Below are 62,347 nucleotides of genomic sequence, written 5' to 3'. Positions count from 1 at the left end.
TCTAACGGGGCACGGGGCTAACTCAGGGGCTGCTGTATGATGCCATAGACATAGTCATAGTCACAATTTAGTGGCCTATTGGGGGCTGTTTGGGCCTCTATGTACTTGGCATGCCAGAGCCTATTTTGACTCCCTGTCCAGACCTGTTCTTACTGGAGGAGTGATTCACTAAACGTCAGGTCATTAGTTGGACTGGTGCAATATAAGCAGTTTGATTGGCTCAAGCACTCAGCATGGGGCCCACAAGCACCAAGGGATATCCACAGGCAGATTCTCAGTATTTTGTGTTGCACAATTTCTTTAAAGCACTAGTGCCCGGTATTTTAATATTTCAGTTATTACTTTTCAGTAATATTACATTTTATCCAAAAGAACATTATTTAAATTGAAATTCCTTATGTTTTCCATTCTCTGCGTGTGTAGGCAGCCATGAATACACTGTGACCTCTATTTGTTATTTAACTCTCACCACTTCAAAAGTAACACAATTGCACTCTAAATGACTTATCAGTTATTTGCTATGCAAAGTGTGCCCTAAATCCCTGCACAGAAACCTCCACTGCCATAAAGGAGCTAATTGATATAAAGCTGACCATATACACAGTCCTAGACCAACCAACGACCCTGCACAAGTGTTGAAATGGGTAATCACCCATTTTATATATATATAACTGCTATTAAAAGCAGTGTTTGCCTGTCTATTCCCAACCCTGATGGCTCTGGCATTTGAAACAATATAACACAAGGCAGCAGACTGACAGACCTGGTTCGCTGGAGGAGCCTAGCACTTGCAACATTGTAACAATCAGGGGTTAATCAAATCCTGCTTTCTATATCAATTACATTTATAAATAACTTTTAAAGCACTTGTAATTTTTAATAAATTGATATTGGAAAGTTGTTTAGAATTATGTTTTCTTTTATTAGGCAAAAATTATTTTTGGGGTTGACATGTCTTTTAATATAAAGGGTGAGGAAATAATTTGGACAACACTCCCTGCCTCCATGAGAGATATCCAAATTCTTCTAAATGAAGGGAGCCCTTTGCTAAGACTTCCAAATGAATCTGGTGGTTGGTGACCAATAAAGAACCTGCAACCAGTTCTTCAAACTGCCAGTGAGATGCAGACTTTCAGTTTTTATACACATAAAAGCTCACACACAGATGATTAAAGCACTAGGAAACAGAAATTTATAAGGGGTGTGAAAATAATACCTTACCTACTTTTCACACAACTTAGTCCACCATGTTTTCTATAACAAAGCACTGGCCCATGGTACTTGCCCTTTGTGCCAGCCATGGACTAATTCAAGAGATACATGGGAACACACTATAGTGCCCATATTTATGTGCAGTTGTGGCCAGAATCTTTCTTTAAATTTACTACTATTACGTTGACATCCAAACCACCTTCCATACCACCTTAGTATAGCTCAGCAGAGTTGTGCAACAACTGCCATCCTGACCCACATGACTTCCATTTGCTACCATTTAAGCAAAAATGCACAATGCCTTGTCCCTGATCAATGATTACATTGATCCATGCAGGGAATGTAAGTGACAGGGGCCAAGATGGCCCTACATTTTTTGGCTGCAATACAGGAGTATTTTGGGGACATGGAAGCCAGTGTAATAGTGGTAAAGAAGAAGAGCTGCTATTAAAGGCAAACTATACCCCCAGAATGGATACTTAACCAACAGATAGTTTATATTATATTAAGTGGGCTAATAAAAAATCTCGCCAAACTGGAATATATATATATGTATCAGTAAATATTGCCCTTTTACATATTTTCCTTTAAACCACCATTTTGGGGCTGTGTGCTCCCTCAGAGATCACCTGACAGGAAATAATGCAGCTCTAACTTTAACAGGAAGAAGTGTGGGAAAAAGACAGAATCATGTCCATTAATTGGCAATATACTATTTAGGATTACCCAGTACTGATAAAGTATATTTTCATTAAAATGGTTTATTTAGATGGAGCAGTATTGTACATATGAGCTGTTTTATGCAATATATTTTATATAGTGACCTAGATTGTACAGGGTTATAGTTTTCCTTTAAGAAAACATTCCATTATGAACTAAAAGGGAAAAAACATTTTTAGGTATTAAAACAAGAATAGTATAAAACAACATTATAGGAGTCATATACAAATAAAGTGTGCAAGGGCAAATCAAATCAGGCCATCATCTTTTACTAATAATGCAGCTTTCCCCCCACAATTCCAGCATAATTGTGTCCACTTTGTGCTGTGTCCAGAGTGCGAATTCAAAACACCTTTTGTATCCAATTTAAGGGCTGCAAGTCTGGTGTGCCCATTGACAGAACTCATTGTGGGAACCCTGAAGCTACTGCCAATTCCAGAGTGGTGGTAACTCCAGGGTTCCCCAGCGTCAGTAAGTGCAGTTGAAGACCATTTATTAGAAGAGGAGGATAGACACATTGGCAACCATGTCCAGTGCAGAATTGTGTATGGATGTACCTCAATGAATTGCATCAATGTGCACCCCCAATTGCATTTATTGTGGCGTTGGGGTTAAGATGGCCATACACATTAAGATTTTTTCTCTCCCTAAAGACCAATTTTTGTTTGATATGACAAATCCGTCCAATTATCATTAGGGGGCACAGAATGATCTTACATCTAGCGGTCTTTCATCTGACACAGCAGGTTTGAAATGTTTTGTTGTAAGCAGTAAAAAGTATGCATTGTCCAATTATTTGCAGGGCCAAGCAGGCAACTACCCACGGTTTTCCTAGCTTATCGCTTGAATTGGTTGTCTTTTCATTGATGGACAAATCATACTTTTAAACAATTGTTTGAGGATTAGCTTGGTCCTACAATTACGATCTATTAAAAATCTTAACGTTTATATCCAGCTTTAGTCCATCAATGACCTCTTTTGCCAATGGAAGTGTATGTGCTCTGTTAGAGTTTGTATTTAAGCATTGTTTTATAGCTGTAAATAATACAGTACCTACCAGTATTATTTGTTGCCAAAATATATATTTTGAATAGAAAATCAGTCATTTCCTGGGGGTAGCTATTTCAGAATAATTACATTGAAAGGCAATACCCTTGTTTTTAATAACCAACATACATTATAGAGGAAGTTACACCCAACACATAAACCCTTACAGACAAGATTGGAAAAGAGGGAAGAAAAATCACAGCATGGGCGATAAAACAACAACAAATAAGGATCCTTATAATTACCATAAACATTCCAGGGCAGGTTTTATTGACTCCTCTTAATAGTCTTCAGGTGGTCAGAGTCAATTGGCCCTGGAATTTAACAAGGTATTCCAAAATACAGCCCAATAAAGCATTTACTATCTTTTTCTCATTCCCCAAGTGAAGCCATTTCCTGTTGTAATGTTGTTAAATACATCAATATTATTACAGCTATAAAAATGTTTGATCTCTATTTAATGCATCCTAATACAGCCTTTAACTCTATCAAAAAGCCAAAACTTGTCTTTAAGTGAATAAAAGACACAAGACACTCAATAAGGTCAAACTATTTGTAGATGGTTTTTTTAAACTTAAACTGCAATGTACATTAAATGAGTAGTTTTAAAGTGAGAGTGTAATTCTTCTAAATATACTGTATACATTAAGCCATGCTTTTATAACACCGATGTAAAGTACATGTGTAATACATTTAGTACATGCTTAATATAATTTATTAAATTTTTTACCAAATTATCCTACTCCCTTTTCCTGCTCTGATGCATAGCCTGCTTGCCCCAGAAATCTAAGATCTGATACCTAGACATACCTTAGTTTTGTCCAACTATAAGGGGCTGATTTACTAACCCACGAATCCGACCCGAATTGGAAAAGTTCCGACTTGAAAACGAATATTTTGCGACTTTTTCGTATGTTTTGCGATTTTTTCGGATTCTGTACGAAATTTTCGGATCCAATACGATTTTTGCGTAAAAACGCGAGTTTTTCGTATCCATTACGAAAGTTGCGTAAAAAGTTGCGCATTTTGCGTAGCGTTAAAACTTACGCTAAAAGTTGCGCATTTTTCGCGTAAGTTTTAACGCTACGCAAAATGCGCAACTTTTTACGCAACTTTCGTAATGGATAGGAAAACTCGCGTTTTTACGCAAAAATCGTATTGGATCCGAAAAATTCGTAAAGAATCCGAAAAAATCGCAAAACATACGAAAAAATCGCAAAGTACCGATCATTACGAAAAAAACGCAAACGGACTCCATTCGACCCGTTCGTGGGTAAGTAAATCAGCCCCTAAGTCTCCCTTTGTTCTTACGTTTGCCAACTTAAATTTCCTTAGACTCAGGCTTAAAAAAAAAACAAAAAAAAAACGTTCATGCTTTCCATTGGGAATTATGGAGTGTGTCTTGGCCAGCCTGCAACTAGTGTAAACTCCACTGGAAAAAATATTTTTAATAAAATAAGTATTTTCAAATCTGTGTATATATTATGAATTTGAACTGTATCTTTAGTTGAGTTCAGGTTTTTTTTACAAATATTGGGGGTACAAATACTAGAGCACTATGGGGCACGCCCTGGGAAATGCTGATGCGAGAAGCAGAGTGCCGCATCAGTAGGGGAAGAGGAGCCATGTTCTGAGCATTGGTCATAGGGCAGGGAGTAAGTACAGGGCCCTGTTTTGGCGCCTCTTGATGCTTTATAACTTGCACATCTGAATAATGGGCAAGTTAGGCAGTGGCTGGAGGGTCTCCCCTCGCCCACCCTTCTTGGAAAGAACACAAGTGCTCTATTTAAGGGGGTAGCTGCAGGTCTTTCTGCTGTCTTTTATACATTTTGCACAGTAAATGAGCACTATTATCTGTTTTTACCTATTTTACACCATATTTAAATTCACACTGACAACTACAAATTAGATTGATAACAGTATTATGCAGGCAGAGAGCTTACCCAATTTATTATGAACAGCATTCAGGGGACAAAGGGAGGGTCACAACCCCACCCCTCCAAAACACTGGTGCACCAATGACAATAAGAAATGTAGTAAAACTCCACCTGCATAATATTGTGTGTGGCTCCTTCAAGCCTTTTGTGAATCCTTTTGTGAATAGAGTGTGCCTAACTTTTAGAGACTGTACATTACCATTGCAGAAGGTGTGACTGTGATTATTGATAACAGGCCCTTATATAGGCCCTTATATTATGCAGAATACCCAAATAACTGCATTAGTGATGTGTGGGTCAGGAAAAACTCAATCCGCACCCCACCCTAACCCACAAAATTTGCCATTGTGGGACTCGCACCCAACAGGTGCCCATGCCTTTTTGCTCTGTACACTAATTCTGTGCGTGCCTTAGGTCCCAAGACAGGGAAACTTTGGGAGCAGAAGAAGAGTCTACTTCCCCTGAGGTGACCCTCACCCAAAATGAACCCACAATAGTCGCCCAAATTTCAACCCTAACACTCTTGACCTAAGGGTAAACCCATGCATACCACGCGTTGGGTGTCAACCCACACATCACTAATTCCATTTAAGTTTTCAGTGCAACATTAAGGACACTAATAAGCCTACTGTTTGTCTGAGCAGCCTTTGTACACAGTTGCTGGTGCTCCTTTTGGTGGTCAACACCCCCCAAGGGACCCCTGCCACCCACCCAACCCCCTCCCTGCATACTTTATTCTTACCTTAGGCACATTGGGAGAGGGAGATCTGCGTGCCGAGGGAGCACTGGCGGGGATCAGGTCTGGTCAAACCCTGTTCTTTACATTTTTGTTTCATGTAAAGTACACATGAACAAGTGAACCTAGAAGATGACAGTCTTTATTCTCATTATACTAGCCATCATCAGCCAGACATTTGTTTATGTTATTGAATTGTGTCTTGACTACTGCTTCTTTGGCTTGCCCTGATAAAAGGCTTGCTCCTTACTTCAGTGTCTTCTGCTCCCACTGAGCTATTGTGTACCCCTGAATTCTGTATTTTCTGCTTTGTTATATGTGACAAATAACATACTTTTTTAAAACATATAATCCTATTCATTCTGAATCACTCTTATAACTAGTGATGAGTGAATCTGTCCCGTTTCGCCAGAAAATTTGCGAATCCAAACAGCGAAAATGACGTGCATCAAAAAAATGACTAGTGTGATATTTTTTTTTTGATGCATGTCATTTTTTTACACGGGCAACAATTTTTAGTCGCGAAAAAAGCAACAAATCCATGCCTGACGAATTATTTCACCCATCACTACTTATATCACAAGTTAAAGTGTTAAGCAAGATGCAGACACCCCAACATAAACTGGCCTGGATAGACCAGCATATAACATCCTCATTAAATCATTAAGCATGTATAAAAATTGATTTATAAGCAGATAGAGCCTGACTGGAACAGCCTACCTAGAACAGAGATGTTGCATTTGGCCTAGAGAAAAATAAGTTACCCAAGCAGATACATTAAACTAAATGTATAACCCTTATTGTTACAATCTTCCAAATGAGTAAATAAATAGTACAGCCTCCCAGCAGTCCTCATTAATGTAATTCCTCAGATCTCTCTCTTCGTGCACAAGTCCTCACACATGAAAATGGAGCATACTCCCAGTACCACCATATGTCGCCTGATATCCCCACCTACGGGTGGGCAATATCAGGCTAATTTGGTCGTTTGGCCATGGGGCCAACTTGCCTCATCGCCCTCCCTAGCAGTCTGGCACAGTCTGGCACAGAGATTCTATTCCACACACTAATTTCCTCAATGGAGCCAGGCCCTTACTTCCTATTGTGGCTGCTTCCCACCTCTAAAACAAGATATCAGCCCCTAGACAACATATCCAGCCTGTTTCACATGGACAGAGCTGTCAATCCCCCATATTTGTTCAGGAGTTACCAGATTTTGGTGGCTCTCCCCCAGTCTCTGTCCCCCAGCAGCATTCTCCCAATATTTCCAAACTCTCCCAGAGTCCTGCGGTGAATTCCAGGCGCGCATGCGCAGTAAGCATTCAGCAATGACATTTGAACAGTTTGTGTGGGTAGAATTTTCAGCTTCGGCAATGACGCCACTTCTGGGTATTGGGAAAAAAGTGTTATCGGAAAAATATTCTAGTTCTGTAAGTTCTGCCTGGGCCTGAGCTGAGGAGACACCTGCTATATAGGATCTGTATTGTCAACAGAGGCTCTTCATCCAGCCTAATCCCCTTGTACAGGTTCTTGGGACTGGATCCTCTCCCATTTAAAAATTTTCTAGGGTTACATGGCCAACCTTTGTTGTTGCTGTCATCTACTGACAGAACTGTAAATTACACTGAACTAGATACAAAATATATTTTACCTACCCACGCGTTTCATAAAATTTTTGCCAGTCTCAGACTTACTTTGTTATGCTTGCAGAACTACAGATATGTAGATGAAAAATAATACAGGTATGTAATCCAAAATTCTAGGAACCTGGGGTTTTCTGGATAAGGGCTCTTTTCCGTAATTTGGATCTCCATGCCTTACGTCTACTAAAATATCATTTAAACGTTAAACAGCCCAAATGTTCTGCTTCCAATAAAGATTCATTATATCTTAGTTAGGATTTTGGATCAAGGACATGGTTCTGTTTTCTGTTTTTTTTTATCGGGGAAAAAAGAAATTATTTTTATAAATTTGAATTATTTGATTATAATGGAGTGTATGGGAGATGCCCTTCCCGTAATTCAGAGCTTTCTGCATAACAGGTCTCCGGATAATGGGTCCTACTCCTGTACATAATATTTGCGAATGTCACAGAATGCATATCTAGAAAAGTAGCAATTGAAAGGGAAAGGTGATGTCTGGGCCAAAATTGTTGTCTGCTGAATAACGACAGGCAATGTATTACGCCTGGTGTGTGTATGAGACTTAATTACATAAGTGGCGCACTTTGCCCCCAGCAAGTGACTTTCTCATGGCGCTTGGACAGGGCAACCATCTCTAGTGCTGAAACTGAAAAGAGGAAACCAAAGCAAACCAGTGAAGTATTCACTCACAATACTGCAATCTTAGCCATTAGTATAGTGGAATGTGTATTTACTATGACGCTTTTTATATTCATTTTAATAAGCAGTATTACATTATTATACTGTATGTACTTTTTTTTAAATGCTTCATATCTTAAACATCTGTGAGTACCTAACCTGCATGTTGTATGGGGTGCACAAAATATAATTTTCTCTTTTTTTATTGCACTTATTTAACTTATATAGCGATTGATGATGATTTCTTGCATATTTTATATTATTTTATATTTTAGACTCTAGAAAGTACAATAGAAAGTACAGTTTCTTAGACTATAGAAAGAAGTACAATTGTACAAGTTGTTAAAAAAAGAAACACACAAAACACAATTCACTGTTTCACTGTAAAGCTTTTATTCTTGCAATGTCAAACCTAAAGCTGGGGCCAATTGTAATGTGAGCAATTCCCCATATTCTATTAAGAAGAGACTGTTATGTGGAAACTAGCGCTGCAAATGTTTTCCTATACCTTTGGATAGATTTTCTTGGTCAGCTGGGGGGTAACATTTTAGGTGTAATTCTTTCTTCCAGAGAATGGAGAGTATTATTATTATTATGTGCTGTGACAGCAGCCTATGCCAGTTGGAGAAAAGCAGCCAGTGGATTGCAAATTGGAGACACGCTGTTCTAACACAGCAGTGAGTTGGACGGCATTGATATAAGCTCATGTGTCCCCTATTATAGTTTATCCTCAATTATTGTATTTTTCCCATGGGCAAGCATTCAACACTCCAAAATATGTCAAGGCATTACAAAATAATAATACTAAAAAAGTAGATTAGGGGCATTGGCAGGAAATTTGTTTTAATTCAAGTGTGTAAAGTGAAGTGCAGATTGCAGAAATCACAGCATATTGTGCTTGGCAGCTAGGGACCCAGGGGTCAGAACCAAGACAAATTGAGGCATTCTCAGATCGCCCACTAGTGCCAGGGCTGGCAGAAAATAATCCCAAAAGCACATTTGTAATAACATTAATTAGGTGCACTGTAATGCGGAGAAAAGGGTTCTCTATCACAAAAAGAATAATCTGTTATGCTGATAAATTCACCTGCCATATCAGCAAATGCTAGGCTAAGAAGCCATTCAGAAATATCCATTAGTATGTACAGGTATTGGATCTGTTATCCAGAATGCTCAGGACCTGGGGTCTTCCGGATTAGGGATCTTTCCGTTCTTTGGATCTCCATGCTTTAAATTTACTAAAAAATCATTTAAACATTAAATAAACCCAACAGGATTGTTTTGCCACCAATAAGGATTAATTATATCTTAGTTGGGATCAAGTACAAGGTACTGTTTTAATATTACAGAGAAAAAGGAAATAATTTCTACAAATTAGAATAATTTGTTTAAAATGGAGTCTATGGTAGATGGCCTTTCCGTAATTCAGAACTTTCTTGATAACGAGTTTCTGGATAACGGATCCTATACCTGTACATAACATTACAATACAAACTTTAATAGATATTTGTATTTATCTAACAGTAAGTAAGTAACCATATAGTTTGTTTCACTAGCTTCAGTGACACTTAGGGGGGGCATTTACAAATGCTAGATTTTTTGGTTTGCTTTTTTTTTACACCAAAACCCAATTTTGTGTCGATTTATTGTGCAACAAAACTGCAGTAAATCTGATTAATGTAAAACCTGTCGAGATCATGCAGAAGTCAATGGCAGACATCCCTTTTACAACTGGAAGATCTTTCTTTGCGTTGTGGTTTTAGGGCCGTGACACACGGGGAGGTTAGTCGCACCATGACAAATTTCCATTGTCGCGGGTGACTAATCACCCTGCAATTGCCATCCCACCGGCTAGAATGTAAATCGCCGGTGGGATGGTGGGAAACTTCTGCGATTCTGCCATTTACATTCTAGCCGGTGGGATGGCATTGCGGGGTGATTAGTCGCCGTGACAACGTGTTGTGGCCCTTAGAGGTTTTCATGGTTTTTTGATACTGGCTTTTGTAAAAAGTATGAAAAAGTTATTTTTTTGTGTGACAAAACAAACTTTGAGCTTTTTCAATTAAGATCTTTTGATTAATGATTGACATTCGTGGAAATGAATTTCGTCATGGTTTTAAACAACTATATTTAAAAACTATAAACCACTTAAGTGCAAATATAAACTAAAAGGGTTGAGGAGACCGCCTCATACGTATGCAAATAAGTCATAACAGGATTCTGGGAAGAAATTCCTTAAGGCTCCTAGAAAAGTCCATTTACATGGGCTTTGTCCCATTTACATGGGTTTATCCTATAGGCTAAAGCTCACCCACTGGGTTTAAAGCAGAAGCCAGGATAATAGCTGATCAGATTCCCAACTACAGACCGGTTTCGCCCTTTTTGGGGCTCATCAGTGTAGCGCAGGGTTTTCTGATCAGCTTAGGTAGAGCCAGGAGTGGGGGATTCACGAACAAGCTAAAAGGGTTGAGGAGACCGCCTCATACATATGCAAATAAGTCATAACAGGATTCTGGGAAGAAATTCCTTAAGGCTCCTAGAAAAGTCCATTTGCAAATATAAATAAATATACAAGCAACAAATAAAAGGATACTTGAAGCCTACATTTTCTTACCATATATATAAGTTGGGCCCATCTCCCTCACCCAAATGGCATCCTCTGTACTGCATATATGCCCTGCATTTATCCCCTTCTCCAGTACCATTACATTCTCCTAAAACAAACTGCAGCGTTCACCTTTTGGCCATTATTCCTCTCACACATCATCAGTGACATTTATCTTTAATTGAGGCTTACACAGGCAGAACTTACTTTGATAAATGTTCTGCTTTGATTGAGCACTGTTTTGGTTAAGCTGAGCTCTGGAGAGGAGGTTAGGAGAAAAAAATAGTAGCAGACATATAGAGCAGGGTTTTCTTGGAAATCAGCCATGCTGCCTCATCTTTTTATTGGATGCTAGACTGGAGGGTGTGTTTAGTAATCTGAGCTGAGAAGAACAGAGCATGCTCAGTAGCCAAAAGCCAGAGTAAATTCCTGAGGGAGGGAGCCGAATGGGTTAGAGTAGGAGGAGGAAATGAAAATGATTAACGGGATGCTTTGAACCTGAGTGGCGAGTATTTAAAGATTTCAAAGAGGCTGTTCACTGATTTCATTTGTGTGAGGGGTTTACATTTCATTTAGGGAACTAAAAACTCATAGCCCATGCTCCATAATCAATTGTGCAGTGCAGACGGATAAAATACATACCCTGCAAAGCTGTGGTAAATAAACCAAATGCTGTTTGTACCAATCTCTACATCCCGATGTGATTATATATAAACAGGGAAACATATCCGTTTGTAAAGTCCCAGCAGGCTGAGCAAAAGATCTAAGGTGTGATCCTTCAGTGTTGCAGCTAGTAATCTGATGTGTTAATCAGCAGGAATTCTTTCAATGGCAAATCGCCAGGCTCCATAAGTAATTTACAAGTCAAACGTACTCATAAAATGTTAAAATGCTTTCACTGCAGTTTTCCAGGCATCTGAATATATAGAACCTTCCAGCAGCAAATAAGGCAGGGAAGCTAAAACAGATTAATTAACGGATGCAAAATGCTGTTACAAATTCAAAAAACAGGAAATTTTTAGTAAGAAAACAACTAGTAATTTGAGAAATATAACATTTCCTTAGCTGTAAATCTCTTGCTTAGCAACACAAACCCCTTGGGAAAATTCCCAATCACTCAGCCCAGAGAGACTGGGGATCTTCCCAAGGCTTTTTCTATGCCCTGCTAATCTACCAATGCACAATGGTCTCAGAGTGGTGCTAAGTTAGTTCTGACACAGAAAGGCATTTTTAGTGTATAATGCAGTATATTACTTCTTTAGGGAGTTTTCAAAAATAAAGTAAGTGCTACATTTTAAATCCAATGAGGTGCCAAAAGGTCTTCAGAACAGGGAGCTATTTTATCTCATGACAAAGAGAATAATTTACTGCCTATTTGATTGGTGGACAATATCATTTATACAAGGATTGGAATATAAATTTATAATTAACCTTCTAAAAATCCCATAGGAATGAATTGAAATTGTGTGAACTTTCCTGTGATGAGCTTTAAATCTGACCCTTTCATTCCAGGACCCATACTAATCCCTATTAAGCCAAACCCAAGTTGCCACATTAGTACTTGACTGATATAGTCCATGAACTAGCACTTAATCCGAATTAGGGATGGACAACTTTTTTCCCTGGTACGGTTATTTGTCAAAATTTGCATTTTTGAGAGTGGCAAAAATTTTTGCAAATCTGAAAAAACACCCATTGACTCCATTTGGCGTGGAAAAAAACACCTGTTGACTTCAATTTTATTTTAGTGTGAGGAAAAAAATGCCCATTTTCTTCAATGTGTTTGGTGCAAGAAAAAAATCTCATTGACTTCAATGCATTTGGTGTGAGAAAAAAAATTTGAGGAAAAAACACTGATTGATTTAAAAAAAAAAAAAAAGCCCATTGACTCCAATGTTTTTTGTGAAATTTCATTGCCATTTTGTACATTTTTTTTGGTGGTTTTTAGAATTCGAGAATATTTACAATATATAGTACAAAAGTTACAGTCTTACTTGAGAGACATGACCAACTTCTAAATCAATTATTGAATATAAAATGGGATAATGATTGTATTTGGATTACATGTGCTGTAACTTAAAGTCAATGGGTGTTTTTTGTTGTGGCAAATCTTTGTGGGAGTTTTGCAAAAAAAACACCAATTGCAAAATGTTGAATTTTGCAGTAAATCCATGTCTGGCGAAAAGATTTGCTCGTTACTATTATATACAAGAATCTAACTTGGATAAGGGTATAGAAGTATGGAAAGGGTTATTTCTGAACCTATACAGGAGTGTTTATGTAAACAGTAGAAATGAAATCTTAACACATAATTATTTGCAGTTTGATAATAGCTTTTATTTACAATTATGAGGCACGGCTAGGGGGAGTATTTACTCTCTGATTGGCTAATATTGATGTGGGAGCAAGGGATGTGTATATCGTATGTATGTGCCACGCTTCCTCAGGAGAAAAATGAACTTATTTACATTTCTTTATTTCAAGTGATAATTGATTACACTGGCAGTCATAGAGATAGCACAGCTAGCCTGTAGAGAGCTATTTGTAGGTGTTTTGTCACCCGTCTGTGAGTGCGTCCCATAACTCTCCATGTAAAAGATGTACAAATGTCAGGCACCAATAAAGGGAGCTCCTACAGACAACATAGCACAAAAATACCGGCACAACAGGACTTGTTTAAGCGGGATAAACCCTGCTGATTTTAATAGTAGCAAACCATGTAACGTTTCGGGGGCACGCCCCTTCGTCAGACATTGGCGTGCCCCCCAAATGTTACATGGTTTGCTACTATTAAAATCAGCAGGGTTTATCCCGCTTAAACAAGTCCTGTTGTGCCGGTATTTTTGTGCTATTTGGATCGTGGTGGAGAGTGCCAACGTCTCTCTAAATACTGTGCACCAGGCGGAACAGAGTGGAAAGGCCAGGGTGTGCTGGTGAGTGTGGATTAGCTCCTACAGACAAGACACTGCGTTTCACAGGTCTCCAGGTGTCACCTCTTGAGGAAGAGGGTTCAGAAGCCCACAAACGCGTAAGGTCCAATGGCCTGTCTACAGGAGCTCCTTTTTCTGTTTTAAAGCTTTTTAAAACTCAATAGTTACAGTATATAATTATTGTTTTTTTATATCTTCATGATACGCAGATATGTTGAGTTATTTGGCAATTTCTTTTTACACTCCTTTTGCTTTGTTTTCTCTTTCATATGTTAACCGCACCTTTACTATACATGCTGATATTTATGAGCGATCATCACATCTATACTGATAAGCCTTAGCATATATTGTGATAGTGTGTAAATGTTGAATCCTAAGGGGGTGCCATTGCCTTTCCGTAGTGCTCACTTAATAATTTCTAATATGTGGACACCTCTAACACACCTCCAAAAAATTGTACCATATGGTGGGTGCTCACTGCAGGGGTCCCCTGTGAGATCACCAAAAAAACAACAATATAAAGGAGAAGCATGGCACATCCAAAAAATATAACAAAAAAACTTTATTTTACATATCCAAAAACCCAACGTGACCCCAAAAAAGGGGGTTGTCCTGGGGTTGTCAGGGGCACATATAAAAAAGCAGGCATGTAAAATAAAGTTTTTGCGTTATATTATTTGTATGTGCCATGCTTCTCCTTTATATTATTGCTTAATTAATATCACAACATGTGCTTTGGATAATGTGAAGGTGTTGAGAGTGTCAGTGCAATAAGCACAAGCTCTTCATATTGGTGAAAGTGGATTTTTTCTGGTGAATTTGCAGTATTGCTGTATAACTTGTGTGTAGAATGACCTGGAACACATTTTATAACAGAACATATATTAAAGTGGCACTGCCATATCTGCTTTCGTCACTGAGTTGCTTTTATGAATTCATATATTTTAATCCAACTCAAATACTAATAAATATTATTACACTGTGCCATGAGGTGAAGCATGAAGTGAAAAGTAACAACAGGGAAAGCTCGCTTAGACAATTCCAAGAAAACGCCATTGATGGGATTTGCTCCAGATGCCAATGACGCCAGCCTTCTCGTCACTGACTTCACCCTCCTTAAAATAACACCTTGGAAAATAATTCCTCCTAAACTTCTCTAAAAGAGTTGTAAAACCAAATATAAAGAAATTTACATTATAAAAGCAGATTTACTCCTAAGCAAGTTGTAATAATTGTATATTGATACTTAGCTGGGAACCTTTTTTTCCAAAAAGATTTTGGCTACTGCTGCCAATGGGACCAGAACATGAGACCATATAGGATTCATTATCCGGAAACCTGTTATCCAGAAAGCTCTGAACTACAGGAAGGTCATTTCCCAAAGCCTCCATTTTAATCAAATAATTTGAATTTTTTAAAATAATTCCCTTTTTCACTGTAATAATAAAACAGTACCTTGTACTTGAGCCCGACTAAGATATAATTAATCCTTATTGGAGGAAAAACAAGCCTATTGGGTTTATTTAATGTTTAAACCATTTTTAGTAGACAAAGTATTGTGATCCAAATTACAGAAAGACCCCTTATCCAGAAAACCCCAGTTTCCGAGCATTCTGGATAACGGTTCCCATACCTGTAGTGGAACAACATGGTGGTATGGTTTCACCTACCCCACCTCTTCTGTAAAAGTATTACTTTGCTGATTATCTCTCCCATATACAAGCATAGAATAAGAGCATGTATTACAATTTTCAAAAAACTAAAATGTTTCACTATATACAGCGAGGGAGTTTATTCTCCACTCTGTGATAATTACTGTGATTAAATCGGCTTTGCCTGTCCTCCCCGGTGCTCCCAGTCTCACTGTGCTGAACAAGTTAAAGCAAGTTGATTTGCAAGCAGAATAAGCGCTCACAATTACCTTGGATGCCTTCCAGAAACATAAAATGCCAAGCTGAAATAGTGCTTTTCTTAGAATAAGAAATAATCCTTGCTTGACCTAAGATAACATATAAAATGAAGAATTGCCCTCTAGAATAGACATGAAACTGTGTAGTTAAATAGAAGGGAGATTTAAAAGAGCCGCAGGGCCTAAAGAGGCCTTTAATGCAGGTGGAATGCCATTCAGTCAGCATTCCTGTGAATCAGATTATTGCCAAGGAATCTAATAAAGGGGAAAACGCAACTTCAGCAGATCAAAGATCAGCTTTGTAAGCCTGACAGGAGCACAGATTCCTCCTAGCATTGTACATCCAAACCCCACTGAATCGCATAGGGATAAAAGCTTCAGCATGATAGCCAATTAAAGAAAAAGGATTTATATAATTGCTGTAAATTTGTGGGAGGCAAAATTTTGAGGCGCAGACAACCAAACTTGTTTGGAATTTTCCCCGCCAACTTACTTTCTCCGTTAGTGGAGCTGCGCAAAGATGGACAGTCATGAAAGGAGAGTTAAACTCAAAGGGGTTGTTGACCTCTGAATAAACTTAAAGTATGATGTAGACATTGATATATTCAGTAGAAAATTGCAATTGGTTTTCATTTTTTATTTAGCTTTTTGTTCAGCAGCTATTTAGTTGCTAGGGTTTTGTTTTCCAGGCAGTGGTTTAAATTAAAGACTGGAATATGAATAGAAATGGGGCCAAATAGGAAGAAAAGTAATAAAAAGTCACAATAATAATAAAATTGTGGCCTCACAGAGCAATAGTCTTTGGATGTGGGGGTCACTGACCCCCGTTTGAATGCTGCAAAGTAGTAGTAGTAGGAGGCAAATCATTTGAAAACTATAAAAAATAAATAATGAAGACCAATTGCAAACTTGCAAGACATTCTATAACATACTAAAAGTTAACTTTAAGGTGAATTGCCCCTTTAGAGTGTAACCAGGGGTCCCCTCTACTGACACCACTCTCCCCATATGCAGCAAAAAAATGTGGAGGAAGGGCTTGTTCCCCCGTCCCACTCCTGAAAATGATGATGTGCAGCAAGGTTGGCAACTACCATGACGACTGGCTACTTGGCTTCCGGCCATCTGCGCTTTTAAAGCAAAAAATATCTATACTCAAACCCATGCTTTATTATGAATGTATGTATATATTGTATCTACTGGTACAGAAGTGATTGGACTAAATGGCATGCAACGCCATCTAGTGGCTGCAATCTGAAAAACTGATGCTGAGGCATATACACTATAGTATTATTAATAACATGTATTTATAAGGTGTCCACAACAAGTTGAACATATAGATACAAAAATACAACTGATACCAGGTATAAAGAGGGCCCTGATCAATAGAGCTTACAATGGCCAAAGTATCCAACATTTTGTTAGTCCAACATCTCATACCCAAAGCAAAGGTATTAATAAAATGTTGCCCCCTCCCCATTCTCTTGTTGTTACAACAGGCTCTCCTCCCCAATTTTGTATATTTGATGCTAGTTATCAGGCCTGGTTCTCAGTCACTGATCCAGTTCATCCCACAGGTTGAATTGAGGCCAGGGCCTTTGCTTTGCGCATGGGGGCATTATTGCAGAAACCAGAAAAAAGGCCTTCCATGGGGAAGCGAGTGCCCAAGTTATAACACCAGTAGGTTGTGGTAGGAGGGACAACTACCTGCCCCACCCATCAGGACTATATTGCTGCTGCAGTCACATGTCTCTATGCATAGAAACCTGCAGTAATCCTGCAACAGAGGCAGCTCTGCATTAAAAAAAAAAAAAAAAAAAAAAAAAAAAGACTATTGTCCCCCGGCCAGAGTGCAAGCTCTTTTAGCCCGCACCTCTGGTGGGGAAGCAGTTTTAGGGTGATAGGTGACCTAGGTCTTCCCAGAAGTACAAGTTTGTAGGGCATATTTCTCTAAATTTAATATGAAGCTCTTCCCATAAAAGCTCATTAAGAGCTGAGGAGTTACTGTGCTGGCCAGTCCATCCAAGACATTATTCCGGCTTCCTGTCTCTTCTCCAATAGATTTTGCATAGCTTGGAAGCATGCTTTGTAGCATTGTTCTGCTGCATGATGGACTTTATGCCAATCAAGCACTGACCATAAGAGATGGCATGACATTGACATTGGCATGACTTCAGTACATACCATTTTCCAACTTGAAGTGATTTTTTCTCCAACCATAAACAGTTGTTCTGTAGGGAAAAGAAGCCTAGTTGAACACTAGGCCCTGTTGTTAAGCAGCAATAGAGAGGTGTTGTAAATCAGCTGAAAGCAATTCCATGCAGCCATGGGCTACCTTAGGGCTCCAACAAACAAGCGTTTCCTCCTGTATTCCCCTGCAGTGACGGTCACATATCCAATTCTTTCTTATGTAAGTACCAAACTCAGGAGGAAACACTTGTCTGTTTGAGCCCTTTATCATCCGTAAGGCCACAGTCTGCTGATCCCCAATCTCTATCACTGGCAATGCAAGATGGACCTAAACCAGCAATTGTAGGTAGGGCTGCCACTGTTTTTGGAAGATGTCACATCCTTCCTATCATATTAGCTTCTTCTTCTCGAACATTGGCATCATAATTAAACATTTGCCACAAACCATTCCTAAATTACAGTGTGCAAGGGACAATGTATGCACCGGGTGTATGTCTGCTACATCTGTGTTTACTCACATAAGCATTTTTTTTCATATCAAGGCCTAAAAAATAAATAAAATGTGCCATTTTTTATTTTCTAGGCAAATAAAACCTACAGAACATTTGTGTTGCCCTCTGTAAAAGTTACAACAGAAATAAATTAAAAGGAAAGATAAAAAAAAGAAAGACCCCTTCCAAGCAGGACATGGCACTTGGCCCCATCCTTCTTTATATATCATACCCTTATTTTGCTTTTTATGTCTGTGAGCATTCATAAAGCACCATTCAGGTGTCTACTATACCCTCTACTTCTAACCAGATTTACCAAATTTTCCCAGGGTGAGCCTTACTATAGTACTTTGATTTAATAAGGGGGAAAACCTTCATAACCAAATTGGACGTGGTGCTTTAGGTTGTATCCTATGTAATATTTTTTTTTTTTTTTACATAGTTTTACCTAAATGCTCATAACTAAATATCCAACCACTCCCTTGTGCTTCAGCACTGAGGCTTAGCTACATGTGCAGTGAAATTATTGGAAATCAGACTCCTTTCCATATGAGTATGTAATGTATAGTATGAATGCTCTTACTATGAGCATATAGTCTGCCTCTTCTTTGGCACTTACCTTAGTTACTATTTAAAGGAGAAGGAAAGACTAAGTCACTTGGGGGTGCCAAAATGTTAGGCACCCCCAAGTGACTTTAATCGCTTACCTTGTACCACGGGCTGGTGCCACTGTTAAGAGAAAACAGCACCAGCCTGGGGTACCTGGAACGATGCGCTTCCATCTTCCGCCTGCTTTTCGCGAAGACTTACACAATAAGCGCATGCGCAGTAGAGTGAAAAGCTGACTTCTCTGTTAAAGTTCCACTATTCACTCTACTGCGCATGCGCACGCTCGCAAAGCAGGAAGAAGGGAGTGCTGCAGGTACCCCGGGCTGGTGCTGTTCTCTCCGTACAGGGGCACCAGCCCGGGGTAAAAGGTGTGTGATTCAATTCACTTGGGGGTGCCTAACATTTTGGCACCCCCAAGTGACTTTGCCTTTCCTTCTCCTTTAAATCCAACACTCATCTCATGACAAGATAAGCTGCCCCCAGTACCACTGCCTCCAGTGTGTTGGTTATTTTTACCTAAAAGGACAAACCATTGGTATGTTCCAAGATCCATTATGTTGAAACACTGCACTAGATTATACATGTTCCCCAGGTTGTCCCCACAATTAGAGTATTTAAGAGCAACCTGTGCTTCAATGTCTACACCGGTCATCCATAAGGCATCAGATATTGTGTTACCTGTGGCTTGTGGCATTTGTCTGGAACATCAAGTATAACGGTGTATGTAAAGCTAATCTGTTCGATGGCCTGTGCTGCCTAGTCTCAAAAGATGCCCACCTGGACAGTGCAAACCACAAAAAGTTTGGAATGGTAATGCAGTCCCATGTGTGCCTTGAAATGTGTGTCACTATATAAAATCATACCAAGTTGTCACATTGTCACAAGTTGGCTCTCAAAACAGCCATTAAAGGGGTTGTTCAACTTTAAATTAGCTTTTAGTATGATGTAGAGAGTGATATTCTGAGACAATTTGCATATGGTTTTAATTTTTTTTTTATTGTTTGGGGTTTTTGAGTTGAGCTTTTTAATAAGCAACTCTTCAGTTTGCAGTTTTTGCAATCTGGTTGCTAGGGTCCAAGTTACCCTAGCAACCATGCATTGATTTGATTAAGATACTAGAATATGAATAGGAGATCACCTGAATAGAGATGAGTAATAAAAACTTGCAATAATAATACATTTGTAGCCTTAGGGCGAAGACTCACTGACTAATCACAGTTAACTTAAAGGTGAACCACCCCTTTTGTAAGCATCAAGTGAATATAAATCTATCATGCCCTATCACTGTTCTGATGTTAATTGCACTGGTTTTTGAGCTGCCATGTACTAATAATCTGTATTGCTTACTAATTAGCCTTATATTATGATATTTATATTCTATATACACTGTATATTCATTAGCTGAAAGCAGCACATGATAGGGGGCTACTGGAGGCACAGGTCTTCCCTGCTAAAGGGCACTGGTTGCCTTGGACTGGTACAGAAGCTTAAAATATAATTTCTGCCCTACTTTTTAGCTTTAGTTGCTTATTATCAAAACAATCTCAATAAATAGTAATTTATTTCCTGCTAGAACCTATAGTGCTGCTTTCTTCTTTCACTTAGAACCTTACTGGATGTAAAATGTACATTTGATTTTTTTTCTCCCATTAATGTTACATTTACAATGCATCAGGGATCTCTGACAAAGTGATCCTGGCTATTCTAATACAGCTATGGGTTCCGTTATCTGGAATCTATCCAGAAAGCTCCGAATTACAGGAAGGCCATCTCCCATAGACTCCATTTTACGCGAATAATTCAAAATTGTTTCAAATATTCCCTTTTTTTCCTGTAATAATAGAACAGTATCTTGTACTTGATCCTAACTAAGATATAGTTATTCCTTACTGGAGACAAAACACTTTTATTGTTTAAATGATTTTTAATAGATTTAAGCTATGGAAACCCAAATTACAGAAAAAACCCTAGTCCTGGGCATTCTGGATAATAGGTCCCATACCTGTAGTGGAAGATATTTATGAAACTTGTCGAATCCTTGTCAGTTGAACTTAAAAAGAAAACCACTAGATACCATGTTCAATCACATCCCTTATCTCAGGTTTATTTCTGTAGATAAGCATAATTAGAAATCAACTCATGTATGGACGGATACATTCAAATAGGTCAAAATTGTCAGTGTTAAGGAGATTTCTTTTAACTGTACAGAAATAAATGATTAGCGAGAGGTTAAATAGGAGCACAATAATGTTGTCATTTGTTGAGCGTACCCTTTATTTCATTGCTATCAGAGGAACGGCCTGAAATAGGGAAAATAAATATGAAACCGTAACCTTCTGTGATGAAAAAAAATGCGAATGCATGTTCTTTAGCTGAATCTGGTTGAGCAGTTAGGGTGAAGACACACGGAGCTACTACTAGCAGCTACTTGTTGTGGCTAAAATAGACAAAGCTGATCATTTACTGGTATCTGTCTCTACATGTGTTTTAGTAGAGGCAATTCTCAGTATTGTATATGGCAGGGTATTTTCTGGCATATAGTAGCCATTACATGTAGAAGCTACTAAGTAGCTCTGTGTCTCTTCACCCTTAGACAGGGACAAACACAAATAATCTGGAAAATAAATGTCCCAATGGGCCGTTACTGCAGTCAGGCCTTCCAAAAAGCAGACCTCATGAAATCCACTACAACACTGAGCTATAAGATCCATGATCTGATTCCTTTCCTTTACGCAGAGGCCACAAACAGAAGTAGACCAACCCCAGAGTCTTTTACAAAAGAATTTTTTTAAAAAAAATGGTCAAGAAAGGGTTTGTCTGAAAATTTTATTTCAGCTTTCTGAACACTCCAAAGCCACAGCGCTTCAGATGTTACACAAGTGTCCAGACAGGATTAACAAAAATGCCTAAATTACAAATCTGAGTCACCTTGTGTAAGAGCTTCAGAAGGAAAGAGAGCAAAAATAAATCCGACATACGCACACATCATGGAAAGGAACAGATGTTTCATGCAAATGGCAGGCAAGATGGGAAAAAGCCACCTGACTCCACAGATTTTGTACAATGAATCATCAGAAAAAAAAAAAAAAGTACTTCGTAGTAAACCTGTACAACCAAATACATTTGGGATCTAAACCTAAGTTACATTATTTAATGTTATATACACTTATTTACCCCATTAGGTTTTAAGGAAAGCCTTCATTAAACCCAAACAAAAAATAACAAAAAAAATCGTATTCCAAAGTATTGAAACGTAGGAAGGATGAAGATTACTATAGAAATTCAGTTAAAATGCTTCCTTTTTAAATCTACACCTCAAAGGAGTCATAAAAACAAGAATCTAGTCGTTTGACATTGTTTCCTTTTAACTATACAGTAAATTGCAGTGCCGAGAACACCTGTTTTCAGCCCTCTTTGGATGGATTCGCAAAATGCTGCTTTTTTTTGTCCATTTCGGAGATAAATACGTGGGAAATTGGTCCAATTATATGGAAAGCCGTTATATTACATGCATTTTATTGGTTTAAAAGAAAAGAGCGCAGATGTATTTGACACTGCAAACCAACGGACAACCACAGTCAAAATATAAACATACAACTTTAAAGTGGCGACAGAACTTAGAGAAAAGAAGGTTTCCTGGAACAGCATTCCTAGAGCATTGAGAAGGTACCAAGAAGACTACTAATCAACTAGTTTCAGCAGCCAAGTTTCCCCTCTTTTTATTTAATGGAACAAATGCTTTAAATAAACTGTTTGTCCTCTTCACTGAAGAGAGCTAGTCTATTCATCTTTAATGAGCTAGTTTTTTTGGGAAGATTAGCCATGTACTGTATTAATGCTTACTGCGTATAATCCAAGCATTTGCTGTGATGATTGGAAAGAGCAGTCAGTGAGAACCTAGGATCAATGAAAGTGATGCCATTTTAAGCCTTCCACAAAACGGAGACCAACACAGTACCCAGTGTTAAAACCCAATCTCTTCCGGCACTAATGTGCATATTTCTCCCCATCCCCAGAAAAAAAGTAGTAACTGATCCACAGTTCCCATTTCCAATGGATTTCTCAGTCAATTTTCACATTCGTGTAAATTTTCCGAACAAAGGCACTTGTTCCCATGTAACCGATTGCTCCTAAAAGATAGAAAAAAAAAAAGAATTGCATGAAAAATGCCCAGTTCCTAGGGCATATTAGTGGCACTATAACAACTGGAACAATACACCTTCAGTTCCTCAGATAGAACTACATCAGACTCTAAAGCTGGCCATACACGTGGCGATCTCACGATGTTTCGTACGACCGTCGGTCGCACGAAACATCGTAAGATCCGCTACACACCATTCAGGGCTGAATCGGCAGGTAAGGAGGTAGAAACAATAGGATTTCTACCTCCTTCTGCCGATTCAGCTCTGAAGGGAGAATTTTGGTCAGGCGCCTTCTATGGCGCCCGATCAAAATTTTCTAACCTGGCCGATTGGCGAGTTGACCGATATCAGCAGCTTCCTGCGATATCGGTCGGCTCGCTGACATGCCATACACGCACCGATTATCGTACGAAACGAGGTTTCGTACGATAATATCGGTGCGTGTATGGCCACCTTTAGGCTTCTCTCCAATTATTTAAATCTATCTAGATGGAACTTAAAGAACATATTAAGTCTAAGAGAAATATACCCAGAAAATGTCTGGCAGAAGGTGGCACAAACCTGCTATACTATATCCAGTGTAGTGTACAGCAAAACAAATGCCACTGCATCTCTTCTCTCTCTATTGATGATGACAGCTGGGTTTCCAGGAAAGCTTTTTACCCCATGCATGTTTGTTTAGATGGGTAAGGATTGGGTCATATTCTCAGTTCAGTATGTCAAGTACAAAAACAGATATATAATCTACAGCTTAATTTATAATGTCAGTTACACTTCCCTTACATTAAACAAGCAATACAGGATTCGCTCGACTAAAGCTTTCTCTATTTACGCCAGGAATGCTGTATTACCCAGATGTACTGTGTGCAATTCAGTAATGCACTTCCTATAACCCAGCTCTTAGGGATATGCCAACATGAGTAAACAAGCATCAAAATTCCTAAAAGAGGATGCACCCTTGTGTCAACATTGTGGAATGGGCATTCACTCTTTGTTTAATTTTTTTAGTATTATATCTACTTTCCTCTACCATCAGTTACAAATAATAAAAGAGCAAAGCAAATCAAAGGTCTTTACATTGACAAGAACCCATGCCAAGGCCCCTGAAATTAAGCCTTTTATTAAACAGAAACCAGACCCCTAATGCAGAGCGCAGTTTATAATAACCAGTATTGAACTTAAACCTACCACCTATGACCCGTGCCCCTCAGCTCAAACTTAGAGCGTTTTTGGTAATTATCACACAACATGTTTGACAGTGGTGTTCTGAATAGGGATACATTATATCTTTGGAGAGAGCAAATCTGACAAGGGGTGAATTATTACACTGCTGTATGCCTGTAACACAGTGAATGTTACAGGCAGTTATTTTTCACACACAGCAGAATGAGGAAATGTGTGGTCTGAACAGTTGGAATCAGTTAACATGTGCTTACACAGTGAAAATAGCTTCTTGCAGCCCCAGGTGTGGTCTGAACAGTGTTACACAAAGGGTTGGCTGGTTCACTGCAGAGATGACAGCAAGCATACTGAGGCTATTCTTGTATAACAGCCACTTCTGCCAGTGCTTAATATCAAAATAAAATCATACATTCCAAAAGAACTTAAGGACAAAATTACTTTGTTGTATACTAATACTTACCACACATAATGCCCAAAGCTGTGCTAAATACTGCCATATATCCAAAGTAAAATGATGTTTGAAACAATCCATACATCCTGGTGAAAAGTAAAGGAAACACACATGATTAGAAAGTTTCATAGATTACCAGATATTAAGAGATCTGTAATGATAATGGGGTCTTCCAGCTAATAACTGATAAAACACACAGGTGTGTCTGTGAGCAAGCTGATTGGCTAGCTGAAGGGTTAGGCCAACCAATCTGGGTTATAAACATATGGAAAAATTCAGTCACCCATTAATGCCCAACTTTGAAAGGGGTTGTACATTTTCTTTTAGTATAGAAAAAATATAAATTGTAAAGGTCATTAAAAAAAGGGATCTGCTATTTAAGGGTGTATCTCATTGACTTTATTAAACTTATGTATATAAATAGTGGCAACTATCTATTTTTTGTATTTTACACTAGCCTTTATTAAAATGACAAAACAACAAACAAAATTTACAACCAACAATTTTGCACTGGAAAAAGCATCAACAATAAACTTACTTCGTTTTGAAAAAATAGTAGTAAAATGAATACATGTAAACATAGATAGCAGTCGATGCAGCAGAAAGGAAGCTCGTCCATTGCCTGTAGGAATAAATACAGTGTTACTTGGGTAGAAGTCCTGGGCAGAAGTTCAAGTTTTGGTACTTTCCACATTTAAAGCACTAAATCCAGGATTGTTTTTTTGCAGAATCTTAGTACTTATTGCAGGATATTATTGAGCTAAACCAAATCAGACCCCTTCAACTCAAGTGACTAACACTCTGAACAACTGAGCATAATGCATTTGTGTTCACAACCGATGCAATTATATATATTTCATTCAGTTCGGTATCCGGCCAAATCACTTGTAAGATTCAGTATTTACCATAATCGAAAAATGATGTATTCTGTGGATCCCTATTTAATGCTACAATGTAGCCAAAATGGCTATTTGGCTAGAAAAACTAAAATGAAATGACTTATGGTTTAGAAGCATCGTCCCAGTTAGTGTAGAATAGTAAGGACATTTAACCAGTTTTTACTGTATAACAGTGCATCTCAAGATATATTACTTAAACATACTGAAATAGAAATGGAAGTCATTTTAGCAATTAAGAGTCTTGCCATTAAGTGTGCCCATGAATATAAAGACACACTATAAACTACCGGCAGCTTTTAGGGCTATGGTACAGATGGTTGTTTGGTTGCTATGGGTCTCTGCTTATGGCAAAGAATGGCAGGAGGACTCATTTGAGCATTTAAGTGGTTGCAGCCATGTTTGCCACATACAGAGTGTTTCCAAGCTTTCTGTTGGAAAGTGGTGCCACATGTGCCATGTAAGCAGGGGTTATTACGTTATAACACAGGCAAGTTATTGATTTCCTTGTTGTATGGTCACACCAGGAAATCAGTTTTACTTATATTCAAGTACAGGATAGATTTCTGTAAGAACACAATTATAATACAGGTATTGTATCAGGTAAAGGCCATCTCCCATAGTCTCAATTAATAGTAGATAATTCTAATTTTTAAAAATGATTTTCATTTTCTCCAATAATGAAACAGAAATTTTTTTTAGTAGGCTTAAGGTTTAAAAATCCACATTATGGAAAGACGCCTTATCTGGAAAACCCCACGAGCAGGGGTCCCATGGCCAATAAGCATTAAGTTTCTGTAATAAACAAAAATCCAATTTTTTTTTTTTACAAAAAATGTTAGAAGGATACGGTATATTGTCTGTGAATAGTGCTATAAATATCTGGGAAGCCATGTCAACTGCATAAAATATGTAAGGATACTTACCACCTGTAGTCCTCTGCATTTAGTAGGAAGTATGTACACACTATAGTCACACATACAGTCACAATGCAGAGTATAACCAGAACCAGCATCATAAATCCATACACGTAATATATTTTGTAAGCCCAGAAGGAGGTGAAAATAAAATACCTAGGTACAAGAAAAAAAAAAGAGTGTTAATCCCAGTTTTAAGATATACATCTAACAGTAATAGCTCAGTGAGTGGGAGGTAGAGAAACTCAGGAGACTAAATAACTACATAGAATATTAAATAACCAAGTTTGTTTCTTTGCCTATGTACCAGTTTAGTGCCTCCCATAGCTCTGCAGCCCATGCTGCTAAGAAGGATGTGCTTAAAACACCCTGGTTTCATTTTAACTGAAGCCTTAACCATAATTCTATGAACTTAGATTAGAATTGCTTATCCTTGCAAAATGAAGTAGCTAAATTCTGCAAACTTTGTGCAGGCTGAGAAATCAGCATTGTGTGGCATTTGTGTAAGGGCTATGGCAACAGGGGCATTCTCTCAGCTGGCATATTTCAGATGGTAGAGAAACACACAAATTCACAGCTGCTGCCTCCAACTGACTTCAATGGGAACTGCCTAACATCTGAAGTACTGGTGGTATTAGTGTGGAACATTTTTTTACAAAGACAACACAGGCCATAATACGAGAAAATACCCCTTGTGTCATCACCCTAAGTGTGTTATATCCAGTGAGGCATAAATCCTGTATTAACTCCAGATAAGACTACTTTCCCACACATTAGACACTGGTACCTCACCATAGGCAAGTGTATTAACAATACAGTACCAATCTTTGCCATGCATGAACTATGGCTATTTTTACACTCAAACTTTCTTGAATGTATTTGCCTTACCTTAATATTTTCCTTCAACTATTATTTTACAAACACAATGGATCCCAACACCCCACCCCCAAACATACTTTATCCTCTCCCTTTGATTTGCTCTGCCTGGTAAGGGCAATAGAAGCAGACACAGTACAGGCTATAATTACTCACATTTCAATAAAAATTGATCCAAAAGGTAGAATTCCACCCAAGCAAACAATGACAGCTGGCTCCATGAACCTGTGAAAGACAAATCCATTTTATATAAGCATTATAAATATGTCAAATACAAATAATTATATTAATAGTGTTATTGTGTATATTATCATCATTACGATTATCTTCATCACCATTACTTTATAATAAAAATAATAATAATGTAATATCCATGCTGCTCCTTACTAAAAGTTACTACTCATTTGGCTTTAAAGTGAACACTATATAATGAAATACTAATATATTAATTAATAAATGTGATAAAGCAGTATTTGTCATAATTACCCATAGTATATATCTAGGTTACCCAGAGTACATTATCTGGAGTAGCTTCACAGTCCCTGTTTGTGCAATGGAATATGATAAGATTTGTCACTAATGGTAAATCTGCGATACTGCAGGTGACAAACCTCCCGAAAATCACAGGAAAATGCAAAAAACGCAGTTTCCTGCGATTAAGCTAGAACAATCCTAATGTCATGCAATGGCACAAGGTAAGATTTGTTGTTCACTAGTGCAGATTTACTGCACGCGACAAATCCTAGTGTGCCTCAGCTCTTTAGCTCAAACAATATCAAAAACCATTCTGTGCAAAACTATCTTGTAAATTACCACTTTTGTAAAATAGATATGTCTTCTCTTGAAAATGTATTCTATTCTATAAACTAAAAATGTCCACGTTTTTCAAAATTTTTGCAATTATAAAGCAAAATTGTTCTTTTATGGTTACAATGGTTACAATGGTTCCAATCTGTGGATAGGTAATGTGCTTTATCAGCTTCTCCTCAGCTTGGCAGAACCAGAAAATGACAAAGTGCAAATGGGAGTGGTTGTTTTTCTTGTTCAGTACAAGAAAATAACAAAAACATAAGATATTCCATATATAAATGAATAGGCTAAACGTATTAGGGTGCTTTTATCCAATAATGAATATGGGAGACAAAGAGGAGCCGAGTTTGGGTGTGCACTATATGGGGGTTCCTTTGCTTCTCCTTTTTGTATATGCCCAAAGCAATTATTAAAGCTACACATTGGGTTTTAGATCAACTTGCCCGCAAATTAAGGATGGCAAAAATGTAGTTATCTTATGCCTCAGGGTTTAGGCTGAGTAGCTGCTATAACATGGGGCCTGTGCACTCCGGAACAGACTATATCATCATCAAGACTTTTTTTTTCACCATTTTAAGCCAGTCAGCTTAAGTAGGTTCTGCCAAAATCATAGTTCTGTAGGCCCAAACACAGAGAACTGTATCCAAAAATCTGCAAGCATCCCTAGCTTAACAGGGACTGATAAGGCACCTTACATTAGAACAGTAACTGTAGTTGCTTGATCCATATTCATTTATTTTTCTTCTCGAATTAAAGAAGATAAAATATAATGACCATTACACAGAGAATGTACTTACCACTTCTTTTCGGGAATGGGCCGCGGGACAGCATTTACACGGCAAGGGAAATTGGGCTGCCCTGCCAAATTTCGACCAAGAATTGTCCCAACCAGGTTCAGTGGAAGAATTACGAAGAAACAAATGCAACACACAGCAACCTTAGGAAAATAAAGATATATGCTACTATATTATCCAGCCACTTGTACTCTGTAAAAAGCAGATTATTGAACGACATACACAGTAAACATCCTGGAGTTAATTTTTCTCAATATAAGTGGCTTTTAGAGACAAAGAAAAAAAAACAATTTAACAAGAAACCTAGAATTCTAAATATAACTTTACAGCTTTTTTGGCTGAAATTTATGAGCATAGTGTGCATTTTATGGTTGGAGCACGCCAGCCGCATGTTACCATGGCTTTGGAAATGTGCAGCTGGAACGCAAGTTACTGCTCAGAGCTTTCATGATTATCTTTTATGTTGGACTGCCTTTTTCCAAATGAATTGGAATGCAATAACCGCAGACTCTTCCAGACTTTAGTTACTGCCAGAAGTGCTGCACTACATAACAGAGCAAAACATTCACCACAGTCCTAGATTTTTCTTTAAAAAGTTTGTTTTGTGGCATAATCTTTTCACTGAAATACAGAAGTTTTTATGAAATAAACATTTAACATGGTTCCTCCTGACTGGCTACATTCACAGACTGCAACATTCATATAATGTAATAAGATTTCAATTTGTAATAAGATAATTATAATTATCTGTTATGGAGATGGAGAGTAAATATTTATGAAAAATCGTACAACTAAATGTGATACAGTTTTAAAAAGAGGGATTTTTTTTTTTTTACTGTAGCCAGATCAAGGGACTCAAATAAATGCAGGGCTAGCTGTATGTACTATAGAACAAAACTACAGTTTGCAATGGTAATCACATTTTATACAGTTATTTTACATCCAGGATGAGAAACTTATGACCCTACTCCTGCTGCTACAATGTAATATCCAACAGAGGACAAATATCACTATGATTTAGTGGCGAAGTGTAATGTTACAGAATGTTCAAAGAATTCTACATATTTTGTATAACTACCCTGTGGTTCATTTATACCTGCTAAGTTGGAACTCACAGCACTGCCTGGTTATTCTGGAAAAAATAACTTTTTTTTTTTTTTTTTTTTTTCTTACCAAGTGGGAAAACGCTCATTTCAAAGTTTAAAATATAGGTATTTTTCATTTTACAACATACTAAAGGAGATGAATGCACATTATAAGATAAAGTATATTGAGTGTCAAAGTGCAAATGTTCCAGACTTTGTAATATATGTTTGTGTCTGAAAGTGCAAAGTACAGAACTTGAGTGGCAGTGCCACCTAGTGGCTGCAATGAGACAAAGCATGCAACACTATGTTAACACTGAAACTTATGTACTTAAATATAAATGTATCATTTTGCAACTGCAATGTAACACCAGGCAGATTCTACGTAATACCTGAAATGGCTGATTACACATCCCACAATACAATTAATATAAATAAGCTACAATGTAACTGCCAATCAAGTAAAGCTTACATTTTGTAGCAGATAACAAATACGTAACTTGTAATACAGTGATTTTTAATACTTAACTTGAGATAAACAAGGACTAAATGCCATTTGTGGCTTGCTACACATGTACAGGATGAAATACTATTGTATAAAAAGACTTTCTACATCTATATAAAAATAGTTTAGAATACAGCTGTTATACTTCTTTATTTTACTGTTACTTTTACTTAAGTTGCTGACATACCATTGTCCCAAATGGAATTGCCCTTGATGCATGATAGTAAATTGCAATAAAGTTGATGAAAAATGCAGTTCCGCAAACCATTGCTGGGATTAGAAAAGCTCCAATGAACATCTGCTTTATCCATCGTCGGCCTGAAATGATTTGACAAATGTTACATTGAACAAAAAAGGAATAGGGGAAAAAAAGATACATCCAAATAATTAGATCAGTAATACAATCTTGACTAAACCCATTTAGCTATGAAATAAAGGTGCAACACTATACCTTTATTTTATATGCCATTTAGGCATATTTCAACAATTAAGTGCCCATTTAGGCATATTTCCCACTCACTTGCATCAAGATCCACTTGTTATCATTTGAATAAGAAGATCACCTCCATGTGGAAGTTTTAATCCTATATTATCCAACCCATTTCTATGTAAGCCCTAATTTATCTCAGAAAGGCCAGCTTTAGTCAAGTTTTGTCTGCTACTGGCTTAAGCTGTCTGTAGATCCCTCAGCCACTCCCACAGGCCTCTTCCCTTCAATGGTATGCGACCCTCCCCCTTCCCAATTGTGGCTTGCAGTAAACAATACAAACATATCATCCTATCTGCACAGTACATATGTATAAGTAGGTAGAAAATCCATGCAAAAAAATTAAAGAACTGTATTAAAGCTGCAATAGTCAACTCCCAAATTGGATCCTGGATTTACTAAATGCCTGTTTAACAAAAAACACCACATACACCGTCAGCACAACAGGGACAGCTCCCAATGTTTAAACAAGTAAAACAAATAAACCATACCTCCTTGTCTAGCATAAAGACTTCCTCCAAAATATCCATTCACTGGAGATGTTGCAGCATAGACAAAAATTGCAGTGCTCAACATGGAACCTCTCCTGCAAAGTAAGTATTAGCAGAAAAATGTCACAACAAGAATTATAGGTTAATTCCCTATGTAGTAACCTGTAAAACTGGCGTGCTCTCCAGAAAACGTTCAAATAATCCTCACTTTTTTCTTTTCACAAACAAAAAATAAAGGAATAATTAAAGAATCGGATATGATTCTGAAGCATGCAGTAAGGTAGCGTAATGGTTATTGTTGTTGCCTTGCAGCAGTGAGGTCCTGCCTTCAATTCTGACCTGGGCACTATCTGCAAGAAGTTGGTACATTCTCCCTGTAGGGTGGGGTTTTCCTGCATGCTTAGATGTCCTCCAACATTCTAAAAACATACAGGCATGTTACCTGGCTCCTGATGAATCTGACTTCTATAGCCCTGTTGGTGTAACCACTATTTTATATTCTATTTGGATTTTTGATTTGGCTGGTAAGCTTTAGGTAATAATTTGTGGACACAGGTTTTCATTCAGCCCTCACTCCTACACATAGGATTGTAATTTATACTCCCATCTATCCTAAATAAAAGGATATTTTATGTGTGAATAGCAAACTCTCCGTAAAGTACTGCATAGCTTAATGGCACTATAAAGCATAAAGATTAATTCTACAGGAGTAACATATTAATAGTACATTTTTACTGCTTCAGTTATATATCCATCACAATACAAACAACTATTTGTACACTTCTGTGACTTCAAAATGCTAAAGTATTTAAAATAAAACAAAGGCAAGTCTAGCAATGTTGGAAACAAGCAAAGTGCATCATTAAGTAAACATTACCACTTACATTTACAACACTTTTATAAAAGCTCCCTATGTAACTAAATTAATACAACCCTTTTCTGCACTTTAGTGGAGGAAATAATGATTTTCTAAAAACCCTTTCTACATCTGTCCATATTATATATATATCAGCAGACCCATATGTGACCCCATAAGCCTACTCTTTGTGCTCCAGTTCTGTAAAAGAAATACTCTATACTGAACCACTGCACATTGCTAGCAGACTAGGTACTGTTAACACTGGGGGTTAGTTATTAACACAAGGCAAATTTGCACCTCGGCAGTAACCCATGGCAATCAATCAGAAATTCACTTTCAAAGCTCTAACTGCAGCTGGCTGGAAAAATCTAAATCACTGAATGCTTGCAATGGATTACTGCCCACTGTTTAGAAGCAAGTGCCACTGCCCTGGGCTGCACCCATGAACAGTGCTCCAACTGGCAGCACTTGTGTATTAGTCCCCCAATACTCATCAGAGTCTGTAATCTTTATTTACAGTCCTAGACAGAGATTAAAGGAGAAGGAAAGGCTATGTCACTGGGGGGGTGCCAAAATGTTAGTTCCCCCCCAGTGACTTTAATCACTTACCTTTTACCCAGGACTGTGCTCCTTTTAGAAGAAAAACGCTCCAGTCCGGGGTAGCTGTGAGCGTCTCCTCCTCCTTCTTCTGGAAGAGGAGACACTCGCTCACAGCTACCCCAGACTGGTGCAGTTTTCTCCTAACAGGAGCACCAGCCCAGGGTAAAAGGTAAGTAATAAAAGTCGCGTGGGGAGCATAACATTTGGCACCCCCCAGTGATTTTTACCTTTCCTTGTCCTTTAAGCAGTACCTGACTTGCTAGCATAGTGCCATGGTGGTCAGGTACAAGAACAATACGGGCAAATTAATTTTTACAGAGGGCTGCAAAAATAATTACTCCCACTAGTTTTTCTGAACAAAAACATTCTAAGCCTCTCTTAGCCATGGAAGTATCCTTGTTGCACTAAGCAAGCTATGTCATACAAACAATTTATTTAAATCTATAATCTTTACAGTGTCCCTTTATTACTCACTCTGTGTACAAATCCTCAATCATGGCAACAATAATTACAATAAGAGAGACAGCAAATATCTGACACCCAGATCCAATTAGAGATGAAAACATAAGAGGGTGACTTGATGGCCGGAATACATCTCCGTGGACTTGCTTCCACCCATACTCATCGCCCAAATCTCGGTCCTAATATTAAAAAAATAAATAAATAAAAATGAGGGTCTCAAATATAAATGAAAACTGCAAAATGCCGAACTAAAAACAAATAAAATGTTGGAGAAGCTAAAGTAGTAAAAAGTGGCACCCACCCAGACCCATACCAGCTGTGAACAAACAACTGGCCCAACTGTATCCCATGATCCAGTCGCAGCTCAGGGGCAAAACATTCAGATTAGCCCAATCTGACACATCATACTGGGAAGATCCACTCACTGTTTACCTTGCAACATAAGTAAAAGCGCCTATTATGGGCAGTTTTAGCCAATGATTTGTTTGAACAGGGCAGAGAATATATTTAATCAATTATGTGCACCGCAGGAACCTAAATAACTATTATTTAAAAATTCACTATAATGCAGTGGATGTACAATAACTATTTTGACAAACATTTTTATAATTTTTGGGGAAAAAATGTGTTATTAGTGTGCCACCTTAACCTAACTTATTTTCCAAATGCAACAGCCCTGCCATCGTGTCAGTACTACATTAAACTACTGACGCACTGGAGTCTGGCAATTAGAACAGGTGGAAAAAGTTAGGTGCTACTGCAACAAAAATATTTGACCTCATTAAATTATTAAACACTAAAAAATATAATAAAGGCTTCATAAAATTTATTCTATTACATTTGTGTTTTTTGTTTTTTTTTTTATAATAGCAAAAGTTCCCATTTAAAGTGAATACATCACTGCATGTAGGATTCCGTGTCCAGAATGACCTGCTACACCAGTAAAACCAGAAGTGACCTGATACCTGTCAAGAATGACAAATGCACTCAGGCACTATACAGGCAGGGCACCAATATGACCTCTTGCTGTTTTCCCTGGGACATGATGTGAACATACACTTTGTAAGCAAACAACTTTCAGATGCAAAAGAGGGTATACACAGTGCCTGTTAAAGTAGTCCTACATGACCAACAGGTTGTTATAATGTACTGATCCCTTTTTACCTGTGAGCCACATTGAAATGTAAAAAGAGTTGGGAAGAAACAAAAGCATGAAAAATGTTTCTGGGGTGCCAAATATGAGCCGATTGGCTATTTGGTAGCCCCTACATGGACTGGCAGCCTACAGGAGGCTCTGTTTGACAGTACACATGGTTTTTATGAAACCAAAACTTGTTTCCAAACCAGGAATTCAAAATAAGCACCTGCTTTGAGGCCACTGGGAGCAACATCCAAGGGCTTGGTGAATATGTAGCTCCCGAGCCACTGGTTGGGGATCACTGTTATGATGGCATACTTAGAAACCATTTAAATACTATGCACATACTTAACAGAAGGAGGACATTGTATTGCATAATGTTGTTATATGAGGTTACATTTGAAGGCATCTACTCACCATGTCATCCATTTCCTCCTCTTTACTGTATCGAGCATAATCCTTTCTTAAAGTTCGCATGAGAATCATGGACACCAATCCAACCAGGAAAATAACCATCATGAATGAATTGAAAATTGAAAACCAATGAATCTATAAGGAAAAATAAAAAGGTTTTATTTATTACATTTTCCATAAATAAATCTGTACTATAGAAGAAAAGTGCAATAACAGAAAAAATAGAAAAACACAATAAGAATAACCAGGTGTAGTTGGACAATTCAGCAGATAACATAGAAGATGGCCTAGGTTACTAAAATATGGCATGTAAAGGAAGATCTGGTTATACATATGGCTGTTGCAGAGAAGCTGTTACTGAATATTCTGGTTCACAGTGCTTAGACATGGTACAGGTATGGGACCCATTATCCGGAAACCTGTTATCCAGAAAGTTCTGAATTACAGAAAGGCCATCTCCAATAGACTCCATTATAAGGAAATCATTTAGATTTTTACAAAATATTTCATTCTTTTTTGTCATAATAAAACAGTACCTTGTACTTGATCCCAACTAAGATGTAATTAATCCTTATTGGATGCAAAACAATCCTATTGGGTTTATTTAATATTTACACGATTTTTTTAGCAGACTTAAGGTAGGGAGATACAAATTACAGAATAAATTCAAGTACTGACACACATAAATTATAAATATAATGAAATGCCCCGGTGAAGGCTGTTCTATTAGCTGCCCTGTAACAGGGTATAGTAATGAATGATCCTAAGTACATTTGTTACTTGTTTGCATGTGAACTTTTTGAAGCATTGTGAAATGCATTTCTAAATCCCAGCCTAAGGGCAGGTGCTCATGAAGTTACACTTTACCAGTACAGGCATGGGACCCATTATCCAGGATGCCCGGGATCTGGTGTTTTTTCTGTATAAGGGGTCTTTTCGTAATTTGGATCTCCTACCTTAAGTCTACTAAATAAAATATTTAAACCCAATAGGATGGTTTTGGCTCTAATAAGGATTAATTATATCTTAGTTGGGATCAAGTACAAGGTACTGTTTTATTATTACAAAGAAAAAGGAAATCATTTATAAAAATTTAAAATTATATGATTAAAATTATTTGATTATGGGAGATGGGCTTTCAGCAATTCGGAACTTTCTGCATAATGGGTTTCTGGATAAGGGGTCCGATACCTGTACTGAAACTGACACTATTCAATTTTCTCTGACATTACCGTTTTGTTATATGCAATTTCTAGAGTAACCTTTTCTTAGTCTGCTGATGTATTTACTGCGCTTTTTGTGGTGTTATTTATAGCCAACTAAGCCTTTCACTGTTACACCTTGGTGTAATTTTAGTGAGTAATGTTAGTGTCTCTTAATTTACTTTATTTTTATTTAGGGTAACAGCAAACACCACTCCCTGAATTTAGTTGAACAAGTGGGTTATTTTGCATATCTCAATACACTTAGGGGCTGATTTACTAAGACACGATTTCGAATCCGAATTGGAAAAATTCCAAACATTTTGCGACTTTTTTTGTATTTTTTGCGATTTTTTTGGCGTCTTTACGATTTTTGCGTAAAAACGCGATTTTTTTTGGCGTCTTTACGATTTTTGTGTAAAAACGCGAGTTTTTCGGCGTCTTTACGAAAGTTGCGCAAAGTTGCGATTTTTTCGTAGCGTTAAAACTTAAAAGGCGCGACGTTTCGCGCAAGTTTTAACGCTACGAAAAAAATCGCGACTTTGCGCAACTTTCGTAAAGACGCCGAAAAACTCGCGTTTTTACGCAAAAATCGTAAAGACGCCGAAAAACTCGCAAAATTACCGATCATTACGAAAAAACCGCAATCGGATGCATTCGGCCCGTTCGTGGGTTAGTAAATGTGCCCCTTAGCATTTAAATTAAGATAGTTACATGCTTGCCAATCATCCATGCTATCCAACGGATGGGCCTGTAAGACTGACCATACACATGTATAGTCATTGTTCTATTCAATCAGCCTGAATGACTGGAACTGTAAAGCTGATCATACACGCATTGATATAATCGTATGAAACATAGTTTTGCATGATTTTTGGACTGTGTGGGGGCTCCAAATTATTGTCCTGATAATTTTAGTATCATGGCGATCAGTTGCTTAGTCGATCGGACAGGTTAGAAAATTCAGTCAGATAATAAAATCTGTTCATGTATTGTACAATACATTGATATCCTTGAGGGACATACAATGGAAGTCACTTTGATACGATTGGTGTCTGCCAACTATATCATGTTCAGAACATCCTCAGATTTGCTATTTTTAGGGCTTTATCCTACAATTTCAGTCTGAATGTCAGTTTTAAATAGGGGTGCACTGATCCAGGACCATGGATTCGGCTGAATCCTGCTGAAAAAGGCAGAATCTTTTTGTCACATAACCATGGAAGCTGAAAATTTTCACCACACATACTGTTCATTTTAATATGTTAATTAGATCATTGCATTTATTTAAACGTACAATCGATATCTTGACGGAAGACTAAAAACTGAACATATGGCCACCTTAAGAAGTGAAGAGGGTGAAACGCATGTGCAGGAGAAAGAAATCAGGAGCGCTTAAAGTGGGGGAGAGAAACATGCCTGTAGGTCCCTTAACATGTAATACACTTGTCGGGTGTCTCCCATGTGGAAAGTACCATGAGTAAACACAACAGACTTGCACAGGCACAGAATGAACTTGTGCTGCAGACGGCCTGGCGCTATAGCTAATGGAGCGCTGTTAATTGTCAGTGTAAGGAATGTGTTGCCAGTTACAAAATCCAGCTAATTTATTTTACTTCTGGGATACATATATGGACATTGACTTATTATTAATAAAGAGACAATTTTGTATTGTTTAAATATACACTGGCATTTGGTGGTGGGGCCCTATGCTGTGATATACATTTTTAATGTAATTAAAGGGGAGGTTTCAATTGCACTGAATAAAATATTTTTTAAGATGCGGTTTGGAGAGCACTGTTTTTAGGCTTTTTTCTTGGTTCAGATTCTTTCTGACCAGTGAATAAATGAAGAGCTGCAGCTCCTCTTTCCTTCCTCACCTATCAATCCATTGTGCAATTGCCGACACTAATGTCAATTTGAGTTTGTGTTACTTTCTCGATTAAACTCGCATATCAAATGCTTGCTTATTTATTAATAAGGAAAACTTGTGCCATTAAAAAAACTCAAATACCATCAATTTGCGACTTTACAAACTCAGATCACTTAAATATCTCTAATTGACAATTTGGCTTGACTTTGCCTACGACAACTCCCATTGACTTCTATAGAAACTCACAAGCTTTTAGATGACAAAGTTTTACATTCAAGTTTTTAGGGTTTATGCACTTGATAAATACCAGACATTTGTGTTTTTGAAACTTAATTTAAATTTAAGGTTTTTTTAGCACAAAAAAAAATCAAACTAGAACGTTGATAAATCACCTCCTAAGACTCAACAGCAGGACTTTTAATGTAGGACAGATCATCAGCTGGTCTACTAAAGCCAACTAGGAATTGATGCCCTAAAGCTTGGGCAGTATGAGTGAAATAAGCCAAAATGCCAGACAAATTTTGGGCAGGTATAGCCAGTTTTATAGGAACAAAGGAGACAGAAATGGGTCTTTCACACAGGGGTAATGTGCCTGGAGTCATGCAGCATCTTAGAATATCAGAACTGACCAACTTACTAGCTATGATAAGCCATAGCATAATCTCGTCCTTCTATACTAAGAAGTAAACATTATGTTATATGCTGAGAGTCACGTTATATTCTGAACACAAAAATATATTACTATTGATTTCATGCACTTAGAAAACTGCCTCTGGACAATCAGGTTCTAAGAGATTGTTGCAAATGCAGGTATTAAAATATCTCTCAAAGTAGACTTAAAGTAAGCTGGAGTTTCCCAACAATGCTCCACACCCTCTCCGAACAAATCCCTTTGTATAACAAACTCTTATACACCCGACTGCACTGAATTAAGCTTTTAAATGGTTAAAATAGTATTTACAACACCAGAACATAAAGTTATTTATGGGTGTACCCACAACATAACATTTACAATTAAACTGCATACCCTGTGCTGAAAAAATGAAGGATCGAGGTATTTGTCAAAGCGATCTTCAAATCGGACGTCTGACTTTTTCCATTTAACCTTTAAAGAAATATTTAAACACATTAGTAGTATTATACAAAGGAACAAGTGTAGGTTTCTAAAGTAGAACAAGTACACAAAACAGAAGTTTCATTTCCGCACAGAACACAAATAAAAGGCACTGGAATTATTAAAGGGGCTGTTCACCTTAAAATCAACTTTTAGTAGAGCTTGATATCCTAACAAAATTTTAAGTTTCTATGGTTTGAATTATTTAGCTTTTTGTTCAGCAGCTCTGCAGTTTGGAATTTTGGAAAGTATCTGGTTTCTAGGGTTCAAACTGCCCTAGCAACCAGGCAGTTGTTTAAATGAGAAACTGGAATATGAATAGGATAGGGGCAGAACAGAAAGATAAGAAATAAAAAGTATCAGTAACAATAAAATTGCAATAAAAACACTTACCTTTTACTCCGGTCTGGTGTCCCTGTCCACCAGCCCGGGATAGCTGCGAGCAAATGTCTCCTCTTCCTGCTCCTGTCTTCGCGTGCTTGCACAGTAGAGTGAAAAGCCGAACTTTAACAAAAAAGTCGGCCTTTTCACTCTACTGCACATGCGCCGGACCAGGGATTCCGAAGACAGAAGAAAAAAGGAAGAGGAAACACTCACTCGCAGATACCCCGGGCTGGTGCAGTTTTCTCCTAACAGGAGCACCAGGGTAAATATTTTGGCACCCCCAAGAGGCTTAGCCTTTCCTTCTCCTTGAACCATCCCCTTAATTCTATACACATATGCTATGATATTTGATATATATGTGTTTGTATGTGCAAAACACAGGAGCAAACCACATTAACAAGGTGTTCAAAGAGAAGAAATTAATAGGCTAAAATTGCTTACATCTCTCAAATCACCTTAATGTAGGGTATCACACAACAGTTTACTATATGACTGGAAATCATATGCATATAAATAGCTTCAATTTGTTCTGTGAGACCTAGGATTTGGAAGCTGGCAAAGGATTCTGGTATGGAAATCCACATCCAAATCCTGATTTTTTATGAGGCTTTATTACACATTATACAAGCAGTGAAATATTTAACCAACATATGAACCCATCACACAGATACAATCAATCATTAATACAAATTCCACTCACTTGGCTATTATACAGGTTTGACTACTTACAGAGTAGGACATCTGAACTTTAGTGTTGGGGACCAGCTTTACTTTGCCTTCACTGGTAAGGTTCACATCCACAATGCGGTTTCCATTGTAACCTATTTCAAGCTTTTTGTAAGTCCAAAGATAGTAATCCTCTCCATTTTCATCAGCTTCACCTACAATACCTGAAATAAAAAAAAGCATTAAAATTAAAAAACAGCATTGGCTTGTAGATGTGGTTCTCACTCCAATGGCCTCTTGTTATGATCCGATCCTTTGGCCCTAAGTCTAAACAATCAGCCAAATATCGCCCACCTCAAGCTGGGCATAGCTGGGAAAGCGACCGGGACAAGAATTCAAAGATTTATCACATAAGTAGAAGCAGCATTTTTTAGATTTCCAACTATTTTCTGTACTGGAAAAAAAAACATAAAAAACACTGAGAAATAAAACTCTAAACTTACCCCATATTGGTAAGTCATCAATGTACATTTGATACCAATAGTGATTCTTGATGGCATAAACAAAAGCATCTTTCTTGCCTTTAGTCAAGTCGATTTCACAATAAGAAGTTTGCATGACATCATCTGAACAAAATCAAACAAAAAGCAGATATAATTTCCAGAAATCTTTACTGAAATACACATAGAAATTCTGTTACTTATACAAGAAGATACTTGACCATGAACAGGTATGAAAGCTGAACATGGCAACACCAATGCTCAACAATGAATCATTTTTGACAAAGGGCTTAATTAATTAGGGGTTTAACAAAATAAAACCATTAAGCTGTTAATTTGCATACGGTACCCGAGCTGAACGATTTGGCACGGCATTCATCTCATCAAGATAACATTTAATGTAACATATGTTGACCCTACTGTAGCAAGAATAAGTATCTGCAAGAGTGCTAATTAAGGAAAAAGCTTAATTAACTTCAAGAACTTGGGGCCTTTAAATCTGTAAAAATGCTGGGAAAATATAGAAGTCTGAATCCCAGGACACACTTTTAAATATATTTAGAGCTGCCAAACTAAAATTTGAATAACTGGAAGAAGGAGCAAGCATAAATGGTGTGGATTTTAACTCTTTAAAACATGAATTAGGTAAGAAAACACACAGGAAACTAGTATTATTCTTATTATTTGGTCACCTAGATGTATCACAAAAAGTTGAAAAACCATATTCTTTAACTGACAATATATCATGCTAAGGTCACACTAAGCAGTTTCTCGGCCAAAGAGAAACCAACCAGTATATCCCATTGCCTAAGCCTCTCCATAAAAGCAGAGACCAACAGGAACAGTATTTACCTGTCACTGTGCAGACAGGTGGATTTGGAACAGTAAATGCACAAGTTTTCTGGCCACAATGCAAGCTGTGCAGGCAGTGAAAGCTGAATACAGTTCCTGTCAGTGACTGCACATACAGGCAGCATTGGGCAGAAATCTCAGCATGTGGATATAGCACCTAATGTGGCATTAGAAATATAGAAGTAGCAGCAATAATGTATTCAGAAACACAATATGACAGTAAATTGAGGGGCAAGTTTTTAAAGGTGTGTAAAATATTTTACACCAAAAAAAGTTGGTGAAAAGTTAAAGGACATGTCAAACCCAAATATAAGTTTTTGCCTAATAAAAGAAAACATAATTCTACGCAACTTTCCAATGTGAATGTATAATTAACAATTTTAGTCATTTGGAAATGCAATTGAAAGCAGCATTGCTGAACTCCTGGTTGTTACTTTTTAAACCATGTTGCAAGTGCCAGGCTCCTCCAGCAAGGCAGGTCTGTCAGTCTGCTGTCTTGTGTTATACGGTTTCAAATGCCAGAGCCACCAGGGCAGACAATAGAAAAGGGCAGGTAAACACTGCTTTTAATAGCAATTATATATACAAATAACTCAAAAAACATTACAAATTTGTAATGAATGTATATTGTAAAGTTGCTTCGAATTTTGGTTTCTTTTATTAGGCAAAAAATTAAATTCTGGGTTGTCTTGTCTCTTAAGAGTGGATTTCTAAAACGGAGTAACAGCCCCATTATGAAACCATTTAAATGACATGTGACAATGACAGGTTTTTGGCAGCTTCATTAAAGGGGAACTCTGCCCAAATACTGTTTGGCACAATAAAAGAAAATATAAACATTGTGTATGGTAAAAGGTACATTATGCATTATAGAATAACCATGACCCACATGTCATATACTCACCCTTAAATTTAATATCTAAGCCACTAAATTCTAGCTCCACCCCTTGCAGGGCTTCTCCTAAGGTTTCATGGTAGTGGCTAATGCTCTTCTTTGATCCAACACAGAAAGGCAATGAAAAATATTTGTATGTCTCTTGCCGATTGTGATAAGGTCCTACTGTATTCATCCATAAAACAACCTCTTCTTTGTCATCATACTAGGAAAAAAAAGAAGAAACTGTATTGAGTTACTATATAGAACGCACATAGGTCAATAACACAAGTAAAGTAAAGTTCAGCTGCTTGGAAAAGAGTAGGTTGTTATAAAGAGAGTGCCATATAAATGACTTGATATAATTCAAAGTACATTTACCCATCCACATTTGGCAGGGAAAGAGGAAGTGGTTGGTAGACCAGAGGAAGCATTGGTACTAAGGTAAAGGTGGCCATACACGCACGCACGAGGTTTCGTACGATAATCGGTGCGTGTATGGCATGTCGGCGAGTCGACCGATATCGCAGGAAGCTGCCGATATCGGACGACTCGCCGATCGGACAAGTTTGAAAATTTTGATCGGGCGCCATAGAAGGCGCCTGACCAAAATTCTCCCTTCAGAGCTGAATCGGCAGAAGGAGGTAGAAATCCTATTGTTTCTACCTCCTTACCTGCCGATTCAGCCCTGAATGGTGTGTAGCGGATCTTACGATGTTTCGTGCGACCGATGGCCGTACGAAACATCGTCGGATCGCCACGTGTATGGCCACCTTTAGAATAGCAACATAGAGAGTAAAAAATCTGAACCAAATGCAAAGTACCATTATCTGAATAAAATATCAACTTTCTAGGAAGAAAATCTCCTTGATCACACATGTTGAAGGGGAACCAGAAACATGTCAGTGTTTGAAGAATAGTGCTATAATCACCTTCTCTATATATCTTCAATCCGTTAGTTCATAATGTTACACAAAAGATTAGAATTTGGACTTAGATTTGCACACAGAAGCTCAATGTGAAGCTGGGTTGTCCATTCCCTGACAATAAACCTGTTTTTGAACTAATAGAGAATCTTCTGATAAATCTGCCCCATTGTGTAAATAAGTTAAACTGCTTCAGTACAAAGCCCCTTCCCTGCCAGCAGCCTCTCTGGAACTCATTTATTTAAATGGAATATGGAAAAAGAATTTTGAGCAGCTTCTTAATGTAGAAGCCCCCTATATATTTAATTAACCCCCAAGATCTCACAGTGCCCACTAATGTTGACTCATAAAATACTAAATACATCACAAACTGTAAAACCAGAAACTATAGCGAAATGAAAAGTGATGAGAACAGAACAAATTTACATTGCTTTATTCGGATACATATTCAGATAAATAGATTTCCTTAATGTTAAAATACTGCACCTTCCATTTATGTGACTGGGTTGGCTCAGATATACACATACAGAAACAGTACTTGAGTACAGGTAAAAGTACTGATTACATCTAAGTGGTCAGCTTGACTATAATGATTTAGAAATAATAAATCTTCGTTTAGGCTCTGCACATATGGGCACTGTAAACACTACACAAAACAGTATGGAGCAACTCCCGTCTATTTAGAAAAAAGTTCAAGCAGAAAAATTTGATGTATGTCTGATATACATGCTGCTCCTTCAGTAGGCCATACACTGTAAGATTCACTCGTTTGGCGAGATCACCAAGCGAGTGGATCTTCTCCCGATATGCCCACCTATAGGTTGGTGATATCAGGCTACTTCGGTCAGGAAAATCGGTCTAAAGGACTGATATCGGCAGCTAAAATCGCCCCCCCTGTATAGCCACCTTTACAGTGGTTTCCACATCACCACTATATTTGCTACAAATAATTTTTGCTGTGTGTTTATCCATGTGTGATGTCTGAATAGTACCATGTCTGTCGTGAATACTTTTATCTCATAATACAAAGGCAGATGAGTACAGTGAGATTACATAATCATTAAATAACACCCAAACCTAGAAGAAAGGATTGGCTTCTCCAATGGAAACATACATTTGTGTGAACTGGCATGTCACAGCTACAAGATGTGCACCTTTATACAGTCGTACCAACTATGAAGCCATGCCAGTGAGACACGCAGTGGACAAAAAGGATTCAGACAAGTCTGTCAATCCTTAATTCTAAGGGCAGTGGCACATGGGGAGATCAGTCGCCCGTGATAAATCTTCACTACTAATCTCGCCGATATGCCATCCCACCGGCAAAATGTAAATCGCCCGTAGGATGGCATACGCATCACTTTGGTCGCCCTAAGTTGCCCAAAGTTTACTTGCAAGTCAACTTTGGACGACTGAAGCGATACATATGCCATCTCACCTTCAGGTGACTTCTTGTGAGTTTATTTGCAACCAAGCCTATGAACTGCTCTAAACTTAAACATGACAATACATTTCTAATTTTTTCCTGCTGAGCCGAATGAGTTTTATTAATGGCAGCTTTTATAACTGATCCAATAGTTGCTAACATTCCACAGATGCTACCAAGAGATGTATCAACTTAAGCTGGCCATACACGCAACAATGATATCCTACGAAACCTCGTAATCGCAGGAGGCTGCCGTCGACTCGCCGATCGGGCAGGTTAAAAGATTTTGACAGGGCGCCATTGAAGGCGCCTGAGCAAAATCTACCTTCAGGGCTGAATCAGCAGAAGGAGGTAGAAATCCTATTGTTTCTATCTCCATATCTGACAATTCAGTCCTGAAGGTCTGTGGAGGGTGGAAATCATCTTTCGTGCGACCATCGAAAACGTGTGGCCACCTTTATGCAGCAAACTTCAAAAGTTCAGTGTCTGCACCTGGATTACTGCACCTGAGCTGCCAGACATACAGAAAGCGGAACTTTCCTGTTGGGAAAGAGACATGTTCCAGATTTTAACAGGAACATGTCACTATGCCTACATACTGTGAACCCTAGCACTTCTATTATTTTCTTACTGCCCCCTGCCTTCCACCAGCTTCCCAAATACATACCGGTGTCGGTCTCTGCTTGAAGTTGAACAGCTTCTTAACTGAAGGCGCACTTGTGGGCGGGGCAATGTTGTGATGGGATGGGAAAATGGTGTCCCGCCCTCAAGTACACCGTCATTATTAAGTTCAAGCCGTGCCAGCAACCAACACAAGTTAGTATAGGTTGAGGTGGGATGAGGCAGGGGGTTACATCGGTTAAAAAACAATAGTGCGCTAGGGAATAAGTAGGCATAGTGGCACTTTCCTGTTACAATCCCTTTAAACCTCAATTTTAAAAAATGGTCAAAAATAAAAAACTGAGCACTGTGTCTTTATAGCCGGTATACAATGTGAAATCAACTACACTTGAAAAAAAGTGTTTGGAAGGTCAACTAACTATTTAACTACAACAGTATTAAAGGAACAGTAAAACCAATATATAATGTTCTATGCCCCAAATGGGTTAAAGTTGTTTGTTTGCTTCACAAAGACTACTACTATGTAGCCATGTATATATGAAAGGTATTACTGTCTGAAATCAGCTGAAAAGTTGTCTGGAGACCTCACTTTAGTTGTGCATAGGCACAACAGCCTATTCTCTATTTAGATCCAATTAATTTGAATGTAATCCAGCAGTGTGAGAAGTCTGATCTCTGCGCTAATTCCCAGAAGAGAGAGATACCATGAAGAGCAAAATCATCAAGTCAGGGGCCCACAGCCAGATATGTTCCTCAAGAGTTTTTATGTCTGACATCATTTTAATACAATGCAGCCTACAAACAATTGGTGTATGGTGTAATTGTTCAAAAACAAGCAAAAATCTGGGTCATTGCTGCTAAAACAACACTGGCCTAAGATTAGTGCCACGTGAGGCAGATTCTCAGATTGTGTATTTTCCACAGGTACTTAAGTTCATAAATAATTTTATTAAAGTTTAGCAAGTTCAAAGAAGTATACAATTTGGTAATTTCTGGCATACAACCCACTTTATGTGAATTGTCGGTGCTAACTGATGTTGCATATTGATATTGTAGGGATATTAGGCTAATGTCCCACTGAGAGATTTAGTTGCCCGTTATAGATATCTGCTACCACGGGAGACTTAACCACTCAGAAATGCCTTTGCATCGGTTCGGCTTTACGAAGTAGCATGAAGTAGAGCAAAGTTTCCGCCCTTTTTTGCTGGTGAAAAGCCATTTTGGAGAGATGAATCGCCCATGGTAGCAGAGATCTATCGCAAGCAGCAAAATCTCTCCATGGGACATTAGCCTTAAGGTGGCCATACACTGTATATATCTCCCGATATGCCCACCTACAGGTGGACAAATTTGATAGTTTGAAGTCAAAACACCCTTCCCTGGCATTTTAGCACCAATAAATATCCTTTGTTGTGATGGTCTGCTGGAATGTTTACAACAACACAATAAATGTAGAACACTTGCTACAAATACAGTGTATTTTGCCTTGCACTTTAAAGCTGGCTATATAATAGCCACTGATATGTAATAATTAATGTAAGGATTGTAATAGCCACTGATATCATTGTACGAAACGTAGTTAAGTTAATTGGAAAGGTTAGAAAATTTCATTCAGATAACGATCTGCGTAGGTATTGTGTATCTGACAGTATCCTTGGGGGACCTACAATGCATTTCACTTTCTTATGGCTGGTGTCTGCCAACTATTTCATGTTCAGAACACCCTTCGATTTGTTATTTTTAGTGCTTTATCCTACTATTTCAGTCTGAATGTTAGTTTTAGATCATTGCATTTAAACATACCAGCGATATCCAAACATCCATTGAAAGAATTGCACATAGTGCGGGTTCAGGTGCTTTGGTATCTACAATATTTATTAGCTCAAGTGATTTTGGGTTATTGCCATAGTAAGTAATTCTACTACGGCAATAATCCAGAACCACTTATATAAGTGCTTTCAGGCAATTGCTGCTTCAAAAAGCAGACAGTCAATTTTCCATGTGATATTACCTGACAAGCAGGCAATGGGGGGTGATTTTAGATCATTTTGGGATGTCTCCTTACTTACTAAAAACTGAGGATGCCAAAGTCTCTGAAACTGCTGTGAGCCAAACAAGGGGGAGAGAAATACACGTGCTACAGAACAGTTTCATAGAGATGTAACATAGCTGTCAAGTCATGACTAGGAACATACAGTAACTGTAACAGAAATAATCAATAGGAACACAAGAGCACTTTCTGCTCTGCCCACGTTTCTACAAACGAGAAGCATAGAACTGGCAAAACTCATGTTGGCCCATGTACTTTTTTTTTTTTAGGGAATGGAAGCAAAACTTAGAAATCAATCTGGAGTTTTCCTTTGCTATTCAAATGAGCAATAGACATACATTACCCCATGTAAACACAAGAAGTGAAATTTTCTTGTTATAAATGTAAAAAAAATTTTTTAATTTAAAATTAAAGCTATGCTACTGTACATATAAAGGCTAAAAGGCACAGTGAGTATGTGTGTTTGGTCCACCGGCAGAAACAGCAAGCAGACAAAATGCAATAACATTTTTTTTTGCTGGTTTATTTGCATAAATGGGCAATTCTCCTTTAAGTATAATAATATTAAGGAGTCCGTAGAACTCTCTTTTTTTTTTTAACAAGATCAGCCTGTGCTGAAAATATTTTTTAATTAACAAAAGGGGCTATGAATGTGATTTCTTCTTACACTAAATGGGGAAACAACTGAAATTGAAGGTAAGCACCATTTCAACTGGTTTCTTACAAACTAAATAAATCATAGCTGCAGTTCACTAAGTCCTCTGTAAAAACAAACCACCGGCTGTAGCCTCATCTGTCTGAGGGCTTCTTGGGGCGAAGACACACGCATTGATTAGGCGGCGACTAATCTGCACAGAGCAAACCACGCGGCATGCAACTTAAGCTGCCCACACATTCAGATTTTAGTCTTCTTGCAGGATAAAGTACTAAAAATACAAATTGAAGGATGTTCTGAACATGAAATAGTTGGCAGACGCCAATTGTACGAAAGTGATTTCCTTTGTAGGTCCCCCAAGGATTTCGGCAGATACACAACACATGCACAGATTTTATCGTTACCCAGCCAAAATGTTCTAACCTGTCCAATCGACTAAACGACCAATCCCCATGGTATGGAAATTATCTGGGCGATAATTTGAAGCCTACACCTAGTTTTATACGATTTTATCGGTACGTGAATGAGCAACTGGCTGTTTATATTTTCAGGGCACAAAAAAAATGGTGTAAAATCAGGGAAATGCATTATATACTGGTGGGAGCACAAAAAAAATAGCGTAAAACACAAGAAAACAAAATCAGGGTATGAGGTTTCACTGTATTCGTTCTGTTAGATTGTTTTAGGATTCAGAAAACAGGAAAGAGTAAATAAAAACTGGTTCCAAATGCAATTATACTTACAAATATTGCTTAAACAATTAAACTTTGTTTTTATTATACAATCCCTTGAAATTACATTTTTGCAAATAACATTTTTAGGGTAAAGGATTAATTCTTTAATTAAAGAATAAAAAGTATGTTTCATACAAAAGCCCTATTCATTGAACTAATGCTGAAAAAGGTATACTGAGAGTTGCAGACGTGTGGCAGTAGCCTAAAGGTTTCCTTTGACCTGGTATCCTGAATTACACCATAAGGTGATAAACTAAACAAAGATGCAAAAAGGCCAATATGCAGTACCAGTTTGTCATGAATTCCATTTATTGAGGTAACAAAACCATACAAAAAAGGCCAACACACAATACAGGTATGGGACCCGTTATCTGGAAACCTGTTTTCCATAAAGTTACGAATTACGGAAAGGCCACGTCCCATAAACTCCATTTTTTTATTCCCTTTTTCTCTGTAATAATATAACAGTACCTTGCACTTGATCCCAACTAAGATATAATTAATCATTTTTCGAGGCAAAACAATCCTACTGGGTTTATTTAATGTTTAAATATTTTTTATTTTTTTAGCAGAATTAAGGTAGGGAGATACAAATTACAGAAAGACCCCTTATTCGAAAAAACTCCAGGTCCCAAGCATTCTGGGTAACAGGTCCCATACCTGTATATGAGAGCTGTAGTTTTGCATTTTAAAAAATTACATTGCTCAAACGACACCTTTATTCATATTTAACTTTTAGGTGGTTATGTAATAAAAAGCACAAAGCTTGCCCAGGATCAGTAACCCGTATCAAACCAATAGCCTGGTAGCATTTACTAGTCACCTAAGAAATCTAAAAATTAGAACATTATTGTACAACAGTCTGCCTAAAAACATAGAAAACTGCTTTTTTAAAAAGCTGAACTACAAGCCCTAGATAAAATCAGGTACTGCTGCATGTATAATTATACAGTAATACAATATATACATAATTATACACTCTAGCATAGAGTTATAGTAACTGTAAAAGTAAAGAATCAGTAGCCTGCTATGGTAATTATTATAATTTATTTCTTCAAATTAGAAGTATAATCCCCATTAACTACATAAATACCCATGGTATATTTTCATGACTATTGTATCGACACAGAAAGACTATTAACTATTCAGGCCTCAGATGTCACCGCCAGTTCAAAAACTAAAAGGTGCTTCAGCAGATTTATCAAATATATATATATATATAATCCCTCTATTTATCAAATATTATTGCATAAATATATATTGCAACAGAAAAAAGCGCTAGAAAACACCTAGAAGGACCTAAAAGACCTAGATATGACTCTAAATGCCAATGCCTTAAAAGGAGTCTGATAACCGATAACAGAACTGCCTTCCGGAGTTGAGCATGTGGCGGTTCCTTTACTAATCCAGGAAGTTATAATCTGACCAGCTCAGGTGTGTAAAGGTGGCAGTGAGATGACTTGGCAAACAAGAATGCTAAGAATAGTCTGGCCTGTCACTCAAGGGCAGAAATACCTGAACAATATGGTTTGCCGGCCTCATATCTACATGTGTCACGCTGCAAGTTAGGATGAAGTGGCACTATAATGTACATTAATAATGTAACTGAAATTAAAATCTGATCTAAACTACATGAAAGATGCCATCAGACAGAGCAGCTTCCTTTCCAACACAATACTTGTGTAATAGGTTTATTATTTAATACACTGCCATATCAATCTGCTGACTTAACATCTTACTGACCCATGCATTGTGGCCTCCCTTCAAAATCCCACTGACGAGAACCACATTGACCCACACTCTAGCATATCTGTAGGTCACAGTATGATCCAATTGTTAGTCACTGGGCCAGCAATCAAATCAAGCCAATTTGGTGTGGGTGGCCAAAGCATGCAGTGATCTTGCCAAACGAGCAGATCTTAAAGGGGTTGTCCACCTTTAAATTAACTTTTGGTATGTTGTAGAGAGAGTGCTATTCTAAGACAATTTGCAATTGGTCTTTGTTTTTTTTAATACTTGTGGTTTTCAAATTATTTAGCTTTATAGTCAGCAACTCTACAGTTTAGAGTTCTAGCAGCCATATTCTGCTTGGGTCCAATTTACCCTAGCAACCTAGCAGTGGTTTGCATGAGAGACTGGAATATGAATAGGAGTGGGTCTGAATAGAAAGATAAGCAATAAAAAAAAACAACAGTAACATATAATTGTAGCCTCAAAGAGCAATAGTTTCTTGGCTGCTGAGGTCAGTGACCCCCGTCTGAAAGCAGGAAAGTGTCAAAATAGTAAATAATTCAAAAACGTTCAAAAATTAAAAAATAAAAATAAGGACTACATAAAAAGTTGCCAAGAACTGGCCATTCTATAACATACTAGAAGTTAACTTAAAGGTGAACCACCCCTTTAATGTGTATGCCCAATTAAGATTTTGTGGGGCACATAAGGATCGGTGTCATGTTCAGTTCTGCCCAAACTTGAGAAAAAATGCCTAATCAAAAATGAAACACAACATATTATACATCAAAAAGACTGAGGCAAGTGCAGATTAAAAACCAAATGCAGCATGTCAGACAGAGATATTTATTATATCTGCTAATCTGTAGTTGTAAACTTTTTATTGATGTATGCATCACTATAGAAAACCAAAATATTTGGCCAAGTGGGGAAAAGAAACAGGTATCCATTAATCAGTGTGGCAGGACCTCCTAAATCAAGACTAGTCATGGCAGATCTCTACAAGTAATCACTAGTAAGGCAAATCAACTCTGGTCTAGTAATTAGCACAATTACTCTTTTGGCCCAAACTACATACCGTCATAAACACATCACTAGCTTCTGAATCAGTGCCCCCTCTAATCAAACAACAGGCTGTCATTTAACATGAAAAAATATATAGCAGCCTTTAAATTCAACTTTACTGTTCAAAATAAGTGTATTCCTTAAAATTAAATATTCCTGCTACTCAAAGCTTTGAGTTGAAACCACATAAAGGACTGACAAGACCAGCAATGAAATGAATAAGGCTTAAGGACACAGACACAATTTTAGGAGTTTGATATGAAATAAAAGCTTCAGGAGTTAATAAATTACATGTATCTCGCAATATGGAAAAATTAACCTCCCAAAAATACTCTAGAAGTCTATACAAATTAGTTTTGTTGAACACTGTCTGGTCAGTTACATTAAAAATCCAATTTACTTTCTGTGCACTGCATATTATTCAGAAAATGTGCAAAAGCTCTAAAAAGTTATTTTGACACACCATACAGCCATACTGGAGGCCCATGTAATATGTATCACTGTCTTGCACTATGTAACCAGTCCCTACACTCAGGCACAGTGCCTTTCTGCATTTGGCATAGGAACAGTGCACAGTAAATGGACAGTCTATTTAAAGAAGGGGTAACAATACTTGGAATACATTGTAGCTACAGTAAGAACAAAGTACCGGCATCTGATCTCATTTGGAATGTGTAAGGGCACCCAGCAAATTCATGCTGTAGAACTGTATCCATTACCCAATCCTTTTGAAAGATGAGATTTCTATGTTTCACTGCTCTTTCCTGTGATATCAATGTGACCCATCCCTGAAATAAAATCATTCTGAAACAAATAGGCAGCAAAATGGCACAATATGTATCACTGCTTCTGAGCAGCAGGAAGCGTAACTTGTAGATAAAAGAACATAATATAAAGCAATTCTGCATTAGTTCATATTTGGTTCCGCAGAGAGGGAGATGCTTAGTGGGGGTTGAATTGCAATCTAGAAAATCTGGCTAATGCCAAAGTGGCTGGTGTACTCTGCCACAGAGCAGAGCTTTATATCGGGCCTCAGAGTAAGTAAAAGGCCAGGGCGTACATTGAGTCTCAGTCCAGACTAAGCCCTACATGAGGTACCAGCCATGCATTCTGCCATTTTTCATGACATTTTGGCCATTAGGTTAGCTGTGTCTATGGGCGATTTTCTAGTCTACTAAGCCCCAATCGGTGTGGTAACTAGTACCTAAGCACAATATATGGAAATATCATACGTGAGGCTACCTCTGCCAGGATACCTGTGCCACCAAGTTTTCTACATTTTTATAAGAAACTCAAAGCAAAGCCTCCTGCAGGTACCAGCATTTTCTTACATGCCCCAAAGGAAAGCAAAGTACGTTTAAACCCTGCTTATAAGGGGTTGTATATTTGCAGTGTTACTAATGGGCCAGGGGTATAACTATAGTGATAGCAGCCATGCACTTACTGAGGGGAATATGAGGTACAGAGGTGACACACGGTGGGACTTATACAGCAGTTTGGGTGCTATGGGCAATGTGCCGCTGTGGGTGGGGGCCCTGCAATAACTGTGCTGTGGGGCCCAGGGACATGCAGCTCCGCCACTGTACATCCCGTACATCCCGCCTGTATAATGCAATGAGGGGCGCAGGGCTGGGGGTGCGCAAGTAGCAGATGATTAGGCCCAGCATTGTGGGACTGTACTAGGGCCTGTGTCTAACGCAGGATCCGCCGGTCACTTCCCATAGGCCCCAGACAATGAGTGCCCGCCTCCGGGAGTATTCAGCTCACCGTGTGCTCATGTTCATCCGCCCGGGCGTACAGCACGTACAGGCACAGCAGCAGCAGCCTCTGCGGCCTCATCCTAAGCAGGCGGCTCGGCTCTCGCACAGCGGCTATGGCTTCGGTAATCCCTCCTCCTGCCTCTTCCTCCTACCGCCTGCTCCTGTCACTGCCCCTGCTCCAACACCCGCCGCTTCCTCAGCGGCAGCTCAGCCACGTCATCCGGCCACGGAGCTCGCAACCGGAAGTGCCTCACCTCCTGCCACCATCCCGGAAGTGAACGGCGCTTGTGTGCCGAGGGTGTGGAATTACCTGTACTGCCATGGCACAATACAGGGACTGTACTGGCCAACCTGTTGCCCTCTGCATGCTGCTATACAACGCCCGCCGCCATGTTATAGGGAGCGCGGATTGTTGTCCCAGAACGTTTAGTCATAATGGCCACTAACTTCCAGGAACGGCGGTTCGCTGCTCCCTTATCCGTACTCACTGTTCATAGTTTATGCATTAAAAGGGTTACCACTCAAAACTTGTTTTATCTTCATAAATATTATTTTATAAGTAACATTATACGAGAATTAATTAAAAAAAAAGTTGTTTGTAAATGCAATTTAAAGCATAATGTTGTCCCTCTTTGTTCCTTGTGTGACTGTTCTGACTCCTGAAGCACTTTAGCAGCAGTCAGTTCTGAGTGGAAGCACAATAAGCTAAGGCTTTATTAATTCAGCGTTCTGTTGTCCCCTGGCTGTTCCCCCAGCCGCCCGGCTCCATTCTGTCCCCATATTATACTGAAGCAGGTAGAACTGGCCTGTATTTGCTGAAATGCACAGGCCTACTCAGTGCTTGTAAAATACCATTATTACAGAGCTGGGGGGGGGGCACATATTTATTTTTCTTCCCCATCCAGTCCAGTGTTTCTTCTAGGGAGAACACTGTCAATAAAAATGTATGTTACACCTGACTACATGGGTCTGCTACTTTTCCTTTGCTACTAATATTCCAGTTTCCCACTGGGAATCTCCTTTATAAATAAAATATAATAAAGGTTAATGCTCCTTAAAGAGACACTGGATGTCAGGACTTTTCTTTTTAAACCATGGTTTCCCTTTGTGACAAAAGCTTTTACATTACAGTGCCTTGCACACTGGACTTGGAGCACTAAGACATTTATAAAATCTGCTTTTTATTTACATAGAATTGCCTGATGTCTTGTAATAAGCTGATAAGTGACATTAGAGGGGTGGTATCAGTTTGCTTTTCTAAAAATAATATGTGTATCAGGGCCCCCATCCGTTCTTTTGAGCCAATGCGTTATCTATCAGGTAAGGGCATATAGGATGAACAGGTACAAATAAAACTATGTAATGACAGATTTTACTTGTCCGCTACAGTCAAATGTAAAAAGAGTTGGGGAGCAACAAAGCAGCATAATAGTTCATGGAGGTGCCAAATAAGGGCTCTGATTAGCTATTTGGTAGCCTCTGGAAGACTATCAGCCTGCAGGAGGCTTTGTTTGATAGTACATCTTGTTTTTATTTAACCAAAACCTGCCTCCAAGCCAAGTATTCAGAAAGAAGCATCTGCTTTGGGGGCACTGAGAGCAGCAAGGGGTTGGTGAGCAACATGTTGCTCACGAGCCTCTTGTTGGGGATCACTGGTCTAGATAGATACTGTAGATCTGCTCATTTGGGAATGTTTGCCACCTTGGTAGTGTGCACATTGGGTTGATCCGCTTCTTTATTCCCCCAGCCGATGATCAGATCATACCAGGGGCCTATGTAGACCTGTCAGGGGAGGACATCAGCATCATAATGTGATCCTCAGTATTTTGAAACCTGCCCTATAGAGATCTGGCTGATCACCAGCAAGATATTAGGCAGGTAGTCGTTTTGCAGGGGCCCCATACGACTGTATCATGAGAAGATCCTCGTGCTATATGGAACAGTACAAATTGTTGGTTTTTAGAGCCTCAGAAATGACCGCCCCCTCAGTTATAACCTGTGAACCCCACTGTTTGCTGCACTGTAAAAACAAAAGGCCGTAGACAAAAGGTACAGACAGCATACGTAATGGACTGCCTGATGTGTAAGTTACAATTTTCTGCTCTAGTGATAATAGTTTATTGTCAATATTATATTAAGCAAGCTAATAGGTGCGGCACATGCTTTCAGGATATCCTGGCTTCCCTGCTGCATGTAATCCCTAAGCTGCATTGCCATTACAAAAGATGATTTTTAGCCCACTAGGAATGCAGTCTTGTAGGACAAAGGGCAATTTAGCCATCTGACTAGTATGGTAAGATAAAGGCATTTAAATGCTATGAGATCAAGTCTTCTGTTAAAAAACAGAGGGTCTTTATATAAATATTATTTTGAAGATACCTGCTAATAGGTATGTGTGCTGTTGTTCGCTGATTCTTGGCCTGTGTTTTTCCAGGTACAGCGGATGGATTTGGACATTTCTGCGTCAAAATCCCCCTTCTGTGCCTGCACCTGGGCCGACTCAGTGGTTCCGGGTGCAGGCAAGGAAGAAAAATGATGTGATTGTAGGGGCTGATTCCTAACCCTAAGAACTCTAAGGCTGATGCCACACTCAGGCCAAGAATCTGTCCCATCAGCCATTAGCCATAGAGTTCTTTGCATGGTGTTCTGCCTTAGGCATCTTCATGATGGGTACTGAAAACCAAGTGAATGCTGCAGCACTTGCCCTTTAATTGATTAGAAATCCCCTTGCACCCCTTACATGCACCACATCCCCTGGTAGTGCCATTGGCTTAGGAAAGCAAAGCCTGAAGTTTTCTGTATAAGGGTATTTCTGTTATGTGGATCACATACCTGAAAGGGCTGATTCATCTTTACTTTAACTTCTAGAATGTTATAGACTGTCCTGTTCCTAGCAACTTTGCATTTGGTATTCATTATTTTTTATTTTTATTTTTTATACTATTTGCCTTCCACTTCTACATAACTTTTAAATGGAGGTCACTGACTCCAACAGCCTAAAACTATTGCTCTATGAACTTACAATGGTTGATAAGGTAAACAACACCCTAGCAACCAGATAACTGCTGAAATTCCAAACTGGAGAGCTGCCAAATAAAAAAGCTAAATAACTTAAAAACCACACAAAAATGAAAGCCAGATGCAAATTGTCTCAATATATCACTGTCTACATCATAGCAAAAGTCAATTCAAAGGTGAACAACCCCATTAAGGCAGCTAAAGACCATTTAAACATTAAGTAAACCTAATAGGATGATTTGCCACCAATATGCAGCTTAGTTACCAAGAAGTACAAGGTACTACTGTTATTGTTATTATTATAGAGAAAAAGGTAATTTAATTTTTTTGAATTATTGCTTAAAATATGCTATGTGGGGGATTACCTTGCCATAATTCAGAGCTTTCTGTATATCGGGTACTGCATACATCAGTGCACAGAGCAGTGGAAATTAAATGAGCCCTAAAAAATAATGTAGCCTTTTGGCTGTAAAACACACACTTCCTAAACAATATATTTCGAGGCACCTGCATGTTACTCATGCTTTAGCAACTGCTATTTCTAGGTGTATTTCAATATTGCCATTGTTTAAGCATCATGTACTTTTTAAATGATATCGCTGGGTAAAGGGAAACTAAAGTCCTTTGGGACAGCTTTCTCATAAAGAAATGTTGCTTTACAGTTGGGATTCTAAATCCTGAGGCCACACCCATAACATTTAACTGTAAGTTATGTTTAGAAAACACTTGTAACTAGTTGTATCCTAGCAAACCAGAACCAAGCCTAAAACGGAAGCCTTGTCATGTAAATGTAGACTTGAAATTCCTGCTATGACAGGGACAACAGAAACAAAGCATCAAGACCCTCCAAACATATGGTTCCGTAATGTGCTTGACTGATTTGGCATTGTACAATTCAGCCGAATACCCATATTTACTAATTAAAATTCATCTTGAAAATGTAAGAAAGATTCTTTTAAAGGGGTAGTTTACCTTTTACAACATTCACAAATCTAACAGGTCACATTAATAGAACAATCTTTGTCATACAAATATGGCCAGGGAAGATTGGGGTGTTATTTTGAAAGCTCAAATATTGGCAGGTAGGCTGTTAATGGGCCAAAAGCAAAGTGGTGGCCGTACACGCTACAATTACGATCTTTCCAACGACCATTGGTCATAGGAAAGATGATTCGTCCACTCTACTAACGTTAAGAGCTGAATTCTTTCCACTATCTGGCGCTATCTGATGTTTGGGCACCTTCAAAGGTGCCTGATCAAAACTTTAATTTCTGCCCAATCAGTGAGGCGACCAATATCCAAGGCTTTTACCGATATCAGTCATCTCATCTCCTGAGTATTGGTGCATGTATGGCCACATTAAGTTTGCCAAGGAGCAGTAGCCCATAACAGCCGATAAAATATTTGCTTTTAAACAGCTGACCAGTCATTTTTCCCTGCGGATTGGTTGCTATGGGTTATTGCTCCTGGGCACAATTTGTGTCTTTTATAACATAACCCCATAAGAGTCTATAACATCGCTGTAGTTCAGAGTTTTATCTTAGTCTGGATGTTTATATGTAGTCTTGTATCTTTGTGGATTTCTCTGGTTCCAACTGCAACTCCAAAACATCCAGGAAGGTTGCCTGGCACATCATGAATTCAACCCTAGTGATAGGGACAGTGCCGTTCCAAGCCGGCCAAGCCTATCTGCTATGTACATGCCAGGAATTTGTAACTATCCATCCCATAATATGCAACCAGAACTTGTGGTGAGGACACTTTCCTGTGCATAGAATGTGATACAATGGCTGGGAGTTACATAGCTCTGTGCAGTATAGGAGGGAACCACAAGCGTAACAGTAGCAATTAATCTAATGTTTTAATGTTTGCATTGTGAAAAAAAATCTACCTCAGGGCACGTTAACCCGACCCGGATAAATGCAGCCACAGCCTCCGCACTGAAGCTGCTCAGCAGAAAAATACTGTTTCAGAGCCAGGAAAGGTTTCAAGTGCCAGTAACTAAATACAAAAATGAGATCCATTATCTGGAAACCCCTTATCGAGAAAGCTCCAAATTACAGGAAGGCCATCTCCCATAGACTACCTTTTAATCAAATAATTCAAATGTTTAAACATTATTTCCCTTTTCCCTGCAATAATAAATCAGTACTTTGTATTTGATCCAAACTAAGTAACTATAACTTATCTTTATTGTAGGCAAAAGCATCCTATTGGAATTAATCAGCATTTAAACGATTTTTTGATAGATTTCAGGTGTGGAGATTCAAATTACAGAAATACCCCTTATCCAGAAATCCCTAGGTCCTGAGCATTCTGGATAACAAGTCCAATACCTGTACTAAAAATACAGGGACGCTTGCTTTCAGAAAAGATCTATTTTTAAAATGGGTTTCATGCTGTTACCCAAGCATTATACTTATGGTATGTTCTCCCCTTGCCCATACTCCAAAAACATACAGGCAGGTTAATTGGCTTCTGAGTAAACTGACCATAGTGTGTGTGAATGTAGGGACTTTGGATTGTAAGCTCCTCTGGGACAAAGACTGATGTGAATGATGAACAATCTCTGTAAAGTGCTACAGAAATGTATCAGTGATATATAAATAACAAGAAATATTGCCCCTTCTGCTATTTAAGCTAATGCCACACTGGGCTGATTCTCGGCCTGCGGAAAAACACAGCCAGAGAACCCTATGCCTTTCCCTGCACCTGCAGCCAGAGCCATTGTCTGAGCCCAGGTGCAGGCACACAGAGCAGATTTCAGCGCTAAAGCACGAGTATGCATTTTGTAGCTGAAATATGCTCTGCTTCCAGAAATGACTATACACATGCGCAAAATCGCTGCCAAAGCTGAAAAATTTTACCTGTTCATGCAAATGCATGGAATGACTTCACACAAATGCTTACTTCATATATGCTCCAAAATTCATCAGAGGACTTTGTGAGACGTCAGAAAAATTGTGAGAATGCTTCTGGGGGACAGGAGAAGGGGGAGAGCCACTATAATTGGGTAGTCCCTGATGAAATGGGGGGGGGGGGGTGACAGGTCTGCCCCTACAAGGCCAGGCCTGGACTTATTCCCTGCCCAGCCTGTCCATTTCCCCCTATACTGTCATCACCCCACCTCCAAGTTACATCACTGCCCACCACCCCAACCTAAAGGCCATCATTATTAAACAAAAAATGTGGCAACTGCCCTTTTACTGTCAATTTAATAATTTTGTTACACTCCCATTAACATAAACCAGGGATCCCCAACCTTTCTTACTTGTGAGCCACAGTCAAATGTAAAAAGACTTGGAGAGCAACACAATCATCATAAAAGTTCATGGAGGTGCCAAATAAGGGCTGTGATTGGCTATTAGGCAGCCTCTATACACACTATCAGCTTACAGGAGGCTTTATTTGGTAGTAAATCTTGTTTTTATTAAACCAAAACTTGCCCCCAAGTCAGGAATTCAAAAATAACTACCTGGTTTGGGGGCACTGAGAGCAACATCCAAGGGGTTGGTGAGCAACATGTTGCCCCCGAGCCACTGGTTGGGGATCACTGCCATAAACCATAGTTGCTGCCAATTTCACTACATGTTTCTGCATCTGGCACACAAGTAAATGGAAGTTTGTAATGCAAAAATCATCTTCACCATCTTCATCTTGTATTAAAGTTGTTGATAAATTGGGGGTTATTCACAAAGGAGGAGTAAAGTAAAAGTAGAGTAAGAAAGATTAATAGAGTAATCATTAGTGGAGAATTGGTGTTAAAAACAGCATCACATTCATAAAACTGGTTTTGTGAATGCAATTACACTGGTAGATAGTATGCTCCAATGAGCAGGAACTTTCTTCCTGTATCAGGCAGTATTTGAATATAATTTGTATATTTCCTGTATACACCCTTCTGTTGTACAGTGCTAAGAAATATGTTGGGCTTTCTAAATACATTATAATACAGCAAGTTTATTTTAGAAAGGAAGATGTGGCCACTAGATGGCACGTGGCACATAGAATTTTTCCAGTTCTAATTTAAAACACTGCTGAGATTTCTGAGATCATTGGTTTGTGACAGTATAAAACTGAGATTATTGGGCATTTGCATTACGGAGCCCATATGGGTTTCATGATACCAAAGCCGGCAAAAATGCTACAGATACTTTGTTCAATGCACTCAATTTAGTAGGGGCTTTTACTCTACAGTTATTTTCTAAGGTAATAAAAAATTCAGCTAAAAGGATATTGGGTTGGCTGCTTTCTCTCTAGATACCGTAGTTTAGAGGAGAATACAACCAGTGCAATGTGCTGCCCTAAAGGGCTACTACAGTAATGGGCCAAGGAGTCATTTGCCCAGACTCAGAAGTACAAGGGGAACAATGGTTTACTTTCTTTATTTCAAATTTTGGCATATGCTTTATGGATCTATAATCTTACGCACTATGGCAACATAGGCTGCCTGCCCCAGATCAGCAGTGCCCCTGACTCAGGTAAATTCAGGAGGATTTTACAGGTTTTTTCACCATTTACAAATAAATATAGGGTTCAAATGATTTGCAACGCATCCCATTCTCCTTTTATTTATATGTTACTCAGCGTGCCAACTTTTTTGGAAACAGGGTTGTGTGACCGAGTCAGGGGTTCAAGGGAAAACCAAAAGGGTTCAGCCATGAAAGGATTCCAAATTGATTGCCAATGGCAGATAAGCAAGGAAATACAGGAAGGACTCTGGGTATCAAAAGGTTGGCAAGGTTGGACCCCAGGAAGAATGGTACATAAAAAAATGACAGGAGCACTCCTGGCCTTGCCCCTTTGTGACCTGCAAATCACACTTTTACACCCTTTGCAACTCCCTCGACTATAATACCCTCTGTACACCCATCATGGTGGCTTTGTTTAGGGAAAGGCATTAGCATGCAAATCATTATATATGGCACATTATGGGAGGCAGACCATCCTGAGAACATGTGGGATCATAGGAATTCTGTAACTTGAATACTGTACACAAAACCAGGGACAGTTCATTGATCTGAATGTTCAAAGGTTTTGATCATTCTTAAACAATGATTTATTTGTGTGTTTAGGAAAGAGGATAAGGCTAGAGTAATGGTGGCAAAGGATGATGGTCCTGACTGGTTTCCTGTATATGCACAGGTGGTCAGTCCCATCTTTATTATAAGGTAGTCTCAGTTCCAAGTTGTTGCTTTCTACTTGTATGTTTATTTGTTTCCTCTTTCAAATATTCCATCTTTTAGATGATCCTATCTCTGTGTGTATGGCCACCTTTGTTTTATCTCCCCGCCCCCTCGTATAATGCCTGAAATCTCCACATTTCTTGTTTAACATTTTTCTAGAAACTACTAAATCCTATATTTATCTGAGCTGCCACAAGAGTGCTCTCTGCTAACACATGATTTCCAAATATCTCAGAAATCTTTGGGGAATAGCACTTAGCAAGAATCAATTAAAAGGAGAAAGCAATTACATTTGTAGATTGTAAGCTCTTTTGGGCAGGGCCCTCTTCACCTCTTGTATCGGTTATTGATTGCTTTATATGTTACTCTGTATGTCCAATGTATGAAACCCACTTATTGTACAGCGCTGCGGAATATGTTGGCGCTTTATAAATAAATGTTAATAATAATAATAATAATAATGTCCCCACTGTAGCATCTAGGGTCAATATTACATGAAATATTGTGAAACTGCTCAAGGTTAGGTATGCAGGTTCCAAGTGACTGACTGGCAAACAGGGGGGATGCAAGAGAATGTCTATGCAACACTGGCCTGAGCACCATAATGGCCCTGCTGCAATTTGTGAGATTTACATATGCCTGACCACAAATCAGGGCTTAAGCCCAAAATGTCTGATTAATTAAAGTTCTTCTCTGAATTGTCTTAATCTGTCTCTAGTGTAGATCACAGTTATCCTAGTAGTTATCTATAGCCTCTTCCCACTCTTCAGTAGTTAGTTCTGGGCTATGATTTATGTGTTTTTTGGGCAACTGAAGCCTCAGCACAATTTATTTTAGCTTCTGTTTATTTCCTTTGTGACAGGTATGAGACAGTTTTATCACCTTCCATGAACAGAA

At 38.4% G+C, this 62,347-nt stretch overlaps 1 protein-coding gene across 1 annotated transcript; it reads right to left on the bottom strand.

Annotated features, from left to right (window-relative positions):
- Nucleotides 1-20,782: 20,782 nt before the first annotated feature.
- Nucleotides 20,783-53,909, bottom strand: tm9sf3 (transmembrane 9 superfamily member 3). The gene is made up of 15 exons (XM_002935964.5): nt 53,254-53,909; nt 42,309-42,504; nt 40,556-40,678; nt 40,116-40,276; nt 38,916-38,993; nt 34,817-34,948; nt 33,274-33,440; nt 31,341-31,435; nt 30,550-30,680; nt 28,776-28,915; nt 27,325-27,393; nt 26,302-26,448; nt 25,018-25,101; nt 24,489-24,565; nt 20,783-22,834 (listed from the first exon to the last, which is right to left on the bottom strand). Exons 1-15 carry the CDS (start codon nt 53,323-53,325, stop codon nt 22,767-22,769), a joined length of 1,740 nt encoding a protein of 579 aa, XP_002936010.2. The 5' UTR covers nt 53,326-53,909; the 3' UTR covers nt 20,783-22,766.
- Between the last annotated feature and the right edge of the window lie 8,438 nt (nt 53,910-62,347).

This window comes from Xenopus tropicalis, chromosome 7, assembly GCF_000004195.4.
Source record: "Xenopus tropicalis strain Nigerian chromosome 7, UCB_Xtro_10.0, whole genome shotgun sequence".
NCBI classification, from domain to species: domain Eukaryota; kingdom Metazoa; phylum Chordata; class Amphibia; order Anura; family Pipidae; genus Xenopus; species Xenopus tropicalis.
This window is presented reverse-complemented; position numbering and strand designations above follow the sequence as displayed.

Excerpts from the sequence above, each read along its gene's own strand:
- tm9sf3 (XM_002935964.5), bottom strand. The coding sequence starts at position 53,325 with ATGAGGCCGCAGAGGCTGCTGCTGCTGTGCCTGTACGTGCTGTACGCC. Across the intron at positions 40,277-40,555 it reads TGATGACTTACCAATATGGG|GTATTGTAGGTGAAGCTGAT; the intron begins GTAAGTTTAGAG and ends TTTTTATTTCAG. Across the intron at positions 22,835-24,488 it reads AGCTTTGGGCATTATGTGTG|GAGCAATCGGTTACATGGGA; the intron begins GTAAGTATTAGT and ends TCTATCTTTTAG.